At 42.4% G+C, this 62,171-nt stretch overlaps 2 protein-coding genes across 2 annotated transcripts in view; one reads left to right on the top strand and one right to left on the bottom strand.

Annotated features, from left to right (window-relative positions):
• LOC106563781 (protein furry homolog) overlaps positions 1 to 11,794 on the bottom strand; it is a 267,082-nt gene extending 255,288 nt beyond the window's left edge. The window contains exon 1 of the mRNA XM_045690192.1: positions 11,640 to 11,794. The gene's annotated coding sequence lies outside the window, so the exon portion shown is untranslated. The remainder of the gene's footprint in view (positions 1 to 11,639) is intronic.
• Positions 11,795 to 20,536: 8,742 nt separating this feature from the next.
• aprin (Androgen-induced proliferation inhibitor) lies at positions 20,537 to 60,395 on the top strand (the record flags this gene model as incomplete). The annotated part of the gene is given in 6 exon segments (NM_001140418.1): positions 20,537 to 20,590; positions 49,447 to 49,572; positions 50,259 to 50,462; positions 52,514 to 52,600; positions 54,426 to 54,523; positions 60,269 to 60,395. Coding segments are annotated over 5 exon segments (624 nt in total), but the record flags the coding sequence as incomplete, so codon positions are not given.
• Between the last annotated feature and the right edge of the window lie 1,776 nt (positions 60,396 to 62,171).

The following is a 62,171-nucleotide window of genomic DNA, read 5'->3' on the forward strand; positions in this document are numbered from 1 at the left end:
ATTATTATTATATATTTAACAAGTCAGTTAAAATGACGGCCTACACCGGCCAAATCCTAACCCGGACGACACTGGGCCAATTGTGCGCCGCCCTATGGGACTCCCAATCACGGCCGGTTGTGATACAGCCTGGAATCAAACCAGGGTCTGTAGTGACACCTCTAGCAGTGAGATGCGGTGCCTTAGACCACAGCGCCACTCGGGAAACCTAATAAATAAGAAGGATCTCGAATAAATAGGCCTACAATAATAACAATGATATACAATTATTATTATTATTTTATTATAAATACGAAAAATTGCATCCTGGCATTTGGCCACGCCCACATTCTTCTCATCTATGTCCACTACAATATTACAAATATTTGGCTGGCAGCCACACAAGTAAATGAACAAGGTCTTTTTTTTGTAATAAACTATGTTTAGGCCTATCATAGAACGAATGTAGCCAGGTACATTTCCTAATATTTTGCTTAAAGTTAATCTTTCATTTTACCAGAGAACAATAGGCTGGCTACAACGACAAAAGCACCAGAGGAAAGAAATGAATTCTCATCTGAGTTTAGAAGTGCAACTAAAGCACAAAATGTGTCTGACTCCGAGCAGAAATAAAAAGAAGAAGCATTTTAGATATGTGTTTACAAAACACAGCAATATATTTCTTATACGTTGTATCTTTTTTTTCCTGTGTGAAAAACGCAGAATTATGTATTAACACAATCCCTAGTTTAACTTGCTATCTCAGTAAGTGGCTGAATTAAGGTGGCATCATATTGTGTTAGCTTTCTGCCGTGTTTGAGAAGGCAAAGCCCTTTTGGATGAGTTATTTGTACAGCTGCCACTGGCATGTTGATTTCCTCGTGTTTTTTTGTTTGTCCTCTCTCGGTCTCTTGTCCAGCAGAGCAGACGGACCGTTGTCCTAGAGACTCCACACAGACACGGTCTGTACACATGCTGCTGCGTCAAAACGTTGTTCATTTACACTATGTCTCTCGTTCACATTCGCTTGTAAATGTTCAAACTCACCAAAAATGACATTCGGTAGCGCCTACCTTAATATGTATAACTTTATGAGCTGGATTGCCTGTTTTTGCAATTCGTTTATTTTCGTTTGCGCTCGTTAGCATATTTAGCTAGCAGCCTCCATGCAAATTCGCTATTACTTGTGCTCATTTTGTTAGCATTCTGGTAATAGACGCCCAATGTTTTCTGTTGTTGCTTTTTGGCACCCACTTGTGTACTACACCGGTAATATTATAACTCCAGGGGTGAGAGGACAGTATGGCGATATAATCATCTGTATACCTCCCAACCTGATGTACCCTGCCGTGTATATAGCCCAAGTTATTTTTACTCATTGTGTATTTTTTTCCTTGTGTTTTTATTTTTCTATTATTTATATATTTTCTTTCTCTCTGCGTTGTTGGGAAGGACCCGTAAGTCAGCATTTCACTGTTAGTCTACACCTGTTGTTTACGAAGCACGTGACAAATAAAATGTGAATTGATTATACCCACTTTATTGCAGTTGAAGTCTACCGTACAATGAGGCCTATGGACTCACAATGGCCAATGTTCTGTATCTCAAAGCCATATCAGTTACATTTTTTTAAATAGTTGCTATTGAGCTCATAACTGAGAGTTGAGAACAAAAAATGATACCTACAGAAAGCTGAGGACATCCTAGTTCCATCTGTTTCAACAGGATAGCAGTGATTTCAAATGTTATACAATCACAAGACTTTTCATTCTCCCCAAGCATTTTTTTTTCCCATGGGAAAGAAGTGAGAAGTCTCGCACAACACAGCAGCAGGGCCCAGAGAAACAGGGGCAGAGCAAACACTTTCATTACAGGAATCATGGGGATAATGTACTTTACTGTTTGACCAAATCAGTCTGGAGCGCTGCCCTGTTGGCTTTTCACTATACGAATACTATCTAACTTTCCTTTTTACTTCAATGAAAAAGGACTGCATCTTCACAATCTACAGTAGCCAAGGCTCCTCTCTAGGTTTCTCTCTCTCTCTCCCGACTGTCCTACTCAACACATTGATGTGTTTGGTTTCATGTAGGCCATTACCACATATGGAATAGCCTTCTGTAAAGTAAGGCATCACAATACAAAACTGTCTGGATGAGGCAGTAATGAGAAGTAGAGTTTCAGTGAGTGTATTGCTGCCAACCCAGACGGCTGAGAGCTGCTATAAAATAAACATCAGACCCTTTCCCTTTCCACTCACAGCCCCTGTCATACCATATACGGGTTGAAAATGGCAGATTTTGTCATTGATAAGCACCTAAATTGGAATGCAGTGACTGAACAGTATGCAGTATGCATAAAAAATAACTGATAACCGATATTTAACATTTTGGCAGCCTTTTAAGCATTCCATTAGAGTTAAATCGTTAACACACACATGGACACAGCGGTCTAAGGCACTGCATCTCAATGCAAGAGGCGTAACTACAGTCCCTGGTTCGAATCCAGGCTGTATCACATCCGGCCATGATTGGGAGTGCCATAGGGAAGCGCACAATTGGAATATTGAGTAGACTGTTACACCATTTCATTGATCCCCAATCCTTAGGTAAAGCTGTACAGTGCAATATGAATGTCAATACACACAATAGGCTGACTGGGGAGGTGATGTCACAGTCCCGCGATAAGAGCTACAACGCTAATATTTACATAAACTCTTCACAGTTGTATTCTGTGGGTGTCACCAAGTAGAGCGATACCCCATTTCATTGCTTCACATTCCAACCTTGTTTAACATTATCTAGTCTAAATATGGCATGTTTCCACCAATTCTGACCTTCTGCATCACTTTCAAAGAGGTACTTTTATTTTGAAGGCAAACCACAAATTTCACTATTGTGCCTAATCCTTATTGTGGCTAGCTTCACAACACATAACCCGGTCCGGTCGATCCTCACTAGCCAGATGAAGCTAGCTGGCTGCTTATAACGTTAGCTTTGGGCAACAGGGTTAAGTAGCTGGCTTGCTATTTATTTTCATGAACTGAAGTTTAATTTCAATAGGTGAACAACAAGTAGCAACCTAGATAATACTTACTCACAAGGATTCCTAAATCATTGCTAAGAATAGTGAAAATGACTGTAGTCTCTACTGGTCATTGTTTTCAGTCTGGTTGTATTGGTGCTAGCTAGGTACCAAGCTAAAGCTAGCTACCCCAGAAGTTGCGGTCGAACAAATAATGCTTTATTACCAACACGGTATTGTAAACACATCGTTCGTTGACGGTGTTTGCTCGTTTGCAGACTTTTTTGTACAGCTTTGACAGTGCTACTGATAGTAGTGGTGGCGCTTGGCTTGCACGTGCAAATTCAGAACACACAACATTCTATAATAGAACTGTGTTATTTGAGGTGTCAAAATAAAAGCTTATTTAACACGTTAAATAGTGTTATTGTCAAATAGTGTTATTTGACGTGTATCTATTTTGACACGCAAAGACGCAAATGGTGTTCCATAGTATGTTGTGAAGCTCATAGCAGTGACGCTATTACTGTGTAACTCCGGTAGGGCAACATCTGAAAAATAGCGCACTTGGTAACATTAGCGTGCACCGGTGCTCAACCAGTCGCGAAAGCCAACATCACCAACGACAGAAAACGGTTGAGTGTCAAGGGCAATGAATTCCATTATCTTGGCGTTAATGGTAGGAGAGATAAAGAGAGAGAGACAGAGACAGAGAAAGAGAGAGAGAGACAGAGTGAGAAGGAGAGAGAGAGAGAGAGAGAGAGAGTGAGAAGGAGAGTGAGAGAGATAAAGAGAGAAAGAGAGAGAGAGAGAGAGAGAGAGAGAAAAGAGAGAAAGAGAGAGAGAGAAAAGACAAAAAAAGAGAGAGAGAGAGAAAAATAGATAGAGAGAGAAAAAGAGAAAGAGAGAAAAAGAGAGAGAGAGAGAAAAAGAGAGAGAGAGAGAGATGGCAGCTACTGCTAGTGTGTAATGTGTAATGGTTTAGATTACTGCTGTTCAGATGGAAAATCAACAGTTTAGACTGGATAGAACAGAACAAGTTCCATCTTAGAATAGAACCTGTTCTTCCCATTCTACCGTCTCCATAACGACCACATAGTTTAGGAAGTATGGATGGGACCTGACAGTTACATAAAGCCTTCTAAAGCCTTCTATTATCAGAGCAGATGATCTGCTCACAGAGCCTCAGCTAAAAACAGACATCACGTCATATCACCATTAGGAACTGAGGTACCGATGGTCCATGTAGCGGAGTACCTTCTACACTGACGCACACAGGAACTAAGATAGGACGTTTTGATGCATTGGTTATGTTATTTTCATGAGTATGGGGCAGGTGCAGTACACAGATACACTGTTTGTCTTTTGTGTCGGACCCCAGGAAGAATAGCTGTCGTCGTGGAGATCCTAATAAAATAAAACAATGTACTGGTGTCATGTTTTGATTTCTATGTACACCCAACAATCGAACCCATGATCCTGGCGTTGGCTAGCGTCATGCTCTTACCGACTGAACCACACAGCAGCATACTGACCTGGCGTTGGCTAGCGTCATGCTCTTACCGACTGAACCACACAGCAGCACACTGACCTGGCGTTGGCTAGCGTCATGCTCTTACCGACTGAACCACACAGCAGCATACTGACCTGGCGTTGGCTAGCGTCATGCTCTTACCGACTGAACCACACAGCAGCACACTGACCTGGCTTTGGCTAGCGTCATGCTCTTACCGACTGAACCACACAGCAGCACACTGACCTGGCTTTGGCTAGCGTCATGCTCTTACCGACTGAACCACACAGCAGCACACTGACCTGGCGTTGGCTAGCGTCATGCTCTTACCGACTGAACCACACAGCAGCACACTGACCTGGCGTTGGCTAGCGTCATGCTCTTACCGACTGAACCACACAGCAGCACACTGACCTGGCTTTGGCTAGCGTCATGCTCTTACCGACTGAACCACACAGCAGCATACTGACCTGGAGTTGGCTAGCGTCATGCTCTTACCGACTGAACCACACAGCAGCACACTGACCTGGCTTTGGCTAGCGTCATGCTCTTACCGACTGAACCACACAGCAGCATACTGACCTGGCTTTGGCCTGTCTGTAGAACTAGGCCAACTGCAGGCTGAAGTGAGTAGATGATGTACTTTTCTACCTTACACTACTGTTTTATGTGCTGATTGGGTATTGCTATGGTGATGTAAGGCTGCGCTTACAAAGGCAGCCCAATTGTGATATTGTTTTCACTAATTGCTCTTTTGACCAATCAGATCAGCTCTTTGTAACCATAGTTGTGGGAAAGATCAGAATTGGGCTCCGTATGTAAACACAGCCATAGTGTGATAGTGTTATTGATCAGTGTGTACTAGGACAAGATTGAGTCCCTCTGACAGCAGTATGGCCACACAACGACTGGCCAATGCTAACAAGCAGACAGGCAGACAGCACTGGATGTAAACAGCATCAATATTACATACACTTACAAAAAAAGGTTCTTTGGGGTTCTATATAGAACCTATTGGTTCTTCGGACGAGATTAAAGAACCATTTACTAAAAAAAGGTTCTATATATATATATATATATATATATATATATATATATATATATATATCGATTGAAGGCAAAGAAACTGGAGGGTTCTATTCCTACCCCAGAGTGTAATGGGGATTTTAGAAAACAACAGCTAACAAAAGCTAACCCAGTTACATCAAACTCTGAGATGACAGCTAACATTCCCTTTTCATTTGTTTCAGCTCTTTTCCACATTTATATCCATATGAATGATGTTGCTAGATTTGGCCTGGTAAGAGGTCTGAGTGGCAAACAGCAAGGTTCATACAAACCAGTACTGTTGCAAACTAAATGCTAGCAAGAGGTAATACTGTGTTTAATAAAAACATAGTCTTAGATAACAAAAAAAGGGGGTTCTATATAGAACCTTTTGGTCAATTCAAAATAAAACTGCCATTCCAATTCAATAACCAACTGCCATTCCAATTCAATAACCAACTGCCATTCCAATTCAATAACCAACTGCCATTCCATTTTCAATAACCAACTGCCATTCCAATTCAATAACCAACTGCCATTCCATTTTCAATAACCAACTGCCATTCCAATTCAATAACCAACTGCCATTCCATTTTCAATAACCAACTGCCATTCCAATTCAATAACCAACTGCCATTCCATTTTCAATAACCAACTGCCATTCCAATTCAATAACCAACTGCCATTCCATTTTGATTAACCAACTGCCATTCCAATTCAATAACCAACTGCCATTCCAATTCAATAACCAACTGCCATTCCATTTCAATAACCAACTGCCATTCCAATTCAATAACCAACTGCCATTCCAATTCAATAACCAACTGCCATTCCAATTCAATAACCAACTGCCATTCCATTTCAATAACCAACTGCCATTCCATTTCAATAACCAACTGCCATTCCAATTCAATAACCAACTGCCATTCCATTTCAATAACCAACTGCCATTCCATTTCAATAACCAACTGCCATTCCATTTCAATAACCAACTGCCATTCCAATTCAATAACCAACTGCCATTCCAATTCAATAACCAACTGCCATTCCATTTTCAATAACCAACTGCCATTCCAATTCAATAACCAACTGCCATTCCAATTCAATAACCAACTGCCATTCCATTTTCAATAACCAACTGCCATTCCAATTCAATAACCAACTGCCATTCCATTTTCAATAACCAACTGCCATTCCATTTCAATAACCAACTGCCATTCCATTTCAATAACCAACTGCCATTCCAATTCAATAACCAACTGCCATTCCAATTCAATAACCAACTGCCATTCCAATTCAATAACCAACTGCCATTCCATTTTCAATAACCAACTGCCATTCCAATTCAATAACCAACTGCCATTCCAATTCAATAACCAACTGCCATTCCAATTCAATAACCAACTGCCATTCCAATTCAATAACCAACTGCCATTCCAATTTCAATAACCAACTGCCATTCCAGCATGATGACGCAAAAGGCCAGTGGTTGAACCGACTTGCAAGTAGTCTACCAATAAGTACGTTATTTTTCAATGTATTAAGGTAAGCAAAGTTGATTATTTAATTCAAATATATTGGCTAAAGTCATATGATAAACTATAGGCTAGATAAATAAAGTTGAAACGTTATTCGAATTTGAGCACGTTTGTAAGCCAGCTAGCTAGCTAACTTAGTTGGCTAAACAGAAAAAGATAGGCTACTTTAATTCACCACTTTACAAGCTAGCCAGCAAATAAACATATTTTTTTATTATGGGATATGCCAAATAGTGCTACAGATCCAGCCTGACATTGGAAATTAGCTAATTGATTATTTTATTTCAGTATTACAGTGTGGAGCCAATTGAGGGGATTATGTTTCATGAAGCCATTAGAAGACTGTTGCTGACTGAAAGGAGGTATAAATTATTTATAATAAATGATATACTGTGCATTCGAAAACTATTCAGACCCCTTCCATTTTTCCACATTTTGTTACTTTACAGATTTATTCTAAAATGTATAAAATATTTTTTTTCCTCATCAATCTACACACAATACCCTATAATGACAAAGCAAAAACTGGTTTTTCGAATTTTTTGCTAATTTATTACAAATAAAAAACAGAAATACCATATTTACATAAGTATTCAGACCCTTTGCTATGAGACTTGAAATTGAGCTCAGGTTCATCCTGTTTCCATTGATCATCCTTGAGATGTTTCTACAACTTGATTGGAGTCCACCTGTGGTAAATTCAATTGATTGGACATGATTTGGAAAGGCACACACCTGTTTATATAAGGTCCCACAGTGGACAGTACACGTCAGAGCAAAAACCAAGCCATGAGGTCGAAGGAATGGTCCATAGTGCTCCGAGATAGGATTTTACAGAGGCACAGTTGTGGGGAAGGGTACCAAAAAATGTCTGAAGCATTGAAGGTCCCCAAGAACACAGTGGCCTCCATCATTCTTCAATGGAAGAAGTTTGTGAGAACCTTCCAGAAGGCCAACCATCTCTGCAGAACTCCACAAATCAGACCTTTGTTGTAGAGTGGCCAGACGGAAGTAAAAAACACATGACAGCCCGCTTGGAGTTTGCCAAAAGTCACCCAAGGACTCTCAGACCATGAGAAACAAGATTATCTGGTCTGATGAAACCAAGATTGAACTCTTTGACCTGAATGCCAAGCGTCCTGTCTGGAGGAAACCTGGCACCATCCCTACGGTGAAGCATGGTGGTGGCAGCATCGTGCTGTGGGAGTGTTTTTCAGCAGCAGGGACTGTGAGACTAGTCAGGATCGAGGGAAAGATGAATGGAGCAAATTACAGAGAGATCCTTGATGAAAACTTCCTCCAGAGCACTCAGGACCTCAGACTGGGGCGACAGTTAATCTTCCAACAGGACAACGACCCTAAGCACACAGCCAAGACAATGTAGGAGCGGCTTTGGGACAAGTCTCTAAATATCCTTGAGTGGCCCAACTGGACTTGAACCCGATCAAACATCTCTGGAAAGACCTGAAAATAGCTGTGCAGCGACGCTCCCCATCCAACCTGACAGAGCTTGAGAGGATCTGCAGAGAAGAATGGGAGAAACTCCCCAAGTACAGGTGTGCCAAGCTTGTAGCATTTTACCCAAGAAGATTTGAGGCTGTAATCGCTGCCAAAGGTGTTTTAACAAAGTACTGAAAAGGGTCTGAATACTTATGTAAATGTGATTTTTCAGTTTTTCTTTTCTTTTTATCCACTTGCAAAAATGCCGAAGTTGAGCGGAGCAGAAGACAGATTTTTGTTGTTCACTATAAATAATGGACAAACTATACTGTATGGTGTTGAATTGTATTGAATTGTATTGAATTGTATTGTATTGTATTGTATTGCATTGTATTGCATTGTACTGTACTGTACTGCAAATAAGTCAGCCAGAGTTGACGTGGGCCATCATTGAAACAAAGAGATGCCTCCCTGACCTCCAGTACACATTTCCAAACTATGTTTGCATATAATGACAATAAATTCTAAAAACGTTATTATTTCGTCCATTATTAAATGTTTTATTAAATTATGGTCTTAGCACAAAATATTACTATTTTAATAATAGTAGCCATAATTAAAAAATGGCACCATGCAGGGTTCTACATGGAACCATTTTGGTTCACTGAAGAAGAACCTCTAGGGTTCTATATAGAACTTTTAGGGGTTCCATATATGAAGCAAGCAATAGAAGCCTTTTTGGTTCTATAAGGAACCTTTCTTTCTAAGAGTGTAGCAACCAGAATTATGTTTATATACTGTACATCACCGAGCAACCATAATCAGTGCGTGGGTAGGCTGGCCTACTATAACCCACCTACCCAGCCGGTAGCACAGTGTAACAGCCACAGAAAGAGACAGAGACAGAGAGACACAGAGAGAGAGAGAGAGAGAGAGAGAGAGAGGATGGAGAGAGAGAGAGAGAGAGAGAGAGAGAGAGAGAGAGAGAGAGAGAGAGAGAGAGAGAGAGAGAGGGGGAGGAAAGCATCATAAAGACCCACAGTGCTGTCTGTCACATATCCAGTGCCATTGAGTGTCACTGTGTGTGTGCGTGCGTGTGTGTGCGTGTCTGTGGTTTGGTTTTAATATCCTTGTAGGAACCAGAAGTACTCACAAGGATAGTAAAACAAGGAAAATACTTTTTTTAGGGTTAGTGGTTAGGTTTATGGCTAGGGTTAGAATTAGGGTTAGGGGAAGAATTAGGGTTAGGTTTATGGCTAGGGTTAGAATTAGGGTTAGGGGAAGAATTAGGGTTAGTGTTAGGTTTATGGTTTGGGGTTAGGTCAAGGGTTAGGGTTACTGTTAGGGGTTAGGGACAATAGGATTTTGAAGCAACCAGTCGGCCATATTGTCTCTCCCCAGTAGGAGCAGTTCTCCATAGGAATGAATGGAATTCTACAGTATATCAATTAAATGCTACATGTATTTAAGTATTTTTGTTGTTGTAGTGGAGACAGTAACATTACGGTAGCATGCTAGTAATACCCATAGACTTCCAGTCATTGCGCTAATGCTAGTTAGCATTGGCTCATGAAAGTACCTCTAATTTCCTTCATACTGGACACAGATATATAAAAAAAAGTATCCACTACTTCATCTTACTCTGGGGAAGTAGATAAAGGGCCGCATTGCCAAAATCCCAAAGTATCCCTTAATAAAGTATACCTTATTTTAAAATGTTTATGTTTAGCTCACATAATATAATGTAAATGTATGCATTAAGGTGTCTGTAATAGAATACATGTGGCAAAAACAAATGTAGACATTAATAAATGCATTTCTATAGCTTCCAAAATATATTTTACAACGGTGGGGGAGTTCCAAGATGGAGGCATGGTGGCTTCAACACTTCGCCCCCTATCAATCATCTAGTGCATATATAAATAAATAAATAAATGTTTTGTCACATAAACCGGACAGGTGCAGTGAAATCATTGGTTCAAGCTCAGTGCTAATTTTACACTGATGATTATAACACGACAATGACACTACATTTCAAAAAAAGGATGATGTTGATACACTTACACTGTAGTTTAGACTAACCTACTGTAAACAACAAAGAACATATAAACAGCGTGTAGTTCTACAGTAGCAGGTCAAATCAGATAGGAATTTCTATCCTGAATGGACACTGCAGGCGGCAATGCATTACACAATAAAGCAAGGCCAACAGTATGTGGAGCAAAACGGGACCATGTAGCCTAAACACCAAACCAGACTGTACAACAAGGCTCCAGAAAGATGACTTATCAATAATGAACATGCTAATTATTTTTTGACGCGCTTTAAAACACACACACACACACACACACACACACACACACACACACCCTGGTCGCAATGCATCCCGCGGGAATGAACAGGTGTCCATCTACTATCCTACACTCACTCACTACACAGGCGGAGCAAGAGGACGCGACGGAGAGCAGTTGAACTTCGGGATCAGAATTGTAACCTTTCGAAGTGCCCTGGTTTATTTATGCTCCAATATTCCGGAGGAAGATGTTCATGCGTGGTACAGACAAAGCGATCTGATCACACAGACAGACAGACAGACATACCTAAAGAAATAATAGTGATTTAAATAAGGTAGAATTACTAAGTATAACATTACCCTAATAGAACCACCAGAAAACGTATTGTTCCCTACTAGCTATATTCCCAGACACAACCATTTTGAAACACCGACGACCCGTAGTAAAAGCCTGGCAGCTGAGCATCCTCGCCTACCATCACCTATTCTTGCACATAATCTTTTATCTCCGAGCAAATGGTATATCCACAGGGTGCATCAGACTGTTCACAACATGTTGATCTGCAACGCAACGGCGGCGTTTCTTTCACTACACGATTGTGATAAAATGAAAAAGCTATTCGTGGTGAAAAACCGTGTAATTTCGTTGACGCTAGCTAGCTGGTTACCTAGCCACCAAGTACAGTCAGTGTGTGTTATCGAGACAAGATACGAGACATGGCTGTCTCGTATTGTTATAGTCAAGCCAGCCACAAAACATCCCCATCCGACATCGCTAGAATTGACACAAAAAAATGCACTCTACCTTATGCGCGTCTTAACCGGTGTTTATTTGTACATTCCCTCGGTGTATCGGTCTTGTTTGTTTGTGATTTGATTCTCGTGTTTGCATCTATTCGTCTGGTCTCTCTTCCCTCCCGGAGTCGTGCCTGGTCGGTCGGGTGACAGCTCTCTGGGTCCGGATGGCAGCACCCCGCCCTTAGCAACCAATCAGATGCGGGTCCTCTGTATACGGAGGAAAAGGACGCTAGGGGTTGGCTGATTGTCCTGTCTGTCACTGTGTGCGCACCTTGGGCTGTCTTTAGGGCACCTGCCATGGAAAGATGCCTGGCTGGGCGCCGCAGTCTGTAGGGCACCTGCCATGGAAAGATGCCTGGCTGGGCGCCGCAGTCTGTACGGCACCTGCCATGGAAAGATGCCTGGCTGGGCGCCGCAGTCTGTAGGGCACCTGCCATGGAAAGATGCCTGGCTGGGCGCCGCAGTCTGTAGGGCACCTGCCATGGAAAGATGCCTGGCTGGGCGCCGCAGTCTGTAGGGCACCAGCCATGGAAAGATGCCTGGCTGGGCGCCGCAGTCTGTAGGGCACCTGCCATGGAAAGATGCCTGGCTGGGCGCCGCAGTCTGTAGGGCACCTGCCATGGAAAGATGCCTGGCTGGGCGCCGCAGTCTGTAGGGCACCAGCCATGGAAAGATGCCTGGCTGGGCGCCGCAGTCTGTACGGCACCTGCCATGGAAAGATGCCTGGCTGGGCGCCGCAGTCTGTACGGCACCTGCCATGGAAAGATGCCTGGCTGGGCGCCGCAGTCTGTAGGGCACCTGCCATGGAAAGATGCCTGGCTGGGCGCCGCAGTCTGTACGGCACCTGCCATGGAAAGATGCCTGGCTGGGCGCCGCAGTCTGTAGGGCACCTGCCATGGAAAGATGCCTGGCTGGGCGCCGCAGTCTGTACGGCACCTGCCATGGAAAGATGCCTGGCTGGGCGCCGCAGTCTGTAGGGCACCTGCCATGGAAAGATGCCTGGCTGGGCGCCGCAGTTGCGAACTGAAACCATCCGACCGTTTGATTTACATAACGACATAAGCCTATCTTCAAACGTGTAGGTAGGGTGTAGACCTACAACCTTTAAAGATTGTTGTTGTATTGTTTGCCTACGTGACTTCAAAATTGTATAGGCCCTATCCAAAAATGTATGGGAATGGGAGAAGTGTGCAACTTCAGCCTGCGATTCGGGCCTTTCCTGCATCTGCAGGAACCCCTCTTTATAGACCCCTTTCTGTGTTTGCAAACATTGCCGCACGATGGCGATGCGCGCATGTTGGTGGCAGAACAAGGGGGAGTTCTTATAGAATGCCAGCAACAACAACAAAAAGCATCTATTTACATGTTGATAATGAGTGAATTTCACACTACTTTTGGATTAAATTTGGATTTTAAGACTTGTATGAATGTCCTGCTTAATATAATGTTTGTGTCATCATCACAAAGCAACTGAATTATATATATATATTTTTTTAAACTTCAACCAGTAAAATGGCTCTTTGGCTAGCTTTTGTTACAGTATTAGCATTATAGATAACAACTGCTACATCCTAAATAGTTATTTTTGCGAAGATCAACATTTGTAAAATAGCATACGTTTTGCAAATGTGTAACATGTTGTATGAATTGCAATTCGTAACATATTGTAACAACTGCAATTCGTAAACATATCATAAGAATTGTAATTGGTAACATGTCATACGAAATGAATGATGGACATCCACAGATTAATACATACCATATGAATGGTGACATATCATACTAATTGGAGTGTCTCGGACTTACATTTACTATGTTACCTCTTGTCACGTCCTGACCAGTGAAAAGGGTCATTTGCCATAGTAGAATGGTCAGGGCGTGGCAAGGGGGTTGTTTTGTGTGTTTGGGGTTTTTTTGGTTCTAGAGGAATTTGTTCTAGTTTTCATTTTCTATGTTTCGTTTTCCATGTTTGGCCGAGTATGGTTTCCAATCGGAGGCAGGTGTCTTTCGTTGTCTCTGATTGGAAGCCATACTTAGGCAGCCTATTTTCCTTTGGGTTTTGTGGGTGGTTACTTTCTATTTAGTGTGTTAGGATACCTGACAGAACTGTTTCGCTGTCAGAAGTGCTTTAATTAAAAGTAAAAGATGAGCAGGGCTGGACTGGAGAAATAACAACAAGTAGGGCACAGACAGCTGTCAATGTAGCTAGCTAGCATGCTAACCTTAGCAAGCTAATGTTATCTCTTGTTGCTACACTGTATTCAAAAGATTAGCCAACTGGCTAGGCTATTGCTGGTTCCAGAGCTGGATTTGTCATACACATTTAGTCAAAACTTCACCACAGATGGATAGGGATAGGGGAAACCAGTATCTTTCATTTTGACAAAGTTTTGTTATGTTCAATCAATCGTCCATAGAAAGGATAGGACGAAGCTCCGGTACTATGGATAGGACAAGCTCCGGTACTATGGATAGGACAAGCTCCGGTACTATGGATAAGACGAAGCTCCGGTACTATGGATAAGACGAAGCTCCGGTACTATGGATAGGACGAAGCTCCGGTACTATGGATAGGACAAGCTCCGGTACTATGGATAGGACGAAGCTCCGGTACTATGGATAGGACGAAGCTCCGGTACTATGGATAGGACGAAGCTCCGGTCCTATGGATAGGACGAAGCTCCGGTACTATGGATAAGACGAAGCTCCGATACTATGGATAAGACGAAGCTCCGGTACTATGGATAAGACGAAGCTCCGGTACTATGGATAGGACAAAGCTCCGGTACTATAGATAAGACAAAGCTCCGGTACTATGGATAGGACGAAGCTCCGGTACTATGGATAAGACAAAGCTCCGGTACTATGGATAGGACAAAGCTCCGGTACTATAGATAAGACAAAGCTCCGGTACTATGGATAGGACGAAGCTCCGGTACTATGGATAAGACAAAGCTCCGGTACTATGGATAGGACGAAGCTCCGGTACTATGGATAAGACAAAGCTCCGGTACTATGGATAAGACGAAGCTCCGGTACTATGGATAAGACAAAGCTCCGGTACTGTGGATAGGACGAAGCTCCGGTACTATACATAAGACAAAGCTCCGGTACTATAGATAAGACGAAGCTCCGGTACTATGGATATGACAAAGCTCCGGTACTATGGATAGGACGAAGCTCCAGTACTATAGATAAGACAAAGCTCCGGTACTATGAATAGGACGAAGCTCCGGTACTATGGATAGGACGAAGCTCTGGTACTATGGATAAGACGAAGCTCCGGTACTATGGATAGGACAAACTCCGGTACTATGGATAGGACGAAGCTCCGGTACTATGGATAGGATGACGCTCCGGTACTATGGATAGGACGAAGCTCCGGTACTATCGATAGGACGAAGCTCCGGTACTATGGATAAGACGAAGCTCCGGTACTATGGATAGGACGAAGCTCCGGTACTATGGATAGGACGAAGCTCCGGTACTATGGATAGGATGACGCTCCAGTACTATGGATAGGACGAAGCTCCGGTACTATGGATAGGACGAAGCTCCGGTACTATGGATAAGACGAAGCTCCGGTACTATGGATAGGACGAAGCTCCGGTACTATGGATAGGACGAAGCTCCGGTACTATGGATAGGACGAAGCTCCGGTACTATGGATAAGACGAAGCTCCGGTACTATGGATAGGACGAAGCTCTTGTACTCTGGATAGGACGAAGCTCCGGTACTATGGATAGGACGAAGCTCCGGTACTATGGATAGGACGAAGCTCCGGTACTATGGATAGGACGAAGCTCTTGTACTCTGGATAGGACGAAGCTCCGGTACTATGGATAGGACGAAGCTCCGGTACTATGGATAGGACGAAGCTCTTGTACTCTGGATAGGACGAAGCTCCGGTACTATGGATAGGACGAAGCTCCGGTACTATGGATAGGACGAAGCTCCGGTACTATGGATAGGACGAAGCTCTTGTACTCTGGATAGGACGAAGCTCCGGTACTATGGATAGGACGAAGCTCTGGTACTATGGATAGGACGAAGCTCCGGTACTATGGATAGGACGAAGCTCCGGTACTATGGATAGGACGAATCTCCGGTATTATGGATAGGACGAAGCTCCGGTACTATGGATAGGACGAAGCTCCGGTACTATGGATAGGACGAAGCTCCGGTACTATGGATAGGACGAAGCTCCGGTACTATGGATAAGACGAAGCTCCGGTACTATGGATAAGACGAAGCTCCGGTACTCTGGATAGGACGAAGCTCCGGTACTATGGATAGGACGAAGCTCCGGTACTATGGATAGGACGAAGCTCCGGTACTATGGATAGGACGAAGCTCCGGTACTATGGATAAGACAAAGCTCCGGTACTCTGGATAGGACGAAGCTCCGGTACTATGGATAGGACGAAGCTCCGGTACTATGGATAGGACGAAGCTCCGGTACTATGGATAGGACGAAGCTCCGGTACTATGGATAGGACGAAGCTCCGGTACTATGGATAGCCTAAAAGCCAATTTATGCTTGATTCGACAATGTAGTCAGAGGTTTCCTATGGAGGGTGTGATGCAATTTCGGGGCCTCGGGAGGCATGCAGAGGCCAAATCAAGTTCTGTACTGCATCGCTGTGCGCCGCCATATAGCTCGACATTGACATGATTGGTTGACTGTAGGTGGGGGCGGGAGATCCTATATAAACACAAACACACTGCCTTGACAACTTACTTCACAACAGCTCTGCTCTGCTCCACGAAGCCAAAAAGTATGTTTGCTCTGACTTCTGCAGAGGCTGCATGGCAGTAAATGCTGGAAGACCTCTACAGATGACAGATTGACCACGTAGAGTCTTTAAGAGACCATTTATGCTTGAACCGAAAATGTGGTCGGGAGACTCCATATGGAGGGTGTGACTCAACTGCAGAACCTCCAGAGACACGCATAGGCCAAATTGAGCTCCATACCGCATTTCTGTGCGCCTCTCAAATGTTATAACAATGCGGAGGTCTCAGTATAGCTCTGCATTGACATGATTGGTTGATGGTAGGTGGGTGCGGGAGTTCTTGTATGAACACAAATTCACTTCCTTGACAACTTCCTTGACAACAGCTTTGCTCAACAGCTCTGTGCTGCTCTAGAGCGCAAGACGTATGAATGACCCTGACTTTAGCAGATGCTGTATCACCATAAACGCTGCAGGGCCAATGTAGCCTTCGGAATGACCATGCACCGCCTTTAACTATTGAACGGTTTGGACTAGAGATGCATTTTTTCTACATTGTAATGAACACGGTGCAACCTCTGGTACGCTGCTAGCAGGAGATTAGGCTGCGTTGCGAAGTCAGCCCATGGTCATGCCATGGTTCTTGAAAAAGAAAAGGAGAGGTCCAGGAGCTCAGATGCAATACTTTAATAACCTAATAATCAACATTTCAACAGACAAGCTGTCTTCATCAGGGTATAATTAAGCAATAAGGCACGAGTGGGTGTAGTATATGGCCAATATACCACTGCTAAGGGCTGTTCTCGCATGACGCAACGCGGAGTGCCTGGATACAGCCTTTAGCCGTGGTATATTGGCCATATACCACAAACCCCGAGGTGCCTTATTGTTATTATAAACTGGCTACCAACGTAATTAGAGCAGTACAAATACATGTTTTGTCATACCTGTGGTATTTTATTTATTTATTTATTTATTTCACCTTTATTTAACCAGGTAGGCAAGTTGAGAACAAGTTCTCATTTACAATTGCGACCTGGCCAAGATAAAGCAAAGCAGTTCGACAACATACAAAAACACAGAGTTACACATGGAGTAAAACAACATACAATCAATGATGCAGTAGAAGAAAAAAATAAGAAAAAAATAATGGTCTGATGGTCTGATATACCATGGCTTTCAGCCAATCAGCATTCAGTGCACAAAGCACCCAGTTTATAATTACAAACACTGCAGGTCACTAGTTTATATTGTTTCAAAGGACACACACATGTCTGTAATCATGGCTGGGTCTGGCTTGATTTTTTAAATTTATTTAACCTTTATTTATTTAACCTTCTAGGAAAGTCAGTTAACAAATTCTTATTTACAATGATGGCCTACACCGGCCAAACCTGGACGACGCTGGGCCAATTGTGCACTGCCCTATGAGACACCCAATCACAGCCGGTTGTGTTTTTTTTGCATTGAACCTTTATTTAACTACCAAGTCAGTTAAGAACAAATTGTTATTTACAATGACTGCCTACCGGGGAACAGTGGGTTAACTGCCTTACAACAGATTTTTACCTTGTCAGCTCAGGGATTCAATCCAGCAACCTTTCGGTTACTGGCCCAACGCTCTAACCACTTGGCTACCTGCCGCCTGGATTCAAACCAGGGTGTCTGTAGTAACGCCTCTAATACTGAGATGCAGTGCCTTAGACCGATGCACCACTCGGGAGCCTTTGGTTAATTTACATATATAAACAAATCATATAAAAAAACATAAATGGACAGCATACGATCTTAGATACAATTTGGCTACATAGGCCTACAAACATTTACAATGAATAGCAAAATCACAATAATCAGAAGAATGGCTTCAGATCAAAGTCTACGTTGAGACCGAAGGGAGTAAGAGTCTTTAAATTAAAGACCCAGGCAGCCTCTCATTTTAACAATAAATTGTTGAGGTCACCCCCTCTCCTAGGGAGGGTGACATGTTCAATGCCGATATAACGTAGGGACGAAATCGAGTAGTTTGCTTCCAAAAACTGGGCCGGAGCTGGGTACTTTGAGCACCTAATGGTGCTACGATGCTCCGAGATTCATACTTTAAATTCGTGCTTCGTTTTACCCACATCATTTTTACCACAAGGACAAGTTATAAGATAAATAACTGCCTTAGTGGAGCTCGTGATAACACCTTTGATTTGAAAATGTTTTCCTGTTTGGGGGTGTTTGAAAGATCTACATGTGTAAGTGCCATTGCATTGAGCGCAGCCATAACACTTGTAGTTTCCATCCGGTAGAGGTGCAAATAGACATTGTGCAGTGGTATTTTGGGGTGGTAAATCAGAGTTTAAATCAGGTTCTCACAGGGGAAATGAAATGACAGGCTACAATGACTTTGCTCATGATGCATGCCACGTATGATATGTTACAACACCCTGACTTGCATCAGACACAAAACAAAACACCAACACAAATATAACAACAGCAGAAAATATACTGAACAAAAATATAAATGCAACATGCAACAATTTAAACTATTTTATGTAGTTACAATTCATATTAGGAAATCAGCCAATTGAAATACATGCATTAGGCCCTAATCTATGGATTTCACATGACTGGGCAGGGGTGCCGCCATGGGGACTAGGTGGGCACAGGCCCATACACTTGGTATCCAGGCCCACCCACTGGGGAGCCAGGCTTAGCCAATTAGAATTTGTTTTTCTCCAGAAAAAGGGTTTAATTACAGACAGAAATACTCCCCAGTTTCATCAGTTGTTTGGGTGGCTGGTCTCAGACGATCCCGCTGGTGAAGAAGCCGGATGTGGAGATCCTGAGCTGGCATGGTTGCACGTTGTCTGCGGTTGTGAGTCCGTTTGGATTTACCTCTCTCTCTCTCTTTACTCCTCCGGCCCTCCCGACCACTCACTCAGCAACAGCCTGCCTCATTGCCTGGCAGTAAGCAGCAGGTCACACATTTTCACCCGCAACATCGTTTTTCAAAGTAGCCTAATTTGCAGGAAAACTGCGGACATGGCAACACTGCTAACAAAGAGGAAGAATCCAGCCCTGAAAAGAAATGTAGACTGAAAAGTATTATCATATCATGAAATATCATTAGTTACCACTTCGGATTTCCCATTTCAACACCAATTATATCAACCTTTAACTAAAACTGGGATGTTTTTTTCTTAAATCATTGTGCAACATCATGGGTAAGGTCTTTCACCTGAAAAATTGCATTTCCGCTCTTGTGTATGCGTTTAAAAGAGCGAAACAATAATTAAGCAATATGGACCAAGGAGGTGTGGTATATGGCCAATATACCACAGCTAAGGGCTGTTCTTGTGCACACGCAACAGGAGTGCCTGGATACAGCCCTTAGCTGTGGTATATTGGCTATATACCACAAACCCCGAGGTTCCTTATTGCTATTATAAACTGGTTACCAACGTAATTAGAGCAGTAAAAATAAATGTTTTGTTATACCTGTGGTATACGGTCTGATATAACATGGTTGTCAGCCAATCAGCATTCAGGGCTCGAACCACCCAGTTAATAATAATTATTATATTATGGCAAAATGGGTAGAATAGCAGGAACTTACCTGTAATAAATGTGTTATAAAACTGCTAAATGTTCTCTCTGCCCCATAGCTAAATGAATTGCACGTGCACCTTCAGATTTTTTTTAATGTAATAATAAACAAAATATAAATAGAGAGAGAGAGAGAGAGAGAGAGAGAGAGAGAGACAGAGACACACACACAGAGAGAGAGAGAGAGAGAGAGAGAGAGATAGATGATAGATAGATAGATAGATAGATAGATAGATAGATAGATAGATAGATAGATAGATAGATAGATAGATAGATAGATAGATAGATAGATAGATAGATAGATAGATAGATAGATTCTGTAAGTCAATACAGTAAAAAACCTTCTAGCCCGAAATCCAGCACGCTATCGACTGTGCCCCCAAAAGCATGCTCAAACGACAGAGTCGATATCGGCGCATTATAAACCCAGGGTCGGTCCATTATTCAACCCGCCGGTGCGTTCCCTGTGTGGCTCCATAGAGGGCGCTCTGTCCCTCTGTATGGGGGTTTGGCCCACGGGTGCTGTCGGAGCAAATTGGCGCCATTTTGAAGATAGGAGGGGGAAGAGAGCTGCAAGAGAGAGAGAGAGAGAGAGGATACAATTCATTGCAATTCATAAAAACAAAGGTAAGAATTATCACAAGCAAACGTTATTCGTGTGTAATTTGGAGTTAATTTCGTGGTGTTGATTTTTGAAGGTACAACATTTGTCTGGATCTGTCCAGTTAAAGTGCTCCAAATCCGACGGAGCTGTCCTCGTTCCCTGCCCGTGTGTATCGGGGCTAGCTAGCTAGCTAGCGGTGTCCGCCTTGCCGCTGTTCTCTCACTGAGGGTAGAGAATGGGGGCAAGTTTAGCTAACAGTGTTTTTTTTTTTTTGTTGTAAATGTATCACTAGTAACGGGGTTGTAGATGGCTATGAAACGAATATATGTGCACGTTGTGCGTGGTTGATTTAATGTTCTCATCAAAATACAATTAATAGTAGCAAATGCAAGACTTGCGTGTTACTCAATTCAATTTGATGTATTGCTAGCTAACTAGCTACAGTACACTAACAAGCAATTCAGTCAACTAGTGGCCTTGACGTACAACTGTGCCATAACAATACGCACAGCCAGCCGTTCACCCAATGCGACTGCATTTACAGCGTAGCTAGCTAATGTAGCTAGTTAGCTAGCTTGCAAGAATGGCTAACTACATGCATACCTCGTGTCCATGTTGAAAATATTAGCTACTGCTCATGCGTTTTTTTGTTGTGAATTAGCTAGCGTTAACTAGTTAGTATATCATATTTTCGATTTTTGTACGTGGCTGAAGTTTGATAAGGTTACGTGAATTATGTACTGTAACGCTAGCCTGGTTTGCTGGCTAGCGAGCTAAAGGAAAAGTCGAATGGCATGATTTGATTTGGATGATTCAGACTCTTTTTTGGGGGGGGGGTATTGGTTAGCTAGTAAGATGTGTCAATGAGGTAAGTCTATGCCAAATTGCCAATGTTTCCAACCATCCTTTTATAAACACATATAATATTGTCATATTTAGTTGTCCCCTTCCCCCTCCTACATACATCTTGCATTGCTTTGTCAACAACACAGTTCTCTGTCTGTGATTGTCATAAAAAAAACTTTCAAAATGTGCAAATGGATGAATTGGCTTTTGACACAAGGTCTCTTTAGTATTCTTAAAGGTCCAATGCAGACGTTTTTTTTTTAAATGTCAATATCTAATCATTTCTGGGTAACAATTAGGTACCTAACTGTGATTGTTTAACATACAAATGGCTTCTTAGCAAAGAGCAATTTCTCAAGTAAGAATTTATCTAGGAGTGGTCTGAGTGGAGAGGGGAAACTGAAAACTCGCTGTTATTGGCAGATAGGTTTGGAGCTGTTTCTTATTGGTGTATTAAAGATGCATTATCTTTTTAATTTTTTACATTTCAGGCAGTAGTTTTGAAAGTGGTCCTTGTTTTTTGTGTACTACATAATCCATTTTCGTATATGTTTTTTGTGTACTACATAATCCATTTTCGTATATATCTTTTGCTATTTGTATTATATGGTATGACTCCAATTTGTACTATATATTACAAAATTCTGGTGCTTAAGATCCTGGAGTGCATCTCACTAATTTCCCAGACCAGAACAAGCTTTAAATCAAGGCTGTCTTTTCAAACAGCTCTTTATACTAAAAAAAAGTGCATTATCGTTTTCACAATTGTACAGTTTTATTGTTACCTCAGTGTGGCTATATATAATATATAACACAGGAAAATTTCATTTTTGACAGCACTGGACCTTTAAGAAATGCACACCTTCACCTAGCTGTTAAAAATATTGCCTAGTCAGACCATTACTCTGTTCCAGCTGGCTGGATGGGTACTGTTTGGCATAACACAGAAGATTTGACCAACCTTAACTTGTCCACACTTCCTCAGATTGTTTTAATAGTCATGTGTACAAGGTTGCAGGTGTGATTGCAGAGTACAGTGAAAATCGTATGCGCCTGAGCTCCAACATGCAGGATGAAGTGAAATAAAATAATGAAAGTGGTAATTAAACAAACAATATAAACAGCACTATATTGATTAAGAAGTACGTGTCCATTGGGGTGGAGGCCATGGGGAAGCAGCGGCATGACCGTTGAGGGGGTGTGGGGAATGACCATGGGGGAGCAGCGGCATGACTGTTGAGGGGGTGGGGGGAATGGCTGTTGAGAGAAATTAAACATGTAATTTTTTATATATATATAAGAAATGAAGGCTATTCCAGTGAAGAGGTGTCTCCGGGATGCTGGCCTTCTAGGCAGAGTTGCAAAGAAAAAGCCATATCTCAGACTGGCCAATAAAAAGAAAAGATTATGATGTGCAAAAGAACACAGACACTCCTCTTTCTATTCTGGTTAGAGACAGTTTGCACTGTTCTGTGAAAGGAGTAGTACACAGCGTTGTACGAGATCTTCAGTTTCTTGGCAATTTCTTGCATGGAATAGCCTTCATTTCTCAGAACAAGAATAGACTGACGAGTTTCAGAAAAATGTTCTTTGTTTCTGGTCATTTTGAGCCTGAAATTGAAAACCCACAAATGCTGATGCTCCAGATACTCAACTAGTCTAAAGAAGGTCAGTTTTATTGCTTCTTTAATCAGCGCAAGTTTTCAGCTGTGCTAGCATAATTGCAAAATATTTTTCTAATTGTTAATTAGCCTTTTAAATTGATAAACTTGGATTAGCCAACACAACGTGCCATTGGAACACAGGAGTGATGGTTGCTGATAATGGGCCTCTGTATGCCTATGTAGATATTCCATAAAAAATCTGCCTGCGTCAGAGTGATTTTGAAGTGGGGAGAACAGGGCTTGGGTGGCTAGGGTCCCTGATAATCTTCTTGGCTGTCCTGCGACACCTGGTGTTGTAGGTGTCCTGTAGGGCAGGCAGTGGGCACCAGTTATTTATTAGAATCCCAGTGGTGACAGCTAGTCTTACTGGGGTCCGACACATAGCGAAAAAGACATTACAGACAAAAGCCTTTACAATTTATATACCTTTAAAAACATTAACATCTAGTGTGTGTGTGTGCATCTATCAGTTACCCATTTGGTTGATGTCAGAAGTTTTACATACACCGTAGCCAAATACATTTAAACTCAGTTTTCCCAATTCCTGACATTTAATCCAAGTAAAAATTCCCTGTCTTAGGTCAGTTAGGATCACCACTTTTATTTTAAGAATGTGAAATGTCAGAATAATAGTAGAGGGATTTATTTCAGCTTTTATTTCTTTCATCACATTCCCAGTGGATCAGAAGTTTACATACACTCAATTAGTATGTGGTAGCATTGCCTTTACATTCTTTAACTTGGGTCAAATGTTTTGGGAAGCCTTCTACAAGCTTCCCACAATAAGTTGGGTGAATTTCGGCCTATTCCAGCTGGTGTAACTGACTCAGGTTTGTAGGCCTCCTTGCTCGCACACACTTTTTCAGTTCTGCCCACAAATTCTTTATTGGATTGAGGTCAGGGCTTTGTGATGGCCACTCCAATACCTTGACTTTGTTGTCCTTAAGCCATTTTGCCACAACTTTGGAAGTATGCTTGGGGTCATTGTCCATTTGGAAGACCCATTTGCGACCAAGCTTTAACTTCCTGACTGATGTCTTGATGTTGCTTCAATATATCCACAATTATCCTACCTCACGATGCCATCTATTTTGTGAAGTGCACCAGTCCCTCCTGCAGCAAAACACCCCCACAACATGATGCCACCACCCCCGTGCTTCACGGTTGTGATGGTCTTCTTCAGCTTGCAAGCATCCCCCTTTTTCCTCCAAACATAACGATGGTCATTATGGCCAAACAGTTTGATTTTTGTTTCATCAGCCCAGAGGACATTTCTCAAAAAAATACGATCTTTGTCCCCATGTGCAGTTGCAAACCGTAGTCTGGCTTTTTTATGGTGGTTTTGGAGCAGTGGCTTCTTCCTTGCTGAGCGGCCTTTCAGGTTATGTCGATATAGGACTTGTTTTACTGTGGATATAGATACTTTTGTACCAGTTTCCTCCAGCATCTTCACAAGGTCCTTTGCTGTTGTTGTGGGATTGATTTGTACTTTTCGCACCAAAGTACGTTCATCTCTAGGAGACAGAACGCGTCTCCTTCCTGAGCGGTATGACGGCTGCGTGGTCCCATGGTGTTTATACTTCCGTACTATTGTTTGTACAGATGAACGTGGTACCTTCATGCGTTTGGAAATTGCTCCTAAAGATGAACCAGACTTGTCAACAATTTTTTTTCTGAGGTCTTGGCTGATTTCTTTTGATTTTCCCATGATGTCAAGCAAAGAGGCACTGAGTTTGAAGGTAGGCCTTGAAATACATCCACAGGTACACCTCAAATGAGGTCAATTAGCCTATTAGAAACTTCTAAAGCCATGACAGAATTTTCTGGAATTTTCCAAGCTGTTTAAAGGCACAGTCAATTTAGTGTTTGTTTCTGACCCACTGGAATTGTGATACAGTGAAATAACCTGTCTGTAAACAATTATTGGCAAAATTACTTGTGTCATGCACAAATTAGATGTCCTAACCGACTTGCCAAAACTATAGTTTAACAAGAAATGTGTGGAGTGGTTGAAAAACGAGTTTTAATAACTCCAACCTAAGTGTATGTAACTGTACATGTTAGTACATACACACAACAAGTAGGTCACAGAGAGGTGTTGTTCTGCAAGGTTTTGCTTTGTTTTTTGAAACCAGGTTTGCTGTTAAATTGCGATATATAAGATGGAAGGGAGCTCCATGCACTCATGGCTCTGTCTAATACTGTATGTTTCTTGAATTTGAACCTGGAGACTGAAAAGACCCCTCGTGGTATATCTGGTGGGATAAGTGTGTGTGTCAGTTAAGGCTTGGCGGTATAACGGGCAAAAAACAATTTATGTACCGGTTTGGCTCTATACTTTACCTTCTGTACTGGTATTTTATTGTTTTCTATGTTTAATGTATTAATTTACAAATTAGTGTCCTTCCGGCAGCTGCAACGAATGAGAATAATGTAATTTTGGAATGAAAGGCTCCCAACCTTGGGGGGAAAAATGATGCGCACTTCGTGTTGACGCAAACAAACACACTTTGGAAACAAACACCTAGAAATCTGTTAGTGGTGGGGGGAAAAACACGATGGAGGATGAAAGTAATAGAGTTTTCAAAAAATACTCAGCCAATTCCTGCTGCAAGTGAAGAATTTGTGGATAAAAAAAGGTGCAATGTCGATAGTGTGGACATGGTTTGGTTTTAAGACAACAGAACAAATGAAAAAACAAACATATTTTGCAACTTATGCAAGCGGTCTGTGGTTGTAAAAGGGGGAAACACGAGTAACCTCTATAGCCACCTAAAAAGCTGCCATGTGGTCGAATATGGTGAAAGTACAAAGAAGTGCAAAACACCAACATCTACCCCGGTGCCAGGCCTAAAACTACATCAAGTTTGAACCAAAACACAGGTGGTTGCATCATTTGAAAGTGGATCCTGTACGACAAGAAAAGCAAAAGATGGCGGGACATTACGGATTCCAAAACTTTGGATCCCAGGTATGTACTGCCTAGGGCGAAAATACTTTAGCAGGACAGTCTTGCCAAATAAGTACACTGAATGCCATGAAAGAGTGAAGAGGGAGATTGAAAACATGATACACGTTGCCAGCACAACGGACCTATGGTCAAGCCGAACATCCGAGCCTTACATTAGCCTGTCTATTTTATAACCGATGCCTGGGAGCTGGAGAGAAGACCTACCGGAGGACCATACAGGAGAATTGCTTGGCTGAGGGATGCCCTAGAATTATGGGGACTGAAAGAAGAACAACTTGTGTGTTTTACAACTGACAACAATTCTAACATGGTAAAAGCCATGGAGCCAAACAGCTGGACAAGACTGCAGTGTTTTGGCCACCGTCTTCATCTCGCCATCGGTAAGTTTAAATAGTTGCCAAAATATTTTTGCAAATATGCAGCTACTGTTATAAACTATCAGGATGTTAGTTAAATTAATATTTCATCAATAACCATCTAGCCTAGCATTGTTGGCCAATTGTTGGATTCAAAACTGGAGTGTTCATCACATGAATTGAAATACATTATATACAGTAAAATAAATATATGTAGATCAATCCATTAAATCACAATTACTGTAATTAAACGTTATACTCAATAATGGAAAACGGTTAAATCAAATTTCATGTCATATTTGTGTAATATACCTATTATTTATTATCTAGTTGTTTACTTTTTGGTTCTCGTTTCTATTGTCATTTCAATATAAGAAAAAAAAGCTGAGTTAATATTGTCAATTGTTTTGTTGGTATTTTTACAGGGAGAAGAGTTAAAGATTCCAGGATTGACCAGTTCTTGTCTGCAAGAGAGTAGTCAGCGCCATTTCTATGGCCTGGAAAAATAAAAAAAGCTACGAAAACTTCACAAGCTGATGAGCTTGACTTGCCTGACCACTCACTTGTCATTGAAACTCCAACCAGGTGGGGCTCACGTCAGAAGATGATCCAGAGAGTGCTTGAACAGGAGAAGGCTGTAACTCGGGTCCTGGCTGCAGACAAGAAAATCAGGCACCTTGTGCCTACATGGCAGGACTTACAAGTCCTTGAGTCAATCAACAAAGCTCTGGCTCCCCTGCAGGAGTTCAATGACACCTTGTCTGGAGAAGATGATGTAAGTGTCTCCTACCTGAAGCCTGCTGAACTCCAGCTGTTCAACATCCCTGTTTTGACTCTGGAAGATGACTCACCCCTAACAAATGACATCAAGAGGACCATCCTTGATTATCTAAATGGAAAAATACTCTGATCCTACCACAGATGACCTGTTTGGACGTAGTGTCCTTCCCAGACCCACGCTTTAAAATCACATGCATCAAGAGCGGCAGGGTTGGACTACATAAATACAAGAGCAGCAGCGGAGCTTCGTAGGCTGCTGACAGAGCAGGTGCCATCCATCAGAGATACAGATTAATCACAGGTCAGGCGCACCAGACCCAGTGGAACCAAAGAAAATTAAGAAGACGCTTGGAAGCTTTTAAAAAAAGAAAGGGGGGGGGGGGGGACAAACACCAGCAGCTTCCCTGTCTGACAAAGGGGCCATTTTGAAGCTGAGCTGAATAGCAACCAGCAGACTGTTGATGCTGACAGGTGAGGAAGATCCCCTGGAGTGGTGGAGGGTCCATGAGGGTCCATGAAGAGAACTTTCCAAGAGTGAGCAAACTGGCCAAGAAATACCTGTGCATTCCTGTCACCTTTCGAAAGGGCCTTCAGCACTGGTGGCAATGTGGTGACATGCCACAGAGCTGCACTTAAGCCAGATTCAGTAGATAGGCTTGTTTTCCTTTCCCATAACCTGTGAAACCAATATGATTGTTGGTTCTATAGCAGCAGTTAACAACCTGGTTAAATGAAAGTGTGACGTTTTTGTAATTCATAAGCCTAAACCCCTATTTGACGCTGTGGTCTTTCCCCGTTTGACTTGAATATTTACATTATTTTGTTGGAATTCTTGAAGTTATTCTGTTTGGTAGCATTCAACAGTCTTCGTAATTTGCGCATCATGTGAAATAGTTATTTGTATGTTATTTATTTTCAGGGTGGTACCATAACATGTCACAGCGCAGTACTGAAGCCATAGACCGTGGATAGGCTTGTTTTCCTTGACCAGAACTGTCACACTGTGAATATATTCATGGTTTTTTTTTGCAAAGTTATTTATTAGTGTTCCTGTGTTTAGTAAAAGTTTAACCAGTACCACTACTGTTATTCACTGTCAGTGTTGTTTAATGCTGTTCCAACAAAAATCAGAATGGATTCAACTAATTAAAACCCACTTAGAATTCATTTGTTGCAATCCTTTATATAAAAAAGAAATACCTTATTTTTTATTTTATTTTTTAAATACTGTGAAAAATGTGAAAAATATTTAAACCATATCGTCCCCAGTCCTAGTGTCAGTACTGTGTGTAAGTTGACTATGCAAACTATTTGGAATTTCCAACATGGCGTCAATTCTTGTTTTTGTAAGAAACAATCAGTCTTTCCTCAACTCTTAGCCAAGAGAGACTGGTATGCATAGTATTTATATTAGCCCTCTGATTACAATGAAGAGCAAGACGTGCTGCTCTGTTCTGGGCCAGCTGCAGCTTAACTAGGTCGTTCTTTGTAGCACTTGACCATATGACTGGACAGTAATCAAGATAAAACTAGAGTCTGCAGGACTTGCTTTGTGAAGTGTGGTGTCAAAAAAAAAGCAGAGCGTCTTTATTAATGACAGATCTCTCCCCATCTTTACAACCGTTGAATCTATATGTTTTGACCATGACAGTTTACAATCCAAGGTAACACCAAGTAATTTAGTCTCCTCAAATCAAATTTTATTACAGTGAAATGCTTACTTACAAGCCCTTAACCAAAAGTGCAGTTCAAGAAATAGAGTTAAGAAAATATTTTGTGAATAAAGTAAAAAATAAAAAAGTACCACAGTAGAATTACATAACAGTAATGAGGCTATATACAGGGGGCACCGGTACTGACTAAATGTGCAGGGGTACAGGTTAGTTGAGGTCATTTTTACATGTAGGTAGAGGTAAAGTGACTATGCATAGATGATAAACAGCAAGTAGCAGCAGTGTAAAAATAAAAAGGGGGGGGGCGGGGGGGAGAGTTCAATATAATAGTCCGGTGGCCATTTGATTAATTGTTCAGCAGTCTTATGGCTTTGGGGTAGAAACTGTTAAGGAGCCTTTTGGACCTATACTTGGCATCCCGGTACCGCTTGCCATGCGGTAGCAGAGAGAACAGTCTATGACTTGGGTTACTGGAGTCTTTGACAATTTGGGCCTTCCTCTGACACAGCCTGGTATAGAGGTCCTGGATGTCAGGAAGCTTGGCCCCAGTGTTGTACTGGGTCGTACGCACTACCCTCTGTAGTGCCTTACAGTCAGATACAGAGCAGTTGCCATACGATGCAACCTGTTAGGATTACTCTCGATGGTGCAGCTGTACAATTTTTGAGGATCTGGGGACCTATGCCAAATTATTTGTCTCCTGATGGGGGGGGGGGAGATGCTGCTGTCTTCATGACTGTCTTGATGTGTTTGGACCATGATAGCCACACCATTCATTACCAGATTCACCTTAGGTCTAGAAGTTATGGAATGATTTGTACCAATTACAATGCCCTTAGTTTTAGAGACGTTCAGGACCAGTTTATTACTGGCCACCCACTCCAAAACAGACTGTCATTGGTAAAAATAGAAAAGAGTAGACTCCTCTTGTTTTTAACTCCATATATCCCATATCTTTTCAGTTTCAGAGGTCAGAGGTCGTCATCTCCCTAAATGGGCGATGGTCTATTCCCATGCTCCTAACGTCTGCGGTAGTTGAACACAAGACAAATATAATTACAGAGATGTAGTGCAGGCTTTAGTTCAAAATGACTTCCATTACATGAATATTTCCTAAATGCTATTTGTAAACAACCTTTTTTTGAGTAATCGCCCACAGCTTAGTCTGACACTGACTAAGCATATTGATTACCTAAAAGATCTAGCCTACTGCAAATGAGTGTGAACCTAATTGAACTTGGTCTTAATTCAGGGTTGCTGGCTACTGAATTGCATGTTTACCCCCCCATACCTACATGATATTACAGTATATTCTTTGTGCCGGACTCATTTTCCCGCTAATTGCCTTATGGATCAAACATTCGCGTGTAGCTTACTGCCTTGTGCACATTGCTACGCTTATTATGTGAAGAAATAGTTGATCAACATTTTAAGCTAAACCTTGTGATCTGTTGCATCAGACACTTTTTAATGTTTATTTTTGGTGTAGCCTTGGTCTACTGGTTGTATGAATGTGGGATATATCATCCCCCAACTGCTCCTGAGTCTGTTGGGAATAGTTCATTTATTTCTCGGCAAGTTTATCAATAGAATGCTAACTTTTCTACTATGGGGGATAGTAGATTGACATAGGCTAGTGGTTTTGCTGTTCGTTACTCGTCTTGTTGGCTGAGGGAAATGTAAATGTGGGCATCGGAATTTGGTAAGAATGGATCTCACATTGTTGCTTCCTTGACTTGCATGTTCTGTTAAGATGAGTTACCATTAACCTTCACGTGATTTTATGTCATTTTAATCTCCGTGGGTGGACGCCATAATCAGGTTACGCACCCAATGCATATGGGTCCGGTAAATTATAATGCTACCGTTCAAATATCCAGCGCCACATTTTCCTAATGAAAACCTATCTGATATCGTACTGCCATGGTAATCTGGCCAGCTAGCTAGCATAGTAGCTAATATATTTAGCTAGCTAACACCACAGATGAAAGGGTAAGTTATCGTAATCTTTCCTAACAGGTCAAATAGCTATCTGCTTTGCTAGTGTGCTTATTGCATGCATGTCCGGGCACGTCGACATGTCTTTATTATCGGGATGGCAGGTAGCCTAGTGGTTAAATTATCGGGATGGCAAGTAGCCTAGTGGTTAGACCGTTAGACTAGTAACCGGAAGGTTGCAAGATCGAATCCCCGAGCCGACAAGGTAGAAATCTGTCGTTCTGCCCCTGAACAAGGCAGTTACTGTTCCTAGGCTGTCATTGAAAATAAGAATTTGTTCTTAACCTCTCTGGGCTAGGCGGGACGAATTCGTCCCACCTACGCAACAGCCAGTGTAATCCAGTGGCGCGATTTTCAAATACCTTAAAAATCCTATTACTTCAATTTCTCAAACATATGACTATTTTACAGCTATTTAAAGACAAGACTCTCGTTAATCTAACCACACTGTCCGATTTCAAAAAGGCTTTACAACGAAAGCAAAACATTAGATTGTCAGCAGAGTACCCAGCCAGAAATAATCAGACACCCATTTTTCAAGCTAGCATATAATGTCACAAAAACCCAGAAGACAGCTAAATGCAGCACTAACCTTTGATCTTCATCAGATGACACCCCTAGGACATTATGTTATACAATACATGCATGTTTTGTTCAATCAAGTTCATATTTATATCAAATACCTCATAAATGCTATAACTTCAATTTCTCAAACATGTGACTATTTTACACCATTTTAAAGACAAGACTCTCGTTAATCTAACCACATTGTCCGATTTCAAAAAGGCTTTACAGCGAAAACAAAACATTACATTATGTTAGGAGAGTACCCTGCCAAAAATAATCACACAGCCATTTTCAAAGCAAGCATATATGTCACAAAAACCAAAACCACAGCTAAATGCAGCACTAACCTGTGATGATCTTCATCAGATGACACTCCTAGGACATTATGTTATACAATACATGCATGTTTTGTTCAATCAAGTTCCTATTTATATCAAAAACCAGATTTTGACATTAGCATGTGATGTTCAGAACTAGCATACCCACCGAAAACTTCCGGTGAATTTACTAAATTACTCATGATAAACGTTGACAAAATACATAACAATTATTTTAAGAATTATAGATACAGAACTCCTTTATGCAATTGCGGTGTCAGATTTTAAAAGCACATTTTGCAATATTCTGAGTACAAAGCTCAGCCATCACGGCTAGCTAATTTGACACCCAGCAAGTTTGGGGCAACCTAAACTCAGAATTACTATTAGAAAAATTGGATTACCTTTGCTGTTCTTCGTCAGAATGCACTCCCAGGACTTCTACTTCAACAACAAATGTTGTTTTGGTTCCAAATAATCCATAGTTATATCCAAATACCTCCGTTTTGTTTGTGCGTTCAGGTCACTATCCAAAGGGTGATGCGCGAGCGCATTTCGTGACAAATGTCAAAATATTCCATTACTGTACTGAAAGGAAAAAAATGGTGAGGTCTCGTGAACGCGCACTGTCCCCAGGCAGTCCACTTCCAAACTCTGCTGCTGTACTTTGCCCAGAGACAGGAGACGCGTCATTCTGCTTTCTAAAGGCTTTAGAGAGCCAATGGAAGCCTTAAAGTGTCACGTAACAGCACAGATGCTGTAATTTCGATAGAGATGCAACAGAAGGACTACAAATTGTCAGACAGGCCACTTCCTGCCTGGAATCTTCTCAGGTTTTTGTCTGCCATATGAGTTCTGTTATACTCACAGACACCATTCCAACAGTTTTAGAAACTTTAGAGTTTTCTTTCCAAATCTACTAATTATAAGCATATTCTAGTTTCTGGCAAGAGGAGTAACCAGATTAAATCGGGTACGTTTTTTTATCCGGCCGTGAAAATACTGCCCCCTATACCCCAACAGGTTAACTGACTTGCCTAGTTAAAGGTAAATACATTAATTTAAAAAAAACTGATTGGTGAATTAAAACTGCAATGTGTACCTTTTTGGGGTGACCTTACCAAATTCACATAGAAATGTGAGTTATAGATTTGTCATTCTCATTGAAAGCAAGTCTAGGAAGCGTTAGATATGTTCTATGTGTTCGGTTTCTATGCTTCCCTTTAAGTTTCGTTTTTTTGCGTCTTTTGCTTTCAGTTTTGTACACCAGTTTCTAACAGCTGAAAATACAATATTTTAGGATTAATGAAAATATATTTCACACCGGTTTAGATGGTACAATGATTCTCTACACCAGTGTAGTTCCCAACCCTGGTCCTCCAGTTCCCCCAACAACACACAGTACCCCCAACCCTGGTCCTCCAGTTCCCCCAACACTACACAGTTTCCCAACCCTGGTCCTCCAGGACCCCCAACACTACACAGTTTCCCAACCCTGGTCCTCCAGTACCCCCAACACTACACAGTTCCCCAACCCTGGTCCTCCAGTACCCCCAACCCTACACAGTTTCCCAACCCTGGTCCTCCAGTACCCCCAACACTACACAGTTTCCCAACCCTGGTCCTCCAGTACCCCCAACACTACACAGTTTCCCAACCCTGGTCCTCCAGGACCCCCAACACTACACAGTTCCCCAACCCTGGTCCTCCAAGACCCCCAACACTACACAGTTCCCCAACCCTGGTCCTCCAGTACCCCCAACACTACACAGTTCCCCAACCCTGGTCCTCCAGGACCCCCAACACTACACAGTTTCCCAACCCTGGTCCTCCAGTACCCCCAACACTACACAGTTTCCCAACCCTGGTCCTCCAGGACCCCCAACACTACACAGTTTCGGGTTTAGCTCTTGACAAAAACACCTCATTCAACTCCTTGTGGGTTTGATGATTAGTTGACAAGTTGAATCAGGTGTGCTTATCCAGGATTACAATTAAAAATGTATACCGTTGGGGGTAGCGGAGACCAGGGTTGGGGAACACTGCTCTACTCTAGCCATTGCTCATAAACTGAAATTAGGCAAACTATTAGAATTTTAGCAACCAGGAAATGGTGGTGAGATTTCTGCATATTGCACCTTTAAACTAATACTTGCAACAGGAGTTTGATTTTGCTCATTGTGTCAATTCATCCATTTTTTTCAATACTGCATCTGTTTGGATGAATGAGCTAGCTTGGCGCTGCTGATTTTCTCAGCTAGACATTCCTTGGCTTTGTGCGCTGCTCGTGGCTCAGGCGGTGAGTGGTGGTTGCCATAGCAGCAGCTTTGCTATGTAGCAGGACTATCAGGAAAGCCAATAGGGAAGAGCCGATGGACTAGAAAAGGCCAATATCGGCCCGACGTATCGTCTGAGCTGTTTTATTTGATTATTTAATGTAACATTTATTTAACTAGTCAAGTCAGTTAAGAACAAATTCTTATTTACAATGACGGCCAAATCCGGACGATGCTGGACCAATTGTGCGCCGCCCTATGGGACTCCCAATCACGGCCGGTTGTGATACAGCCTGGAATCGAACCAGAGTGTCTGTAGTGACGCCTCTAGCGCTGAGATGCAATGCCTTAGACCTCTGCGCCCCTCAGGTGCCCCGAGTTAAACATAACATTGAACATTTTTATATTTAGAATTTAAATTATACATTTTAATCAGACTTTTTCCTAGTTTGAGTTTTTTATCAGTTTCGGTCCAGGTGGGGTAAAAGGGATGTTTGACAATAAGAACTGCATTCTGCAGTCATATAAAGTCATGTATAGGCAAATAAATGAACTTCTACTGCTCTAGATGATGCATCATGGGTGAATAAAACTTTATTTAAAAACATTGGAGTTTTTACAGGAACTTAAGTGTTATGGTAATAAGATGTCGTTTTTACAGGAACGTGAAAAGGTGTTAGGGTAATGAGATGTAGTTTTTACAGGAACGTGAAAAGGTGTTAGGCTAATGAGATGTAGTTTTTACAGGAACGTGAAAAGGTGTTAGGGTAATGAGATGTAGTTTTTACAGGAACGTGAAAAGGTGTTAGGGTAATGAGATGTAGTTTTTACAGGAACGTGAAAAGGTGTTGTGGTAATGAGACTTGTCCACAGACACTGTTTGTACGTAATACATGTTTTAGTTTAATATAAACTTAAATTAGTATAGCATTTTTATGATTTATAGACAAACCACAGCAACATCATTTTATAAATTGATCCAAGAATTCAATCACGATGCATTTCTTTAATGAGAATTTAGGGGTAAAAATGTATAATAATAATTAAAAAATCTGGCTAAAATGCATTTAAAGTAAGAAACGTAGACATCTTAGTCCTCAGAATGATAGTTGATCGTGGAAGATGGTTTTGTCACACAATGTGCTACAGACGCTTTAAAACTGGTTTCATGAGAATCTCCCATGTACCTTTAGAAGATGTTGGTTGTCTTCCTAGTCGGGAATTGAGGAAACCGTTTTGCAACAGAATACACCCTTGCTGAGCACAACCTTGACACTCCCCCTTTTCAGATCTCTCTCTCCCTCCTTTCAGAGATCTCTCTCTCCCTCCTTTCAGAGATCTCTCTCTCTCCCTCCTTTCAGAGATCTCTCTCTCTCCCTCCTTTCAGAGATCTCTCTCTCCCTCCTTTCAGAGATCTCTCTCCCTCCTTTCAGAGATCTCTCTCCCTCCTTTCAGAGATCTCTCTCCTTTCAGAGATCTCTCTCCTTTCAGAGATCTCTCTCTCTCCCTCCTTTCAGAGATCTCTCTCCTTTCAGAGATCTCTCTCTCTCTCCTTTCAGAGATCTCTCTCTCTCTCTCCTTTCAGTTCTCTCTCTCTCTCTCCTTTCAGAGATCTCTCTCCTTTCACTCATACTCCTGTCTTTCTTTCAGTCACCGATCCTCTCTGCCTATCTCTCCCCTCTTGACTGCAGCAGTGTAACAGTCTGTCACTTTGTAATGCATGATGCCCGGCTGCCTTTCCCTCCAGAAGCTCCCTCCAGATAAGCACATTGACTTCACTCACTGGCATCAGTGACTTGCCAAGTTGCCAATTCTCCCTCTATCCTGCCTCTTTTTTTCTCTCTCTCTCTCCCTCCTTTCTTCTTTCTTTCTTTCCCCCTCTTTCTTTTGCAGACAGACCCCCCCCCCCCCGCCCTCATCGGTAACCATGGTTATCATGTTTCCAGGGACACAGTTAAAGGAAATCTCCACCCCAAACTGTTGGTATTGGTTATTATTAGTCCATTGTTGACGGTCCCAAAATATTTTGCGTCTCAGCAATCAAGTTTTCAAGATATATCACTTTCGAAATACAGCCGCTATGATGCATATTGCATCATATGATGCTGCGTTTTATACACACACACACACACACACACACACACACACACACACACACACACACACACACACACACACGTAGAACTGTAATATTAGAGAGAAAGAGGGGGAAAGAAAGGGAGAGGAAAAAGATGAGGGAGAGTTGGCAACTTGGCAAGTCACTGATGCCAGTGAGTGAAGTCAATGTGGATATCTGGTCTAGGTTAGAGGGAGGTTCATGTCTGTTTACTCAGACCCTTGGCTCCTCTCGTAAGAGGAGAGGTGGGGGGGAGAAGGGGGAGAGAGGAAGGAGGGGAAGAAGGGGGATGGGAAGAGGGGAAGAAGGGGGATGGGAAGAGGAGGGGGGAGGATGGGAGGGGAGGAAGGGGGAGAAGGGAAGAAGAGGAGGAGGGGGAGGATGGGAGGGGAGGAAGTGAGGGGGAGAAGAAGTAAGGGGAGAGAGGAGACGGGGGAGAGGGGAAGAAGAGAGAGATATATTGCGGCGATATTGGCCTTTTCTAGTCTCGGTTAACGGCCCTTTATCGGCTTTGCCGATAATCCCTTTACATAGCAAAAACATGCAGATGTACAGTTCAAGTGGGAAGTTTACATACACTTAGGTTGGAGTCATTAAAACTAGTTTTTCAACCACTCCACAAATTTCTTGTTAACAAACTATAGTTTTGGCAAGTCGGTTAGGACATCTACTTTGTGCATGACACAAGTCATTTTTCCAACAATTGTTTACAGACAGTGAATTATAAGTGAAATAATCTATCTCAATTCCAGTGGGTCCGAAGTTTACGTACACTAAGTTGACTGTGCCTTTAAACAGCCTGGAGAATTTCAGAAAATGATGTCATGGCTTTAGAAGCTTCTGATAGGCTAATTGACATAATTTGAGTCAATTGGAGGTGTACCTGTGGATGTATTTCAAGGCCTACCTTCAAAGTCAGTGCTTTGCTTGACATCATGGGAAAATCAAAATAAATCAGCCAAAACCTCAGAATTTTTTTTTTGACCTCCACAAGTCTGGTTCATCTTTAGGAGCAATTTCCAAACGCCTGAAGGTACCACGTTCATCTGTACAAACAATACTATGGAAGTATAAACACCATGGGACCACGCAGCCGTCATAACGCTCAGGAAGGAGACGCGTTCTGTCTCCTAGAGATGAACGTACTTTGGTGCGAAAAGTGCAAATCAATCCCACAACAACAGCAAAGGACCTTGTGAAGATGCTGGAGGAAACGGGTACAAAAGTATCTATATCCACAGTAAAACAAGTCCTATATCGACATAACCTGAAAGGCCACTCAGCAAGGAAGAAGCCACTGCTCCAAAACCGCCCTAAAAAAGCCAGACTACGGTTTGCATCTGTACATGGGAACAAAGATTGTATTTTTTGGAGAAATGTCCTCTGGTCTGATGAAACAAAAATAGAACTGTTTGGCCATGATGACCATCGTTATGTTTGGAGGAAAAAGGGGGATGCTTGCAAGCTGAAGAACACCATCCCAACCGTGAAGCACGGAGGTGGCAGCATCATGTTGTGGGGGTGCTTTGCTGCAGGAGGGACTGGTGCACTTCACAAAATAGATGGCATCGTGAGGCAGGAAAATTATGTGGATATATTGAAACATCATCTCAAGACATCAGTCAGGAAGTTAAAACGTGGCCACAAATGGGTCTTCCAAAAGGACAATGACCCCAAGCATACTTCCAAAGTTGTGGCAAAATGGCTTAAGGACAACAAAGTCAAGGTATTGGAGTGGCCATCACAAAGCCCTGACCTCAATCCTATAGAAAAATTTGTGGGCAGAACTGAAAAGGCTTGTGCGAGCAAGGAGGCCTACAAACCTGACTGTTACACCAGCTCTGTCAGGAGAAATGGGCCAAAATTCACCCAACTTATTGTGGGAAGCTTGTGGATGGCTACCCTAAACGTTTGACCCAAGTTAATCAATTTAAAGGCAATACACTCAATTAGTATTTGGTAGCATGTAAACTTCTGATCCACTGGGAATGTGATGAAAGAAATAAAAGCTGAAATAAATAAGTCTACTATTATTCTGACATTTCACATTCTTAATATAAAGTGGTGATCCTAACTCACCTAAGACACGGAATTTTTACTTGGATTAAATGTCAGGAATTGTGAAACTTGAGTTGAAATGTATTTGAGTTGAAATGTATTTGGCTATGTTGTATGTAAACTTATGAATTCAACTGTAGGTCTACACCATCGTTCTTACCTCCAAACTATGGGCAGATTTGAGTCATTCAGACAGAACATATATCGTCGTTTCATCTTTGTTCCTGCGTCCGCTCTCCTTGTTAGATATGATGCACATTTATGGTTTGGTAGGAAATGTTACCACCTTTTGATCTGGCTCTAATAGTAGCAGTAAACCGCACCAAGTGATTGATATGAGCAGTGGAGACAGATGTGAAAGGGGTGCAGAGTTAGAGCCTAGCTCTATCCAATCGTAGCAGTAGAATCAAGTTACAGCCCACCCATTTCTTGACAGATAGTTGAACTAGCCAATCAAATGCTGAGTTGTTAAGAGATGAACACCTGACATCTGGAAGAAAACAATATCCTGATCATGGAAAATAACAAAAAAATACTGGTTTCTTAAGCATCTGTGATCACAAGTCATGACGTTACGTTGGACCCATTTTGCGTTGAATAGATGTTGTTTTATATTGTCAAACTAACAGCAGTGTCTGTATGATGTCCTTCTGTACAGGCGTGACCTGCTGGACTGGTGCTTCTATGTAAATGTTGTTGATCAGTAGGCTAATGGAAGTCCCAAATGAAAGACAGATGTTTGTAATCTGTAGCACCATAGACTCCACTGATCAGCTAAAACAAGATCAGTAAGTCAATGCACACACCCCTATTGAATATGCCTTCACCTGTATTGTGTGTAAGGCCTATGACCTCTTGATTTACCCAGGTTATCAAGAGATTTACCATTCAACTACATGTATTACCGCTATGTAGTTACAATGGTAAAAACTAAGTGAAATGTGTTGATTGATTTTAAAATGGATGCATTAATGTACACACACATGGCTGTCTATGGGACATTTTGTTATCAACATTTTCTAATTGAATATCGGCTTAAAATAACATCCATCTACCTTCTTGACTCCCAAGAATCGGTATCTGCACCCTAAAGAAATCCATAATGGTCTTCCTCAACAAAACAAAAAAAATACTGGCGTTTTGGTGCACGTACAGCCAACTAGTGCAAATATAATACTGTGATACTGTGAAAACGATAGGATATGTCGCCAAACATAATATCCCGATTTGTAACGGCATCGTCGTGTCTTGTTTTCATCAAATTGTTCATTTCAATCTTTTTTCGTTTAGGTGTTGTTTTTTCTGGGTCTATTTATTTAGTCAGTTATCATCTCGTCAATTGCCACTCAAAAAAATAGGTGTTTTGACAAATATTTCTGGCACTATTTTCGTTGACGAAATGAATAATGTGTGAAATATATCAGATTCCTGTAGAATAGGGAATCATTTCAACTCTATACATTCCATTTGTATCTGCAGCATTTTGTGTGTTTCAGTACATTGACAGAACACACCCCTGGTCTAAGTTGCTGAATACGCCCCTCAGCCCTGGTCTAAATTGCTGAGTATGCCCCTCAGCCCTGCTCTGCTCTAGGCTGATAAGAGATTGGGTTCTTCTCTGGCAGCAGCTGTGGGTTGAAACGAGGTCAGAGACAGAACAGTCTGGCAGACTGTGTGTGTGTGTGTGTGTGTGCTGCACTACCCTGTTGAAGCAGGGGGTGGTTGTGGTTAAAATCTCAGTGCAGCACCATATTTCTGGTTGCCTTGGCGGTATTTGGCTGCTGGGGTGGTGTATGGTATGGTGGTAAGGTATAGACTAACAGTAAAGCAGAACTAGCTGAATTTAGGCTAACAGTAAAGTATAACTGATGCAGTTATATTGTGGGAAATATGACTGTCCTGCATAATCCATGTGGCCCTGCTGCTAGAACACCAGGGAGTAAGGACAGTTTCCCTGACCCAGGCTGTGCGTCCCAAATGCCATCCTATTCGCTAGCTATATAGTGCACTACTTTTGACCAGGACCCATAGGACCATGTAGGAAATAGGCTGGCATTTGGGATTTAACTCCAGATTACTGGTAAACCTTTTCCTGGACCAGAAAACACTGTCAATAGAGATTCTCCATTCGGCATGCTTTCTAATCCAGGAATAGGTTTAATCTGAGTCCAGAGAACTGTCTGTATATAATACGGTTGAGAGGTTGAGAGGTATCGAGATTTTCATACAGTCAGACCGTTTCTGTACCTACCGTACGGGGTACAGGAAGGGCACACAAATGGGTGCTATTTCAAAAAAAAAGTTTTATACATACATTTAGGCAACAGGGATCTTCATCCAGGAGGGGGTTATATCTCTGAATATCTCTGCTGTTACCAAGAGGCTTGATCTTGACATCTAGCCACTTAGCTAGCAAGTTAGCAAACCAAATACATAGCTGGAACCCTGAGCTGGATATCATTTGACACATCTTAGATTTCTTATAGTTATACTTTATAGTTAGTTATAAGCAGTGGCGTAGCACGCACCCCCGGAGTAAACGGTATTGAAAATGACGTTATATCACTATGGTCGGACAATGACGTTATATCTGTAAGGGTACACTACGGCTTTTTAAATTCCGACACGAAACCTTCTCTGGCGATAGTTTCGAAGCGCCACTTAACGGGCATTTTACTAGTCTGAAGGAATGCCACTTCTGAAGTGGGGCTAACGTCCATCACCAGAACTGTTAACCTTTTACGGCTAGGGGTTTCGACAACATCCAGTGAAATGACAGAGCTCAAAATTATTAGAAATATTTAACTTTCATACATTCACAAGTGCAATACACCAAATTAAAGCTTAACTTCTTGTTAATATAGCCACCGTGTCAGATTTCAAAAAGGCTTTACGGCGAAAGCAAACCATGCTATTATTTGAGGACAGCACCCCATCAAACAAACACATGACAATCATAATTCAACCCGCCAGGTGCGACACAAAACTCAGAAATAACGATATAATTCATGCCTTACCTTTTGAAGATCTTCTGCTGGCACTCCAACATGTCCCATAAACACCATAAAAACACTGGTTCCAACTCGCGCAACATGACTCCAAAATATCTAATAAATTACCTGTAATCTTGATCCAAACATTTCAAACTACTTTCCTTATACAACTTTAGGTATTTTTTAATGTAAATAATCTATAAAATTTAACCTGTTAGGGCTAGGGGGCAGTATTGACACGGCTGGATAAAAAACGTACCCGATTTAATCTGGTTACCACTCCTACCCAGTAACTAGAATATGCATATACTTATTACATATGGATAGAAAACACCCTAAAGTTTCTAAAACGGTTTGAATGGTGTCTGTGAGTATAACAGAACTCAAATGGCAGGTCAAAACCTGAGAGATTCCTTTACAGGAAGTGGCCTGTCTGACCATTTCTGGAACTTCTTTGCCATCTCTATCTTTTACTAAGGATCTCTGCTCTAACGTGACACTTCCTACGTCGTCCATAGGCGCTCAGAGCCCGGGAAAAACCTGAATGTCGTCATCCCAGCCCCAGGCTGAAACACATTATCGCCTTTCTCAAGTGGCCGATCAAGGGACTCTGGGCTTAGGCGCGTGACCTGACCGCCCCCGTCTTTGTGATTTGTTTTTTTCCTCTGTTTGCCGAAAAGGAGATTCCCGGTCGGACTATTATTGCTTTTCTACGAGAAAAATGGCATAAAAATTGATTTTAAACAGCGGTTGACATGCTTCGAAGTACGGTAATGGAATATTTAGAATTTTTTTGTCACGAATTGTCTTTACCATTTCGGATAGTGTCTGGAACGCACGAACAAAACGCCGCTATTCGGATATAACGATGGATTATTTTGGACCAAACCAACATTTGTTATTGAAGTAGCAGTCCTGGGAGTGCATTCTGACGAAGACAACAAAAGGTAATCAAACTTTTATAATAGTAAATATGATTATGGTGAGTGCTAAACTTGCCGGGTGTCTAAATAGCTAGCCCGTGATGCCTGGGCTATGTACTTAGAATATTGCAAAATGTGCTTTCACCAAAAAGCTATTTTAAAATCGGACTTATCGAGTGCATAGAGGAGGTCTGTATCTATAATTCTTAAAATAATTGTTATGCTTTTTGTGAACGTTTATCGTGAGTAATTTAGTAAAATGTTAGCGAATTCCCGGAAGTTTGCGGGGGTATGCTAGTTCTGAACGTCACATGCTAATGTAAAAAGCTGTTTTTGATATAAATATGAACTTGATTGAACAAAACATGCATGTATTGTATAACATAATGTCCTAGGGTTGTCATCTGATGAAGATCATCAAAGGTTAGTGTTGCATTTAGCTGTCTTCTGGGTTTTTGTGACATTATATGCTAGCTTGAAAAATGGGTGTCTGATTATTTCTGGCTTGGTACTCTGCTGACATAATCTAATGTTTTGCTTTCGTTGTAAAGCCTTTTTGAAATCGGACAGTGTGGTTAGATTAACGAGAGTCTTGTCTTTAAATAGCTGTAAAATAGTCATATGTTTGAGAAATTGAAGTAATAGGATTTTTAAGGTTTTGAAAATCGCGCCACAGGCTTCAAGTGGCTGTTACGTAGGTGGGACGAATTCGTCCCGCCTAGCCCATAGAGGTTAAGACGGGATAAACTGTGTTCAATACCGGACGAAAACAACCACAACAGTACACTAGGCTCGACCCTCGTTCTGAACAGCCATACTTCTTCATTACTCAAAAGAAAAACATCAACCAATTTCTAAAGACTGTTGACATCCAGTGGAAGCAATAGGAACTGCAAGCAAGTGCCTTAGAAATCTAGATCCACATAGAAAACACTGTCACCTCATAGTCCTGGATGGTTTGTCCTCAGGGTTTCGCCTGCCAAATAAGTTCTGTTATACTCACAGACATTATTCTAACAGTTTTAGAAACTTGAGTGTTTTCTATCCAAATCTACCAATTATATGCATATCCTAGCTTCTGGGCCTGAGTAGCAGGCAGTTTACTTTGGGCACGCATTTCATCCAAAATTCAAAATGCTGCCCCCTATCCTAAAAAAGTTAATCAAATAATCTTGAGCTGCCAGCGTGCAGATCACTCTCATAAAAAAGTACTTTAAAGTTTAAATACCGTGACTTACCGAGACATTTCGTAAAAAGAAAACGCATCTTCCGCTAGGAATCGTCTCCTAAGATGTAGTATTTTTGGAACGGGGGAGACCAATTAGTTGCCGTTCTTTTGAGAATGCAAACAATCGGATCTTTCATAGCAAGCTAGCGAGGGACAGAGAGAGAGGGCAGGCGCACAGTATAGGCAGGTCGGCCACTGTGCAATAGGCCTATCTATTGGCAATCAAAAGCTGTATCTCGCAGTGGAATGCTGTATTTTGCAATTTCTTGGCTTGCAATGTCTCACAACTTAAGTGAAGCAGGGCCTATCATCAATGAATAGGCTAGGATATTCTACAGGAAGCAGACCGAAGACTGAACACACGCTCCTTGCATCATTAGTAAAGAGAAAGCAGGCGAGCCCCCCCCCCCCCCCAAAAAAAGTTTTCCAATACAAAACATTTTTCTTTACGTTAAGGATACCAATTTAATTTTAAACGTTTTACCGTTTACCCCTCTAGTCTTGATAATGGAATGGGAGCGTAAAAGAGGACAGGGATTTTCTGCCGAGCACTACCAGCCTAGACACACTGTCCAAAATACCATTAGCTCACACTCAGAATAGCCTACCTGGTTCAGTATTTCACAGGCTCTCCGAGCTTGACATTTTGTATGACAGTGTGTTTTCTCTTTGCGTTGGTGGTTTATTGGATTGGTTGAAATGTGTTCTTTCTCTTTTTTTCCGGAGAGAGAGCGATTCTCTGGTGAGCGCTATCGTCCTAGACACATGGGCTGCATCTAAAATGGTACTCTATTCCCTATATAGTGCGCTACTTTTGACCAGAGCCCTATGGCACCCTATTCTTTATATAGTGCACTACTTTTGACCAGACCCTATTCCCTATATAGTGCACAACTTTTGACCAGACCCTATGGCACCCAATTCTTTATATAGTGCACTACTTTTGAGCAGACCCTATTCCCTATATAGTGCACTACTTTTGACCAGACCCTATGGGCCCTGGGCAAAATTGGTGCATTATAGGGAATGGGGTTTGGGATGCAGCCATGGTCCGAAGTACCATTACCTCAGTCTCTCAGAATAGCCTACCTCGTTCAATATTTCAGAGACTCTCTCCAAGCTTGATGCTTTGCTATATGATGTCATGTTTCCTCTAGTCCTTTGTGTTTTATAGGATTGGTTTAGGCCTTTAGCCAGTTTGAAATGTGCTAGGTTTTTCATTTTCCCCATCTCTCCACGCTGACATTAGACACCAGAGTTCAGTACCAGGGTTTCTCCTATATTCATTTTGATCGTTACCACTTCTCCAAATAAATCTTAGGGGAAACACCTGATGTTGTTTGTCATTTTTATATCACCTTTATTTTAGCATGGAGTCCCATTTGAGACCAAGATCTCTTCTACAAGTAGCCCTGTACACAATGTATAAATACGTCATACAGATATAGACGATTACAACTCAAGAGAACAATCACATTCTTCTAAGGCTGTGCCCGACCCAAAAAAATATTGGTTAACCGAAAGTCGTCTGTACTTTCGACCAATCGATTGGTAGACATTTTAAAACGTGCATTTTTCCATATAGAAACACCCTATGTGTTTTATTAACTTCTTGGGGCTATGTGGGACGCTAGCGTGCCACCCGTGGTGCACCCTATCAACAGCAGGTGCATTTCAAGAGCGGCAAATTTGAAACCAAATAAATGTCAAAATTCAAATTTTTCAAACATACAACTATCTTACACCCTTTGAAAGATAAACATCTCCTTAATCTAACCACGTTGTCCGATTTCAAAAAGGTTTTACGGCGAAAGCATAAAGTTAGATTATGTTAGGAGAGTACATTGACAATAGCTGTGTGTAATGTTTTGTCAATTCAAAGACAGGCGTCACCAAAACCATAAAACCAGCTAAAATGATGCACTAACCTTTAACAATCTCCATCAGATGACACTCCTAGGACATTATGTTAGAACTAAAAATGTATGTATTGTCTATCAAGTTCATATTTATATCCAAAAACAGCGGTTTACTATGGCGTTGATGTTCAGGAAATCGTTTCCCTCCAATAACCGGCAGTCAAGTCAGCACCACAAATTAAATAATTAAAATTAGAAAACATTGGTAAAATATTATATTGTCATTTAAAGAATTATAGATTTACATCTCTTGAACGCAATCAACTTGCCAGATTTAAAAATAACCTTACTGGGAAATCACACTTTGCAATAATCTGAGCACTGCGCCCAGAAAAATACGCTTTGCTATACAGACAAACGGCCATGTTGGAGAGATCTAAAATCGAAAATACTATGTAAATAATCCATTACCTTTGATTCTCTTCATCAGATGTCACTTCCAGGAATCCCAGGTCCATAACGAATGTAGTTTTGTTCAAAAAAGCTCATCATTTATGTCCAAAAAGCTCCGTGTTAGCACATGATCTAAGCCAGCCGGACTCCTCGTCATGAACGAGGGGAAAAAATATATTTACGTTCGTTCAAACATGTCAAACGTTGTATAGCATAAATCATTAGTGCCTTTTTTTAACCAGAACATGAATAATATTCAAGGTGGACGAATGCATTCTCTTTTATAACGTATTGGAACGAGGGTACCCAACATGAACTCGCACGCCAGAGTCTAATCGGCCATCACCGTTCCAAGGCTCTTGTTCGGTCAGATCTCACAGTAAAAGACTCAAAACACTTTGTAAAGGCTGGTGACATCTAGTGGAAGCAATAGGAAGTGCCAAAACATTAATCAACCCCTGTGTGTTTCAATGGCATAGGCTTAAAGGTAATTCAACACATCAGGTATCCACTTCCTGTCAGAAAATGTCTCAGGGTTTTGCCTGCCAAATGAGTTCTGTTATACTCACAGACACCATTCAAACAGTTTTAGAAACTTTAGGGTGTTTTCTATCCATATATAATAAGTATATGCATATTCTAGTTACTGGGTAGGATTAGTAACCAGATTAAATCGGGTACGTTTTTTTATCCAGCCGTGAAAATACTGCCCCCTAGCCCCAACAGGTTAAAATCAACTATATATGCATTGATCTTGTCTGATGCTTTAAGCACACTGTTTTATGAAATAAGACGACAATGACTAGAAGGAGCAAGAGATCAAGATAACCGTAAGAAAAAACCCTGACCTGACCCAACCATCCTCCTCCCGCTCCATCTGGCCTTCACAGATTCTGCCGTCGTCACTGTCCTGAACTTCTGGTAATAGGTCGACAACCTTTCTCATGTGGAATTCCAATTTATCTTACCATTTCTACTGATCTTTATGCCAGTTATGATTTTCATACAGTGCATTCGGAAAGTATTCAGACCCCTTGACTTTTTCCACATTTTGTTAAGTTTATAGCCTTATTCTAAAATTTATTATATTGTTTTTTTCCCTCTCAATCTACACACAATACCCATTAATGACGAAGCAAGTCAGAGACTTGTGCCAAAGCCAATCCTGCACTGTCTTGGCTGTGTGCTTAGGGTCATCGTCCTGTTGGAAGGTGACCCTTGGCCCCAGTCTGAGGTCCTGAGCAGGTTTTCATCAAGGATGTCTATGTACTTTGTATCCTGACTAGTCTCCCAGTCCCTGCCACTGAAAAACATCCCCACAGCATGATGCTGCCACCACCATGCTTCATCGTAGGGATGGTGCCAGGTTTCCTCCAAACGTGACGCTTGGCATTCAGGCCAAAGAGTTCAATCTTGGTTTCAACAGACCACATAATCTTGTTTCTCATGATCTGAGTGTCTTTAGGTGCTTTTGGCAAACTCCAAGCGGGCTGTCATGTGCCTTTTTACTGAGGAGTGACTTCCATCTGGCCACTCTACCATAAAGGCCTGATTGGCGGAGTGCTGCAGAGATGGTTGTCTTTCTGGAAGGTTCTCCCATCTCCACAGAGGAATGCTGGAGCTCTGTCAGAGTGACCATAAGGTTCTTGGTCATCTCCCTGACCATGGCCCTTCTCCCCGATTGCTCCATTTGGCCGGGCGGCCTGATCTAGAGTCTTGGTGGTTCCAAACTTCGTCAATTTAAGAATGATGGAAGCCACTGTGTTCTTGGGGACCTTCAATGCAAGTGTTATATGTGAAAATGTGTTCGTATATAAATTGCATTTTAATATTTAATGACTCTTGGAAGATTAGTCCAAATGGGGACTAAAAGAGATCCAAATCAAATGTTGCAGACATTTTTTGGTACCCTTCCCCAGATCTGTGCCTCGACACAATCCTGTCTCGAAGCTCTACGGACAATTCCTTCAACCTCATGGCTTGTTTTTTTTTGCTCTGACATGCACTGTCAACTGTGGGACCTTTATATAGACAGGTGTGTGACTTTTCAAATAATGTCCAATCTAATTGAATTTACCATAGATGGACTCCAATCAAGTTGTAGAAACATCTCAAGGATGATCAATGGAAACAGGATGAAAAAAAATACTATACATGGAACGGACATTTTTATGGAACCATGCAACAATATAAACCCTATCGTCTTACAGTCAATACTATAATTTTTAAATGTAACCTTTTTATTTAACTAGGCAAGTCAGTAAACAAAATCTTATTTACAATGACAGTCTACCGGGGAACAGTGGGTTAACTGCCTTGTTCAGGGGCAGAACGACAGATTTTTACCTTGTCAGCTCGAGGATTTCGATCCAGCAACCTTAACCGTTTACTGGCCCAACGCTCTAACCACTAGGCTACCTGCTCCCCCCCTCTAACCACTAGGCTACCTGCCTCCCCCCTCTAACCACTAGGCTACCTGCCTCCCCCTCTAACCACTAGGCTACCTGCCCCCCCCTCTAACCACTTGGCTACCTGCCGCCCCTCTAACCACTAGGCTAACTGCCGCCCCCTCTAACCACTAGGCTAACTGCCGCCCCCTCTAACCACTAGGCTAACTGCCGCCCCTCTAACCACTAGGCTACCTGCCCCCCCCTCTAACCACTTGGCTACCTGCCTCCCCCTCTAACCACTTGGCTACCTGCCTCCCCCCTCTAACCACTTGGCTACCTGCCCCCCCTCTAACCACTTGGCTACCTAGGGTGCGTTGCTGATATCACTAGGGTGCGTTGCTGATATCACTAGGGTGCGTTGCTGATATCACTAGGGTGCGTTGCTGATATCACTAGGGTGCGTTGCTGATATCACTAGGGTGCGTTGCTGATATCACTAGGGTGCGTTGCTGATATCACTAGGGTGCGTTGCTGATATCACTAGGGTGCGATGCTGATATCACTAGGGTGCGTTGCTGATATCACTAGGATGTGCATTTGGCTTCTGGACAATGAAGTGCAGTTGATATGAAAACCAATAGAACAGGAGAGAAATACTGTTTAATGGCATCAGGAAGTCTTTATAAAATAATTGCCTCCAGGTTTCTATTAATAATGGTAAAGGCTCATTTGAAGCAAGGTAAGACATGTCTCATTATTTGAAGTAAAGTAAATTGTTCAGGTTTTAAACAATTCTACTGCCTCAACCTCACATTGTAAAGTGGTGGGTGAAGCGCTGATAGCCTGCCTACTGTGGACTATAGCCTATGCACTCGAATGGCGAATGGGAAGCATGCTTTAATTACGATTTGAGATTGAGAACTAAAAATAGCTCTTCTTTGTCGTGACTCGTGGCAATCAACGATTTCTAACATGCGATCCCATTTAGAATTGTTATTTGTTGCGCAATGACTGGGCTTAAAAGCGCGTGTTTTCACTCCCAGTACCAGCGTTTTGAGGAGCTGCTATCGCGCTGTCTGACAGGTGATAGGCTATTCCGTTCCTCAAACTATGTTCTGTATGCTGTGCACTGTGGGTAAATAAGATGCATGACGACTAAAGAAAATACACACTTCAATTTAATTCCACAAAATTACGCAAATTGACCAATAGACTGGTATGCATGACCAGTCAAATATATTGTTGGCTGTTAACCAATTAATGGTTAACTGTTAGCATCCTTACACTGTAGGAGTACTGATCTGGGAGTATGGCTCTCTCTAAGTGTCTGTGTCTCTCTGTCTCTGTGTAGGAGTACTGATCTGGGAGTATGGCTCTCTCTAAGTGTATGTGTCTCTCTGTCTCTGTGTAGGAGTACTGAGCTGGGAGTATGGCTCACTCTAAGTCTCGAGCGGCCGATGGGAAGATCACCTACCCTCCGGGGGTCAAGGAGATCTCCAGCAACATCTCCAAGGAGGAGATGGTCCGTCGGCTCAAGGTCAGTAATGTCTCTATTTATCAGCCCTACCACAGCCCTTTAGCCTGGACTGTTCAATTCTGCTCCTGGAAGGCCTAAACACTTTTGGTTTTCATCTCCTTTTAATCAGGGACTAATTCAGACCTGGGACACGAGATGAGTGCAATTAGATACTAAGGGGAAGAAAAAAAACAAGTGTTCTGGCAATTGAACAGCCCTGCTATATCCCTACATTATGATGATTATTATTATTATACTGTGTGTTATTATACTCGAGTCCCGCAAGGATGTGTTCTTGGACCTCCTTTTCAGTTGAACTGTTGAATTTGTGGCCCATGCTAGACGGACCATGGAGAAGAAGCCCTTATACAGGATAATAAAGATTGACTGTGATTTTCTTGTTTGACTACCTGATTGTTTGATGTGTGATGGTGGTGAAGATGGACATGGATTAAGACGGGGAGGAAGAGAAGGAGCTTTACCTCAACCTGTCAGTCAATCAATGAATCCACCTCTTCTCTTCTCTTCTCTTCTCTTCTCTTCTCTTCTCTTCTCTTCTCTTCTCTTCTCTTCTCTTCTCTTCTCTTCTCTTCTCTTCTCTTCTCTTCTCTTCTCTTCTCTTCTCTTCTCTTCTCTTCTCTTCTCTTCTCTTCTCTTCTCTTCTCTTCTCTTCTCTTCTCTTCTCTTCTCTTCTCTTCTCTCTGCAGATGGTGGTGAAAACGTTCATGGACATGGATCAGGACAGTGAGGAGGAGAAGGAGTTGTACCTGAACCTGGCTCTCCATCTGGCGTCTGACTTCTTCCTGAAGCACCCTGACAAGGACGTTCGCCTCCTAGTGGCCTGCTGCTTGGCCGACATCTTCAGGATCTACGCCCCAGAGGCCCCCTACACATCACCTGATAAACTGAAGGTAAACCTCCCTACACATCACCTGATAAACTGAAGGTAAACCTCCCTACACATCACCTGACAAACTGAAGGTAAACCTCGATATAACTAGGACGATTCCACGCCAGCGGGATTAAAAAATATTATTTTTGGCGTATCGATTGTTCTGGCAATTTTCACATAGAAACTTCATTGGGAGGAAGGATGTTTGAAATGCTTTTTACATTTGCATTACAAACCCATTGTTTTGAAAATCATGACGAAAGTGGCTGTTTTTAGGCCCTTTTTTAGACCTATACATGTAAGACCCTATGATCTGTGAACCGTCCATGATACAGACGTGACCTTGCTGTCATCATACTCCTCATAGTGTGTCATTGTAGGAGTGGACACGTTGTTTCATTGTAGGCTACACTTGTGAGGGAAAATAAGTTTAGGTTTATTTCATTCCATTAACCAGTTGTCAATTTATTCATTGTCTTTTTGTTTGGAACACTCCTGTCAATCTTGTGTAAGGACATTGCACTTGATTACACATATAGAAGTAGGACTCGTCTACATGGCCTGCGCGTTAATGTAGGCCTATAAATGTGTCCATATGGAGATCTGATACTATTTCTGATTGGCTTAACTCACCATCACCGTGGAGCTTCTCAATTCATGTTTTTCTTCGACCTTAAACAGCAAGTAAACAAAGGCTGTTTTTACATCCTTTGAGAAAGGCTTCATTGAGGAACTATTGTCAATTTGGAAAATCTTTCCAGCGCTCTCCCTTTCAATTACCACTCAGCATACGGGGGGGGGGGTGGCATTCTCTGATCCGGTGGAAACTTAATAAAATAGTCCTACCTGATTACTTCTTATCCCTTTGCACAAAATAGCCGAGAGCAGTGTCTGTTTGTCCAGAGCTCACTGGCGCAGGAAACTCTGAGGACACAAAATATTTTCTTCAATGTTACAAGTTTGAGGCAGGACCAAGTTTAATACAATAGTTGCTATTTTGTTCCTTGCAGACGGTCCACATGGGTAGCCAATGTGATTCATAGGATATTTATTGTTATCAGGATATTTTCTACCTGCAGGCTGCTATGTTTTTATTTGTTGGATTTATATAGGCAATTTTTACATAGTTGGCAATAAAGTAACTTTTTTTTTGTGTTTATCATTTTTATTTGGATAGAATTTTGATTAACTAAATGCCATTGATTTTGCGAAATGAAGACATTATTATAAACTGTTCCATGAAAAGCACTCCTGGTGCACACTTGGCACGCAGATCAGTAGAAATGGTATGATAACTTGGCACTCCAAATGGAAGAAGTTGCCGACCGTTGGTGTACTTCAGAAGTGTAACGGCACAATCTGCAAAGGCCGGCAGACAGCGGGAGGAGGGGATCTGGAGCAGGTATTAATGTTCTTCTGGTTAGAGTATATTGATCTCTGGCGCCCTCTTTAGTAATTTGTCTTCATTTTTAAATTCCAGTGCTTAAAGCATCAGACAAGCTCAGTAGCCAACATATATAGTTGATTTTATTCAAACAGGGTGTGTCTATATATGGAACAAATACACATTTTAAAATGTTGACCAAATCGATTGGTCGAAAGAACAGATGACTCTCGGTCGACTAAGTTTTATTTTTATTTTATTATTTTTTTTACGTCGGGGACAGCCCTAAATGACACTAAGATGATGTTTGTATCATGTAAGGTTTACCCATCATATTGTCTTACAGGAAGCATGTATAGGTCTGAAAAAGGGTTAAAAATGGCCAATTTCATCATGATATTCTCAAGTGGTTTGTGATACAAATGTTAAAAACATGTCAAAAATCATTCCTCCCAATGAAGTTACTACGTGAGAATTGCCAGAACAATCTGGAATCCCAAAAAGTATTTTCAGCTGGCGATCTCAACTCTTGCCAATTGAGATCGCCACAGACAATAAGGCTAGCCTAGACCCTTCACTCTGTCTTTAGCTACAGTTAGTCAGCCTAAAGTAACACATCCGTGTTTGGTCTGTAGACTGCTTCTAATGGTTATTGATGGTTGTGCGTTCATGGTTGTTATTTTCAGGATATCTTCATGTTCATCACTCGCCAGCTGAAAGGACTGGAGGACACCAAGAGTGCTCAGTTTAACAGATACTTCTACCTGCTGGAGGTAAGTGGTCAGTTTAACAGATACTTCTACCTGCTGGAGGTCAGGGGTCACTTTAACAGATACCTCTACCTGCTGGAGGTCAGGGGTCAGTTTAACAGATACCTCTACCTGCTGGAGGTCAGGGGTCAGTTTAACAGATACTTCTACCTGCTGGAGGTCAGGGGTTAGGGGTCAGTTTAACAGATACCTCTACCAGCTGGAGGTCAGGGGTCAGTGTACTGCTCATTACATATCGTCGCTGGCTGATGAAAACCTCTTATTTCCAAAAGATCAACTTTTCAGGAAAAATAAAAAAATGACCATATTTTCCCATTTAACAAAGCTTCTGAAGTTTCATAATTATTTTGAATCCATTTTCTTGGTCTTAGAGGCATGAAATATTAAGAGTATTTTGAGGGTGAATTACTTTTCAGGTATTTACAACTATACAAAATAATTGGCAAATTGAGTTGAGGTTTTCATCAGCCAGTGACGATTGATGCTTATTAAGATGCATAGAGTGAGATCAGTCAGAGATGGAATATGTACCATATCTCTCTGTATACTGTTAACCTCTCTCTCTCTGTATAGTGTTAACCCCTCTCTCTCTCTCTGTATAGTGTTAACCTCTCTCTCTCTGTATAGTGTTAACCTCTCTCTCTCTCTGTATAGTGTTAACCTCTCTCTCTCTCTGTATAGTGTTAACCTCTCTCTCTCTCTGTATAGTGTTAACCTCTCTCTCTCTCTGTATAGTGTTAACCTCTCTCTCTCTCTGTATAGTGTTAACCTCTCTCTCTCTGTATAGTGTTAACCTCTCTCTCTTCTGTATAGTGTTAACCTCTCTCTCTCTCTGTATAGTGTTAACCTCTCTCTCTCTCTGTATAGTGTTAACCTCTCTCTCTGTATAGTGTTAACCTCTCTCTCTATAGTGTTAACCCCTCTCTCTCTGTATAGTGTTAACCTCTCTCTCTCTCTGTATAGTGTTAACCTCTCTCTCTCTCTGTATAGTGTTAACCTCTCTCTCTCTCTGTATAGTGTTAACCTCTCTCTCTCTCTGTATAGTGTTAACCTCTCTCTCTCTCTCTCTGTATAGTGTTAACCTCTCTCTCTCTCTCTGTATAGTGTTAACCTCTCTCTCTCTATAGTGTTAACCTCTCTCTCTCTCTCTCTGTATAGTGTTAACCTCTCTCTCTCTCTGTCTGTGTTCTCTCTCTCTCTCTCTGTATAGTGTTAACCTCTCTCTCTCTCTCTCTCTTGTATAGTGTTAACCTCTCTCTCTCTCTCTCTCTCTGTATAGTGTTAACCTCTCTCTCTCTCTCTCTCTCTGTATAGTGTTAACCTCTCTCTCTCTCTCTCTCTCTCTCTCTCTCTGTATAGTGTTAACCTCTCTCTCTCTCTCTCTGTATAGTGTTAACCTCTCTCTCTCTCTCTCTCTCTCTGTATAGTGTTAACCTCTCTCTCTCTCTCTGTATAGTGTTAACCTCTCTCTCTCTCTCTCTCTCTCGTATAGTGTTAACCTCTCTCTCTCTCTCTCTGTATAGTGTTAATCTCTCTCTCTCTGTATAGTGTTAACCTCTCTCTCTCTCTCTCTCTGTATAGTGTTAACCTCTCTCTCTCTCTCTCTCTGTATAGTGTTAACCTCTCTCTCTCTCTGTATTGTGTTAACCTCTCTCTCTCTCTCTCTGTATAGTGTTAACCTCTCTCTCTCTCTCTCTCTCTCTCTCTCTCTGTATAGTGTTAACCTCTCTCTCTCTCTGTATAGTGTTAACCTCTCTCTCTCTCTCTCTGTATTGTGTTAACCTCTCTCTCTGTATAGTGTTAACCTCCTCTCTCTCTCTCTGTGTAGAACATTGCGTGGGTGAAGTCGTATAACATCTGCTTTGAGCTGGAGGACAGCAATGAGATCTTTACTCAGCTCTACAGGACCCTGTTCCAGGTCATCAAGTATGTACCACATATACACTCTTCCCTCTCTATGTCCCCCCCTCTTTCACTCTCTGTGTCCCCCCCTCTTTCACTCTCTGTGTCCCCCCCTCTTTCACTTTCTGTGTCCCCCCCTCTCTCACTCTCTGTGTCCCCCCCTCTTTCACTCTCTGTGTCCCCCCCTCTTTCACTCTCTGTGTCCCCCCCTCTTTCACTTTCTGTGTCCCCCCTCTCTCACTCTCTGTGTCCCCCCTCTTTCACTCTCTGTGTCCCCCCCCTCTTTCACTCTCTGTGTCCCCCCCTCTTTCACTCTCTGTGTCCCCCCCTCTTTCACTCTCTGTGTCCCCCCCCTCTCCATCTACTCAACACAGCCTTGAGGGCTGAATTCTGCAGCAGAGAACTTGGCAGTGAGCTAGTCGAACGAGATCAGAGCAGCTTGTGTGTAGTAACGCTCATGCCCCGCCCACCTGAGGATCTGTTTTCTTTCAGCCATCTATTTCCTGTGTTTGAGAGGGGGGGGGGGCAAAATCCGCTTGTCACTTAAATCTCGCTGGATTAATTGCTTTCATTTTTACCCCTGTCACTCTTTAATACTCTAACTTGTGCCTGTCGTGGAAATGACCGTGGAAATGTTTGTAATGACCTGTGGAACACACCCCGGTAGCGTCTGAAATGGGCTCGGTGGAATACATGGTCTTTCCGTTACGTCGATCACAACGTTAAAAGCTTCGTTTGGGATGTAACGCAGCGGCTCCACACTTCCATCATATTTGTAAATACGCCCAGTGTATTAACGCGAATGAGGCACATTTCATTTTCTTCATTTTTACCTCAGAAGTATTTATTCTGATACCTGATACCATTAGAACGTGTGTATATGACTGCATTCTAAGAAAACAAACGTGAATTCCCAACTAAATCCCTGAAATCCATGAATTATTTCTCCGTGCCAGTAAAATGTTTTATGTGCTGTAATTTAGTCGATATCTGAAGGATTTGAACAATTCAATAAGTTTGGAGTGTCTTCATCCATCGTCCAACTGTTGCATTTATTGGAATTGTCTTTTAAAATACCTTTTTAACTATTGTGATGACTGTTGTGTGTGTTTTATCTTGGTGAATAGAGAGAGGGTAATGGTCTTAGCAATGTGAGTAATGCCCAGATCTAGGATCAGCTAACAACCCCCCCAATCCTAACAGTAACCATCAGGGAGGAAACATACAAAAACTGATTTTACATCAGTGTCTGTTAACTTCATCCTAGTCTGTCTGGCTCTGGATGCTGCTCATTAGTGGGGGGGATGTTGTTACCACTTTTCAACCTCTTATCTCCAGCACAATACCAGTGTCGTCATATGTGAAATCAGCTTTTGTAGAAAAAATATAATTATTTAATATATATATATATATATATATATATATATATATATATATATATATATATATATATATATATATATATAAAAATAAATTAAAAAAAAATAATGGTACCCGATGACATCATCAAAATGTAAAAACAGTTATTTTTCTAACAGTGAGATTCGTGGCGACGATGGGGGAGAGAGCAAGAAAATACCTTGGGTTTGAAACTCATTTAGAAAAATCTGTTTTTTCTTTTAGTCCTACACTATAAAAATAATTTACGGCAACAAGAAGACACTTAATATTATTAGTAGATGTAACTGATGGTAAGTTCAGGGAATTAATAATACGCATAAAAATGTATTGGATATACTGATAATATTATTCAATATGAGTTGATATATTTTTAGTGAAGCCAACATATTAGTGTTTCGAAAACGCTTCATGTTTAACGTTGTTCACTGTATTTGATCATGTGGCATTTGAACCTACTTTAGTAGGTATTGTGGAGCACAGTGTTCAGCCCACCAGGAGTATTCTACCTGGGGGTTGGCCTGTAAGCAGTGTTCAGCCCACCAGGAGTATTCTACCTGGGGGTTGGACTGTAAGCAGTGTTCAGCCCACCAGGAGTATTCTACCTGGGGGTTGGACTGTAAGCAGTGTTCAGCCCACCAGGAGTATTCTACCTGGGGGTTGGCCTGTAAGCAGTGTTCAGCCCACCAGGAGTATTCTACCTGGGGGTTGGACTGTAAGCAGTGTTCAGCCCACCAGGAGTATCCTACCTGGGGGTTGGACTGTAAGCAGTGTTCAGCCCACCAGGAGTATTCTACCTGGGGGTTGGCCTGTAAGCAGTGTTCAGCCCACCAGGAGTATTCTACCTGGGGGTTGGACTGTAAGCAGTGTTCAGCCCACCAGGAGTATTCTACCTGGGGGTTGGACTGTAAGCAGTGTTCAGCCCACCAGGAGTATTCTACCTGGGGGTTGGACTGTAAGCAGTGTTCAGCCCACCAGGAGTATTCTACCTGGGGGTTGGACTGTAAGCAGTGTTCAGCCCACCAGGAGTATTCTACCTGGGGGTTGGACTGTAAGCAGTGTTCAGCCCACCAGGAGTATTCTACCTGGGGGTTGGACTGTAAGCAGTGTTCAGCCCACCAGGAGTATTCTACCTGGGGGTTGGACTGTAAGCAGTGTTCAGCCCACCAGGAGTATTCTACCTGGGGGTTGGACTGTAAGCAGTGTTCAGCCCACCAGGAGTATTCTACCTGGGGGTTGCAGTGTTCAGCCCACCAGGAGTATTCTACCTGGGGGTTGGCCTGTAAGCACTGTTCAGCACACCAGGAGTATCCTACCTGGGGGATGGACTGTAAGCAGTGTTCAGCCCACCAGGAGTATTCTACCTGGGGGTTGGCCTGTAAGCAGTGTTCAGCCCACCAGGAGTATTCTACCTGGGGGTTGGACTGTAAGCAGTGTTCAGCCCACCAGGGGTATTCTACCTGGGGGTTGGACTGTAAGCAGTGTTCAGCCCACCAGGAGTATTCTACCTGGGGGTTGGACTGTAAGCAGTGTTCAGCCCACCAGGAGTATTCTACCTGGGGGTTGGACTGTAAGCAGTGTTCAGCCCACCAGGAGTATTCTACCTGGGGGTTGGACTGTCAGTGTTCAGCCCACCAGGAGTATTCTACCTGGGGGTTGGACTGTAAGCAGTGTTCAGCCCACCAGGAGTATCCTACCTGGGGGTTGACTGTGCAGTGTTCAGCCCACCAGGAGTATTCTACCTGGGGGTTGGACTGTAAGCAGTGTTCAGCCCACCAGGAGTATTCTACCTGGGGGTTGGACTGTAAGCAGTGTTCAGCCCACCAGGAGTATTCTACCTGGGGGTTGCAGTGTTCAGCCCACCAGGAGTATTCTACCTGGGGGTTGGACTGTAAGCAGTGTTCAGCCCACCAGGAGTATTCTACCTGGGGGTTGGACTGTAAGCAGTGTTCAGCCCACCAGGAGTATTCTACCTGGGGATGGACTGTAAGCAGTGTTCAGCCCACCAGGAGTATCCTACCTGGGGTTGGACTGTAAGCAGTGTTCAGCCCACCAGGAGTATTCTACCTGGGGGTTGGACTGTAAGCAGTGTTCAGCCCACCAGGAGTATTCTACCTGGGGGTTGGACTGTAAGCAGTGTTCAGCCCACCAGGAGTATTCTACCTGGGGGTTGCAGTGTTCAGCCCACCAGGAGTATTCTACCTGGGGGTTGGACTGTAAGCAGTGTTCAGCCCACCAGGAGTATTCTACCTGGGGGATGGACTGTAAGCAGTGTTCAGCCCACCAGGAGTATTCTACCTGGGGGATGGACTGTAAGCAGTGTTCAGCCCACCAGGAGTATCCTACCTGGGGTTGGACTGTAAGCAGTGTTCAGCCCACCAGGAGTATTCTACCTGGGGGATGGACTGTAAGCAGTGTTCAGCCCACCAGGAGTATTCTACCTGGGGGATGGACTGTAAGCAGTGTTCAGCCCACCAGGAGTATTCTACCTGGGGGTTGGACTGTAAGCAGTGTTCAGCCCACCAGGAGTATTCTACCTGGGGGTTGGACTGTAAGCAGTGTTCAGCCCACCAGGAGTATTCTACCTGGGGGTTGGCCTGTAAGCAGTGTTCAGCCCACCAGGAGTATTCTACCTGGGGGTTGGACTGTAAGCAGTGTTCAGCCCACCAGGAGTATTCTACCTGGGGGTTGCAGTGTTCAGCCCACCAGGAGTATTCTACCTGGGGGTTGGACTGAAAGCAGTGCATGTTGCTGAATTAGCCTCTTGTCATTAAGGATGGTGATGGTGGTCTGATCATTGAATGTCATTCTGCCTGACGGTTTTTGATGTTATCGTGATCATTACACCTCATAGCACAACACGCTGCTTAATACTAATGTAGAAGTATACTTTTATTTTCTTCAATCATGCGTACAACATTGTGTAAAATAATCACTCTCTAAATGTTGAATTACCCACAATGCTCTAAAAACGGGCAAGTTGTTAGCAACAACTTAAAATTATTAAGGTGAGTTATTATAATAATGTACTAAATGTATTAAAATAAACATTTTATCTCTTTAATTATCCTCTAAATATATATATATTTTTTTGGGGGGGGTAAAATGAAAATAACAAATCATTAAAACGACTTGAACACCTTTTTTATTAACTATATGTTTGTGAAATTATTTTTGTCCATTTCAATTCCCCCACAGAATAATTTTTTTACAGTGTATCCTGTGATGTCACAAAGAAAAGTTCAAACGTGGCGAAGTTGCCCTTTTAAGCCGAAGGCCGTATGTATCAAGTGTCTCAGAATAGGAGAGCTGATTTTGGATTAGTTTGACCTTTTTATGTCACAATGAATAAGATTACATGGACAGGAGGGGACCTGATCCTAGATCAGCAATCCTAGATGCTTGATACATACAGTGATGCATACAGTTTACTAGGTACACCCCGTTCACGAAAATGGTTAGCTCCTACAGACAGTGAGTCACATGGCCGTGGCTGGCAGACAGGCATCAAGGCATTCAGCCACTGTTCGATTAAACGTTAGAATGGGCGGGAACGAGTGACAAGAGCGTGCTATGATCTTGGGTTCCGGGCGCGTCCCTTCCCGTATCTAGGAAACGGCTGGCCTGCTGGGCATTTTACACACAATCGTGTCTAGGTTTTACTGAAAAAATGATGCCACAAATGGGAAACATCCAGTCAGCGGCAGTCCTGTGGGCAAAAACAGCTTGTCGATGAGAGATGTTGAAGGAGAATGGCAAAGAATCGTGCGAGCTAACAGTTGGGCCACAAACAGACAAATAACGGCATCTCGGAACGCACAACTCATCGGTCCTCGTCACGGATGGACTGTTGTAGCAGACGACCACACCGGGTTCCACTCCTCCTATCAGCTAAAAACAACAAGAAGCTGCTCCAGTGGGCAGGCGATCACCAACACTGGACAACTGAGGAGTGGAATAACATCACCTGGTCCGATGAATCGTGGTTCCTGTTGCGTCATGCTGATGACAGTCAGGATGTGGAGAAAGCAGCATGAGTCCATGGCCCCATCCTACCTGGTGTTAAACGGTACAGGCTGGTGGAGGTGGTGGAATGTCGTGGGGAATTATTTCCTGGAACACGTTAGAGCCCTTGATACCAATTGAGCAATGTTTTTAACAACCCACCTTGTAGAACCCATTCCCCGAAGAAGTCAGGCTGTTCTGGTGGGGGAAGGGGGGTCTGACTCGGTACTAGATTGGTGTACATAATAAACTGGCCACAGAGTGTACGGCCCCAAGTTACTATAAAGATCTGTGTTTTTTTAATATTTTTTAATGAAAAGTGTTATAGCGACAAAATGTGATTTTACTTGATTCCTGTTTCCGTAGCAACGGGCACAACCAGAAGGTGCACATGCACATGGTGGATCTGATGAGTTCTATCGTCTGTGAGGGAGACAGCGTGTCACAGGAACTACTGGACACTGTGCTGGTCAATCTGGTGCCTGCACACAAGGTACACACACACACACACACACACACACAGAGACACACACACACACACACACACACACACACACACACACACACACACACACACACACAGAGAAACACACACACACACACACACACACAGAGAAACACACACACACACACACACACACAGAGAAACACACACACTGAAAACACACACACACAGAGAAACACACACACTGAAAACACACACACACAGAGAAACACACACACACACACACAATGAAAACACACACAGAGAAACACACACACACACAATGAAAACACACACAGAGAAACACACACACACACACTGAAAACACACACACACACACACACTGAAAACACACACACAGGCGCACGCACAAGATGCACGCACAACACACATGCATGTCAATCAATCAAATGTATTTATAAAGCCCTTTTTACATCAGCAGATGTCACTAAGTGCTGTATACACACACACACACACACACACACACACACACACACACACACACACACACTCTAAAACGTGGACTGTTTCACAGACCTGCCGGACACTACTTATTCACACAATGTACACACACACACACTGTTGTATTTAGCCTTAGAGTGTGTGTGTGTTAGCCCGCTGGCTGGAGTGTTGGCTAATCACTGCATCCACTGTCTCTGGTGCTGTGAACCAGCCTGTCTCTATGTTCAGTAATACTGTGAACCAGCCTGTCTCTATGTTCAGTAATACTGTGAACCAGCCTGTCTCTATGTTCAGTAATACTGTAGACCGGCCTGTCTCTATGTTCAGTAATACTGTGAACCAGCCTGTCTCTATGTTCAGTAATACTGTGAACCAGCCTGTCTCTATGTTCAGTAATACTGTGAACCAGCCAGTCTCTATGTTCAGGAATACTGTGAACCAGCCTGTCTCTATGTTCAGTAATACTGTAGACCGGCCTGTCTCTATGTTCAGTAATACTGTGAACCGGCCTGTCTCTATGTTCAGTAATACTGTGAACCAGCCTGTCTCTATGTTCAGTAATACTGTGAACCAGCCTGTCTCTATGTTCAGTAATACTGTGAACCAGCCTGTCTCTATGTTCAGTAATACTGTGAACCAGCCTGTCTCTATGTTCAGTAATACTGTGAACCGGCCTGTCTCTATGTTCAGTAATACTGTAGACCGGCCTGTCTCTATGTTCAGTAATACTGTGAACCGGCCTGTCTCTATGTTCAGTAATACTGTGAACCGGCCTGTCTCTATGTTCAGTAATACTGTAGACCGGCCTGTCTCTATGTTCAGTAATACTGTGAACCGGCCTGTCTCTATGTTCAGTAATACTGTGAACCGGCCTGTCTCTATGTTCAGTAATACTGTGAACCGGCCTGTCTCTATGTTCAGTAATACTGTGAACCGGCCTGTCTCTATGTTCAGTAATACTGTGAACCGGCCTGTCTCTATGTTCAGTAATACTGTGAACCGGCCTGTCTCTATGTTCAGTAATACTGTGAACCGGCCTGTCTCTATGTTCAGTAATACTGTGAACCGGCCTGTCTCTATGTTCAGTAATACTGTAGACCGGCCTGTCTCTATGTTCAGTAATACTGTGAACCGGCCTGTCTCTATGTTCAGTAATACTGTAAACCGGCCTGTCTCTATGTTCAGTAATACTGTGAACCGGCCTGTCTCTATGTTCAGTAATACTGTGAACCAGCCTGTCTCTATGTTCAGTAATACTGTGAACCGGCCTGTCTCTATGTTCAGTAATACTGTGAACCGGCCTGTCTCTATGTTCAGTAATAC

This window comes from Salmo salar, chromosome ssa11 (genome assembly GCF_905237065.1).
Source record: "Salmo salar chromosome ssa11, Ssal_v3.1, whole genome shotgun sequence".
Taxonomy (NCBI): domain Eukaryota; kingdom Metazoa; phylum Chordata; class Actinopteri; order Salmoniformes; family Salmonidae; genus Salmo; species Salmo salar.